We start from the raw sequence: 60,948 nt of genomic DNA on the forward strand, positions 1-60,948 counted from the left end.
ATATTCGGCTGTTTTTTTAACTATTAATTTTTTTCAGTCCCGTTACGAAATTTCCTTAGAAATACCCTAAAAAAAATTACGTGCAAATTTTAGCTCTTAATATTAACATTAAGAACTGGAACAAAGCCTGTAAAAATTTTCCATAGAAAATACACCACATTCGTTAGTTTTGATCTTTAAATTCTTACAGATCAGAGGTATTTTATGGCATCGCTTTGACTTTAGACGCGTATTTCTCAGAATTGTTCACTCTATAAAAGTGCCTAGTGCAACAAAGTCGTAACTCACACCGGCGAGGTATTACGGGGCTCTAAGCCCGATTTTCCAAGAATTTCGCATTTTTTTGTACATATCTCGTAAATGACAGGAGCTATAGAAAAAATGTACATGCCAAATTTGTAGGAAATTTTATTTGCTATAAAAAAGGTTCAAGGTCAAAATCTCTGTCATTAGTACTTCTCGAGATATTCGGCTTTTTAAGTAAAGCCTTATGGAATTTTTATAGATGGTATGTTTTAAAAAACTATGAAAATGGCATACAGCCTTACTTAGTATGATTATAAAATAGTTAGAGCTTTCACATAGTCTCATAAAGATATAAGTCATAACCAACCGAAAAGATAGCGTTGAGAACTTCAATTACATTAATTCAGTTTTGTCATCGTCTTAATTAAACATATTAAATTTCGATTCATCACTAAATATTAATTTATTCCAGAAAGATTCCGGTTGATTAACATAAAGTTTGGCGAACTCCAGTCTCTTATTTTATTCGTATCCGATTTCGTCCAAATTTCGCGTTTCTTATGAAATAACGCAATATTATGATAGCTTATTATGATATACATACATGTATGTATGCCAGTTAATAATAAGAATTGTGTCTGTGTCAAAACTTTTTTGATCCACTGTATGTGTATAATATTTATATTCATCCCATTCTACATATATCTGTATACAATTTCGCTATTGCTAAAGGTCGAGGATGCAGAGAACCAATTTGGAATGAATTAAAATGTATTGATGCATTTTTATGATTATTTATATGTATACATATATAAAGGGTGATTTTTTAAGAGCTTGATAACTTTTTTTAAAAAAAAAACGCATAAAATTAAAATCTCATCGGTTCTTTATTTGAAACGTTAGATTGGTTCATGACATTTACTTTTTGAAGATAATTTCATTTAAATGTTGACCGCGGCTGCGTCTTAGGTGGTCCATTCGGAAAGTCCAATTTTGGGCAACTTTTTCGAGCATTTCGGCCGGAATAGCCCGAATTTCTTCGGAAATGTTGTCTTCCAAAGCTGGAATAGTTGCTGGCTTATTTCTGTAGACTTTAGACTTGACGTAGCCCCACAAAAAATAGTCTAAAGGCGTTAAATCGCATGATCTTGGTGGCCAACTTACGGGTCCATTTCTTGAGATGAATTGTTGTCCGAAGTTTTCCCTCAAAATGGCCATAGAATCGCGAGCTGTGTGGCATGTAGCGCCATCTTGTTGAAACCACATGTCAACCAAGTTCAGTTCTTCCATTTTTGGCAACAAAAAGTTTGTTAGCATCGAACGATAGCGATCGCCATTCACCGTAACGTTGCGTCCAACAGCATCTTTGAAAAAATACGGTCCAATGATTCCACCAGCGTACAAACCACACCAAACAGTGCATTTTTCGGGATGCATGGGCAGTTCTTGAACGGCTTCTGGTTGCTCTTCACCCCAAATGCGGCAATTTTGCTTATTTACGTAGCCATTCAACCAGAAATGAGCCTCATCGCTGAACAAAATTTGTCCGAAAAAAAAAAAAAAACCGAACACAGATTTTGGTAATAAAATTCAATGATTTGCAAGCGTTGCTCGTTAGTAAGTCTATTCATGATGAAATGTCAAAGCATACTGAGCATCTTTCTCTTTGACACCATGTCTGAAATCCCACGTGATCTGTCAAATACTAATGCATGAAAATCCTAACCTCAAAAAAATCACCCGTTACTAAATATTCACTTACTCAAATAAAGGTTCGCAAGTTCACAAAGCTACATATGTATATTTCACCGAGCAGTTCATACTGCCTACATAAGTACAAATGGATGGTTATTAGGAAAAAATGTTGACGACTTCATTATTTTATTATTAGTACAATCATTACTTCGCAGAATTAGTCATGCAAATAAAACTCATAATTTCACACATTATCGGCAAATTGCAGACAATTCGGCAGCCTTTTATTTGACGGAATTGGAGCAAGATAAATTTTTTGTATATGCATGTGTTAATTAATTATTTTTTCCAGTATAAGCTACATTCATATTCAATATTATATTTGAAATATTTCACTTATATTTCTCTATATCGATTGTAAAGTTAATCAGAATTAAATACTTTCTGTGCAAGACAGTTCGATGAAGTTATAAACCGATTTAGAATATTTTACTGCTAATTCAAATTCAATGGAGACCGTCCCGATTTCATGAGATATAGGTTATACTATGTTCAGACCGAAAATTTCAAAGATTAGATTACATTTAAGCATTTCATAAACCAACAGTGTTCTCACTGCCGTTAGAAAGATCAAAAAACAGCTGTTATTGTCATTCAAGAATTCACGTCGCTTAATATTTATCAAAAGAAAAGATTGTCATATAGTATTTTCAAATAAAAGCCGTCTGTTTTTAATATTTTCCATATAATAGAAATAATGGATGCATTTTTTCATTTGCTTGGTCGATTTTCAGGTGAAATTAGATTCATTGCTATAAAATAAATTTGTTTGTTTACATTTCTTTTCCCTTTGTAGTGTCTAAATCAGCTGTGATAATGTAACAGTTTTCCAGTGCTGACAAGTAGATTGCGCGAAATCAGAGTCGCACGGACAGATTTAGCGTGGATCAGTTTCAAATAATTTCAATGAAGTGATTTGGAACTGTCATTTTTGTATGGCGAAATCTTGATAAATATTTAAGATTAGTGGGATAATCCATTCAACTGCCGAAATCGTGTGATTAAGTGTCGGTCTGAACATAGTATTAGGCCAGGTTAGGTTAGTCTGGTAGGGTACTGAGACACGCATGGACCAGTTTTGGTCCTTTGCGATACCAGCTGTAGTTCAGTTACTATCTCCATGAAGAGTAGTCATCCTACTACATTTAGAATGCCTGCGCTTGACGCGAAATTCAACAGAATCTACAATCAAAGGGTGCCCCTTACGCCCACTTTATAGAAGTTCAGAAGCATTTATGTCACGCGATTCTGATCTCATCAGCAATTTCTCGTCGTTTATATGCATATATGTATTTCAGCATACATATTTTCTTTTTTCAGCAATTATTATTTATGATTATCTTCATCAGTTTTTTAAAATCGAGCAATTAAAATAATTCCATTTGCATGTTGTCGACAAAAAAATGGCAGTAAATTTTCAGAATAGCGTCTTTATCAGAAAAATGTAATTCATGTAATTATATTTTAGAACTGAATTGCATATTTATTGCTAATGTACATAAATACATAGTGTTACATACGCCTTAATTGTTGTTAGTATGCACGAGGGCAGTCCGTTAATGACCTAGCCATATCTCTCGATAGCGCAACAAAATTAACGATCGTGATAGCGTGAAAAATGTTCATGATTTCGTATTGGTATTCGGCAATTAAAAGGGCACGAAACATCTTGGACTACTAGCTTAAAAGATTGTGGGGCCATATTTTACATAAAATTTGGAACTTTTCAAAGCTATCATAGTGTTGACTGCCACGTTTGTTTGACGCTATCTGAACGCAATCCGTTTCTTCGTGACGGCCGACGAAACCTGGATTCACAGGTACAATTGAAACAAAGCAGAAGTCGAAAAAGTGGATTTATCACTATTTATCGACCATCCAAAGATGGCCAAATTGGCCACAGGGCTTTACTAAATCGAGTTACTATAGCGATTCGACAACGAATTGCAGAAAACAAGGCTCTATTTGTAGAAATAAAAAGCTCCATGACAAGGCGCCAACTAGCACAAAATCAGAACATCCGTCGCTGGCAATGCCTAGATGATTGTGGTAGATTGTAAACTACTGCCGCATCGTTCGTATTCTCCAAAATCAACGGCAGGTGGGTCTTCCTCTTCTCCTTCGTCACCTTGCTTCTCTTCTTTTGATCTCACTGATTCAAGAAATTCTTGGTCAGTAAGAATGTGACGATATATAGAGTTTTTTTGCTGTCATTATTAGGGTTTTGCCTACCTTTTTCACGCACACAAGCACGCTTCTTACCCATAATAAGCGAAGTAAGTCGAGGCTTAAAAAAATGAAACATGGAAAAATGTAGACTTAGAGTCTATAAAATGTCCTGTTTTCTTCTCCTTTTTCTTTACTGGCGTAGAAACCGGCTACGCGTTTATAGCCGAGTTAACAACAGCGCGCCAGTCGTTTCTTCTTCTCGTTAGCTGACGCCAGCTGGAGATTCCAAGCGAATCAAGATACTTCTCCACCTAGTCTTTCGCACGAAGTGGAGATCTTCCTCTTCCTCTGCTTCTCCGGCGGGTACTGCGTCGAATACTTTCAGAGCTGGAGTGTTTTCGTCCATCCGGTGACTGTTTATTTGATGACAGGAGATATTTCGTCTGGCCCTAAAAAATGCAGTTCTTTCAGTCGATGTGTGAGAGCTTACCTTGCGTGGTGAAGAGTGATCCACCTTCGGCGGTTGGTTTTGCTAATTTCTTGAAAGACAACTGCCAAACAGATGGCTGTAAATCACTCAGAATTAATTTTTCAGCCTTGCTATAATAGTACTGTTACAACAAGTTCAGTTGTTCCCAAAAAACAGGCAACCAGTTACTTGGAAGTGCTTCGTGCGTCAGCAACTTTTGTTGGATTCAGCTCATTTTAAAATACCCATGCAGTCGACTGATCCTTATCCACTGTCACGATGTCATAGCTGTGTTTCAAAGCACGGCTATCGCATTTCTATTTCTACAAATCGACACAAGCTGTTCTTTTTTGAGCGAGCGACAAATTGATATTTCATACAACGATTGTGCAAAATCAGCTTGCGTGCAGTGTCCAGAACAATAACTAATTTTTTACGACCTTCATGAAATTCGTCTTTTAGTGATCTGCGACCTCACTGCATTTTTATGGATCTTCATCGCCAAAAGTTTAAATAAGTTCAAAGGTGCGGTGTTGCTGAGTTAATCCAGTCGAAAATCTTAAAAAATCGTCGCTCGAAAATGTTTTCGATTTAATTTCATATTTCACATTTTGGTCGAAGTGAATATTTTAAATTACTGTAAGCAGCTTAAATAGCGCTCTTCTGTTAAAAATGTCTTACTTTACGATAAAGTTGTAAGTTGCCAGATTGCAACACTAGGGTTCCCAAATTTCGAAATATAAAAGAAAACATTCATGTCTCAGAATGAATTTTGTTAAAGTTAAGTTGTTCTTTCCGACGAAATATTTTCTAATGTAAATAAGCCAGGAAGTACATAAGGTATCAAATAATAATAAAGAAATTTAAAACGAAGAACTCAAATATACTTACAACAGAGAAATTGAGAATTTTAGCATTTTAAAAATTTGGATCGCCCTAACGTGATTTATTGCATTATGCATTTATATAGGCTCGTATATAACGCTATGATACAAATATAATTATTCCACAGCCCACGCTTTCCGCACTCCGGAAACATCAGCAGCAATGCGCAATATTCATGCACGACTTGAAAGAAACAGAATTATTCTAAATCATAAATGTGCTGAGGAGTTCTCGCTCATGAAAATCGGTTATCAATTAAGCTTGATGATTTTGCGCGATTGCGCTCACGCTCACATTTTTTATGCATGACTGCAGCGCGAGTGGACGGCGAAGACGATTGCCAAACGCCCATCACGACGTCAGCCTGAGCAGCACGAAATAAAAGCTTAATTCATTAGAGATCTCGCGGCTCAGCTGCTTAAGCAACTAATGCAAATAGAAATGAGCATATATATGTTGTTGTTGTTTTTATTGGCGTTTTTTTATTGTTGTTGTCATTTATTTAAAATAAAATTGATAGGGCGCGTTGATAGCTCACAACGCTAAGCGTAATCGGAGAATACGTACGTGCTGCGACAGCAGAGCGACTTGATTGCTGATCGTAAACAAAGCAAGGCCGCAGAAGTCGGAACGAAGTCGGAGCGCGCACTGCTCGTACAGTTGACTGTGACACGAGAAACTATAAGGTTGTAAGAGGCAGCCGGAATACGCGCGCGCCCACAACGCGATACGGCAATTACACAATACTGTGCTACTTATGGAACTTTTATTCGCATTCGATAATTTAGCAAGTGCATAACCTAGTTAAAATGCGCGCCGGTCTCATTGTCTTCCTGCTGTTGCACCTAATTCTGTCGCTGCTCAGCTACGCCGACGCGGCGCGTAGCATGAATCGGCAGCAGTTGAAGACTATCGAACGGTATATGGATCCGAGCGCGGACCCCTGCGATGACTACTACCAGTATGCGTGTGGCAATTGGCAGCATGTGCACGCGGACGCGGAGTATTACGAAACAATCGGTCTCATCGACTACAAAGTGGATCAGGAATATGCGCTATTATTGAATAGTATACGTCGGCGTCGGCGTTTGCGGCAGGAACACGCTTTCGTGCGCAAGCTGCTCGACTACTACAAGTCCTGTCTGACAGTGTACGAATACACGCCGCAGCTGTATCTCGATTGGTTGCAGGAACACGAGCATTTGGCATGGCCGACAGTTTTGCCTAGTCGTGCCGCGAAGCGACGTGGAAAAATCCTTCGCTACGATTGGTTGCATATGCTGGCTGTGCTGCGCAAATATGGCATGAATTCTGTTTTCATCGAGGAGACGGTTATACAGCGACGGGACTATGCGCGTGCTTCGGCCATTGATTTGGACAAACCTGTGCTAAATGGTGGCTTTCAGCCAATGCCACATAAGGGCTTTCTGCTGATTATGGAATATTTGGGTGTGACGAATGAGGAGCGTAAGAACAAACTGTGGGATGATTTGCATGAGTTCGAAGCGAAGTTAAAGAGTTTGGATTTTGTGGAGGACACAACGGAAGAAGGCCAAGAGAGCGCGGCAGCTCAGCGCGAAACTACATTGGCAGAGCTGAACATGCCATTTCTGACGCGCTACTTGGATATCTTGCTGGAGAAGCCGGTGGATCCTTACATGAAACTGACCATACAAAATTTGCCATATATGCGCCTGCTGCTAACCGTATTGGACGAGCATGAACCCGAGTTCATATGCCGCTATTTGATGCTGCGCTTTCTCTGGTATCTGAATATCGATGGACCGCGCAACTTTCTTAAAGGCGACTGCGTCTCGCATACACGCAGTATGATGCCGTTGGCTATGACATGGCTCTACGAACGCCACAATCCCGAACTCATCGATGAAAAGTCACATATTGAAGCGCTTTTTCAAAAGTTATTGCAACATTTTACACAAACACTGCACAGCAACGCCAATCAATTTGATGGACACATCTTACGTTTCTTGCAGGACAAAATCGATACGATGCGCATTAAGGTCGGCAACCTGCCACGCCCGGCCACTAGTCGATTAGTCGAGGAATTCTACGCTGACTTGCAAATTGAAGCCAATGACTTCTACGGCAATCATTTGCGCCTACTGCAACACTACACACGCGCCAAGCACAACCGCTTAAATGAGCTACTTGCACAGGATGACTCCTTCTTTCACCTCGAGGATCCCGAAACGGGCGCCAGCTCTTCGCCATACTATCTGCTGCGCTCCAATGTGGTTATTGTGCCTTTGACGCTGCTACACACGCCCATCTATCATCCACAAATGCACGAGATCTTCAAATACAGTTCGTTGGGTTTCCTGTTGTCGCACGAGATCACGCACGGCTTCGATGACAGCGGCGTTGAGTTCGACAAACGCGGCAATATGCGTGGCCCCTCCGATCGCATCAAATCGAATCACAGATTCGATTCGAATCTGAGCTGTTTACGCTTACGAAATCCACAAATTGTCGATGAAAAGATAGCCGATGTCAGCGGTCTGCGCTGGGCGTACGAGGCGTACTTTCAGGGCAATCAAAGCAATCCCAATGCAAATGTGCGTCCACTGCATTTCACAAGCCTCTCACCGGAGCATGTTTTCTTTCTCAATTTCGCACAGTTCTTCTGCGGCTCTCCCGTCACCAGCTCGCGGGACCTAGAGTTCAGTGAGCATGGCTCGGATAAAGAGCGCGTCTTGGATGCGCTTGCGAATTTCGCCGAGTTCGGACGCGTGTATGACTGCCAGGTAGGCAGTCGCATGCATCCACCGCGAAAATGCCAACTTTGGAGGTAGCAAAGGCATTAAGCAACGAACCTCCTTGTAGGCTTGTGTATTAAAACTTAATTTTTGTATATACTGAAAGTTGTGTTAGTTACCAATGAAATTAGCAAACCTAATATTAAGGTGTAAATAAAAATGTAAATAAAATAATTAAATATAAATATAACTAAAACTTAAATTAAGTAATTAAATGTGCTGGAGCCAACCTAACCCTCGTAATCATATGCGCGTGTGTGTTGTTCAACATGTTGTCATTGCAAAATGATAATATAAAGTTATATACTATATATTGAAATCATATGAATAAGCGCTTACAACTGTACGCTATAAATAAACAAAAGCTTTGTTTAATCAAATAACGTAATCATCTGTGCCTTATCAGTTTGTTGAAATTTGTTGCTGTAGCGCCACAGTCTCACACATTCTCGATTCCATTGAAAACGAAGTGCCTGTGAGGTTTTGAAACAATTTCCTGGTATGTATGTATAACGATGGATTATATACACATATGTATATACTTAAGTAGAGATTTTGTTGTAGGTGGATTGGCTCAAGTGACCTATAGCTTTTGTTTTGCTTGGTTTATTCTTAACACTTCTGCGGATCTTAAATTTTTGCCATAAAATATTAATCTGGAGGATAGTACAACAATAGCAGTCTCTGTGAAATGGAGCAGAGAAAATATAATTTATGTCATAAGCAGTGTTTCAGTGAAGGAAAAGAGCATGAAGCAACGTTTGAGATTATTTGTAGTTTGATCTTTTTAAAAAAATTTTAAAATTATGCAGTTAATACTTAATATTTCTGCTTTAGAAAAACCTTAACTGCGGTTACACCGAAGTCACATTATCCATCACAAATAGAAAGTTTCCTCACAAGAACTTTGATTGATCATCTTGTATAGAAGCTATGTACTATAGCGACTCGATCTGAAGAATTTCTTCGGTGATTGCACTGTTTTCCTTGAATAATAACCCGTTCCAAATGAGTTGAAGATATCTCGTCAAATGAAAAAGTTGTCCATACAAGAACTTCATTCCGATCGTTCAGTTTGTATGCTAGCCATATGATATACAGCAAAAATTTTTTTTAACACGGTAGGTACGTCCCTAAGAAAACCGTGTAAATGAAAATCGTGTAAAAAAGTACACGATCCATATGCGAATTCGGGCATTTGTTGGGTTTTGTACTAATGCAGAATTATCCTCATTCCTAGCGGCATCTATAGGTTTGTGAGTCATGAATTAAATTAGCCGTTAAAACCTGACTTTCATCTTCGTCCTCGTCGATATCGATATCGACATCTTCATTCTCATTGTTTATAATTTTAATTAAGTCGTCATCATCAATAGGACCTTCTTGCATTAATTCATCGATGTCAGCCATTTGGATGTTGTCAAACCATCGGCCCTGATCGAGTGGCTGAATTAGAGAAGTGGTATTAGGCGGCGAAAATAGCAACTGAATTTTCGAAAGTACCAGCACTGTGTGGCTAAGAGCATTATCAACAAGCAGAAGTGTTTTGAATTCGAAACCTTTTTGTGTCATATACATATTTCGGGACTTCAGGACCAAAAGAGTTATTAAACCAATCTTTTAATAGATTAGCCGTCATCCATGCCTTTTCATGCGCCATAAAATGAACTGGAAGTTGTTTAATGTCTATACCTTTTAAAGCTCTCGGCTTAAGTGATTTGTTGATTAAGAGTGGTTTCAACATTTTATCGCCAGATGCATTACTGCAAAGCAAGAGGTTTATCCGATCTTTGGTTGCTTTAAAGCCAGCAGTTGTCTTTTGAGATTTTGCTATGAATGCTCTTTTTGGCATTTGCTTCCAAAACAATGCCCTTTTGTCGACATTAAATATTTGATCTGGAGTATCATTAGTTTTGCTAGTTCATTTATTTCATTAGTTTTTTGAAGCATTTTCGTCGTCTGATGCCAATTCTCCTTGAGTTTTTACATGGTGAAAAGCGTGTCTTTTCAGAAAATCTGTCAGCCATCCATGACTTGCATTGAAAGCAATTTTATTAGTTCTATGATGGGATACTGATGGTTCAAACTCCTGAAGTCACTTATATATAATTCCCATCGATAGGATTTTTTTTCTGTTCTGTCAATCCAGAACACCATATGTTTTTCAGTTTTCTCCAAAGTAGAAATGCGACTATAAGAAGTTGTTTTTGAACTAATTGCTGACCCAGAAATTTCTGATTGTCAGTGGAACTCTCATTTTTATAAATTGTTCTTATTTTCGCTTCGTTTAAACCAAAAGCTTTGCCAACAGATGTTAAACCTTCGCCACTTCTCAGACAGTCTAGGATTTTTATTTTCGTTTCTAATAAAATTGTTTGTCTCTTCAGAATATGCTATTGAAGATTTCACCAATTTATGAGAAATAACTAACTTAAACTTTAACTTTAAAAACTTTATTGAAATTATTATTGCGTCATCAACAATCAGACGGACATGGCTACATCAACTTAGCTCATCAAGCTGATCATATACTCGTACATATACATTTTATAGGGTCTCTGACGTTTCCTTATGGGTGTACAAACTTCATAGCAAACTTAATACACGAGTTTCAGATAATAAGAAAGTGCGGCGTCTTCAAAGTTAAAGTGCCTTCAAGGTTAAATTAAATTATATGCCATCAATAATTATATTGTATAATATAGCGATATACAGCGAACTGCCAAACTGTCATAATAATTGTAAACAAGACCTTCCCCTTTTTCGTTTATGGCGTAATGATTTAAACCAAAAAATAGCGTAATCTCTATTTCTGTCTTCCTTGTGTCATCTAAAATGTCTTACTATCTACTATGCGGACTCTTTAGAAATTTGTTGTTGGACCGATTCTTTTATATGATACCTTTTGTTTCACTGTAAATATTTACTTTGTTGTAAAAACTATTTTCCGCATCAAAGACCGAATAATAAGCGATAAGCCAGCAATAAATTTATATATACATACTTATGTGTAGTACTGTATGGGAATTGCGTAACCAATTTTACATATTTTTGACATACATAAACTATAATAAATATATCCAATTTTAAAACGTTCAGTTATTTTTGACGAAAGTTTGAAGAAGGTGTATAGAAGATTATCAATAGGCCACACACTAATAAAATGTTCTCATTCAACAAAGTTCCTCACAAACAATCACCAAATGATGTAAAGTTTTCATCCAATTTTATCCACGCTCTCTTTCTTAAGATAGCTCACATATTGGCCGATGTTATATATATATTTTATACTGGGTGGTCCAAGTAGAGGTACTTGTTTCAATAGTCTTCTTTTTATGAATCACGCGTGAGGCGTGTCAAGTTACTTTTGTTCATTATTGTTTGGCATTTCATCATGGAAGGACTTAGCTCTGAACAACATTTACAAATACTTCAACTTTATTACGAAAGAATGTGTTTCTCGCTCTTTACTCATGGTCAAGATAATCGGGCTACTGAGCGTGCTATTCGACACACCATCATCCATCTGGAGACCGAGCATTCATTATTCGAAAAGACCGAGTCCAGCACGCATTGAAGAAAATATCACAGCCGTAGCTGTGAGTGTGTGAAAAGTTCTAAGAAGCTCCGCATTTTACAGGTTCTCGGGCGTAGCAGTGGTCCGATAACGTTCATTTAAGAACTCGCCCTTTTTTTGCCAAGAAACGCGTATACCAAGTTTCATCAAGCTATCTCAATTATTTCTCTAGTTACAGCTTGTACGGACAGACGGGCAAACATACAGACAATCTCATCATTTATATATATAGTATATATACAAGCTGACCCCGCAGGTGTCGTCGTGCGTGAAGAATGTACTATATTTTGTGTTTAAATCATTTATTTGCGATTTTTCTAGATTTTTTTCACTGTAGCGCAGGTTGATAAACAACATTTTTTGGTTTCTGTTCCGGTGCGTAAATGTGTAGAGAAGATGGGTTTCGAAGTTATGAACAAGCCACATATTGCAGGCCGTGTGAAAAACATGGCATTTCCAGACTATCCTTCTGTCCTGTTGATTGTAATTTCAAATTCAAGTTTCCTTGGAAACTCTATAGGTTTGAACTGAAATGGCAAATCGTTGGAACATAAATGAATTCATAGAATCAGGCATTCAGCCCCCTTACATTCGATAGCTGCGTCACAATTAGTTGGGTTTCATTACACAGTTTCGGCGCATGAGGATTGCGAAACATAATAATGACAGATCCAACTTTGAGACGTAAATGATGCGGCGGCATACCAAACCTCTCCAAAGAATTTAGAAATTCCAGTGGATAATTCACGGCTTCGTCTTCATTGTCAATCTGATAGGAATTTCAATAGCACCCGAAAGTAGAAGCAATCATCGTTTTTCGGGCGGATTGTGTAAATTCATCCTAATGCATTATTTGAGAACACACCTGAATATCCATCTACTGGTTGGCCTTTTTTTCTGTGTAAACATTTCTTCGACGATGCATTCTATGTACAATATCAAAGCATTTCCGAATAGAGCAGTTTCCTCGCAAACGGATCGCTCACGCAAGTCGAGAAAATACTCGTCAATGTCAATTTTGTTGTTGGCGGTGTTTCCATTGGCTGTACTGTATTCTCTGTGTTGAAATACACACTTTGGCGTTCTCCGAATGAACTGCGAGATGCACAACAGTAGGAAAAGGTTTATGAAGTAAATACCCTACAAAGCGCTTCATTGCTGTTCATGTATCGACCCATTTGATAATATCTCTTTCAAGATCAATAATCGCCATGTTGCTTTCTTTAGTGACGTACTTGCAAACGTATTTGATTGACTTCACCAAACAGCAGTACTCATCATTGATTGATATGAAGGGGATAGTGGTGTCCGCAAGGTTGGCTTTCATCACTTTGTATAATACTGGATCTTTCTCTGCATCAGCAATGTCCGAAGAAATGATATCAATTTGATCTGGTGCAACCACCATCCACCATCCGAAGAACAATGTGTGCGTGCAGCAAACCTCTCTTTTGCCACTCAACCGAGTACATATAACATCTAACAGCAAAACATATGTATACGTTGCTTCAAGATAAAGTCCATCCAACATCGTAACTGTTGTTTGAAAAGTCGTGCTGTGACATCGTGACGATCGCTTGTTGATTTACAGCGATTCATAATTCCACACGTATGTCATCGCATCCTGGGAGTACTCATGTAGTTTATGTGTCTTGGGCTGCCATACGTTGATGGCAAAAAGAACGCCGACCGATATTAGTCCGATCTCTTCGTGGCTTCGTAGCAAATTTCAATCTATAGTTGATCACTTCGTTTGAAACACACATAAAGTTTTCACTGAATAATTTTCAATAATTTTTCTTTTGAATAGCTGGAATAAAAAAGCAAACGACCGACATTGAACGATTCAAATAATTTACAAATCAAAATATTCAAAAACAAAAAAAAAAATTAAAAAAAAATTGTGAGAAAAAAAGTTAATTTTTGGAATTGTCCAATTTGGAAAATAGATAGTAGCCGATTCTCAGACCTACGCATATAAAATTTGGTAAAAATCGGTCCAGCCGTTTCGGAGGAGTACGGTAACTAACATTGTGACATGGAAATTTTATATATTAGATAACAGTATACTTATCTCGATTAGTTTTAGGTGATACAAACGACAGTTAGGTGAAAAAAACTATTATACTCTTTAGAAACAGATTGCAAGAGTATAATAATGTTTACATAAAGCAACATTCTTTATTGGGTGCAATGGTAAAACAATTTAGCCTATCGCAAATAAAAATATTTAATTAATATATAGTACAAACCGAGATCTATTATACTCTGTGCCTATATAATTTTACAATCTAGGGAAAGGTGTTGAGCGATATTAACCGGCTACGTTATCAAAGCGCCCTGTCCTGAGCGAAGCATTTTCATTCTATTGTAATAAAATTTTTTGGATGTGACAAGTTTTAACTTCTCTGATGGTGCAGTTATCTAAAGTACTTACAGTTAAATAAGTCGTAGAGATCAAAAAGGTGTTATATGGAATGTCTACGCCAAATGCCATTGTAATACAGGGTGGGCCATCGAACGTTTTAAATTTGAATTATCTATATTTCAACATTGGAAACGTCAAATACCATTCGGAAAGTGACAGATATTCAGTAGAAAGTCTAAAATTTACGAAATGGGTCGCTATTCACTAGAAGAAAACTGGGAAATATTGAAAACTCTTTTCCAAAGTGGTGCAGAAGATCGTTTGACCGAGGGTGGTCAATTTGACCGAAAAATCATCTTTTCGGACGAGGCTCATTTTCACCTCGATGGTTACGTTAACAAGCAGAATTGTCGCATTTGGGGCACTGAAAACCTGCACGTAATCGTCGAGAAGCCAATGCACCCAGCACATTTTTCTTCGAAAATGAAGAAGGAACCGCCGTAACCAGCAATGGTGAGCGATATCGCGCAATGTTAACCGAATTTTTCTTCAAGTAAATTGAAGAGGAAGATCTTCTTTGTGAAATGCTACATTATAAGTAGTGTTTGAAGGCTCAAAGTCCGATAACAACCCGCTCCATTTAGTACTTAACTAACCAATAAAGGAGCATTAAATGGGTGACTTTGTGGTTCTGTCTATTTGTTATTCATAGATCGGTGCATGTTTCTAACATTTATTTTCTATAGGGTAAATTTCGAAAATAAGTTTGTCGAACAGCACATTTGATTATTTGCATTATATTGATGCCAGTTCGACACAATTATTTTCACATGTTTCAAAAAATTCGAAATTAGATTAGGCTATCTTGAAATTTAAGCAGAATTCGTAATTCACTGTAAATCCATAAAAAAACAATACACATTGCCAGACATTATACAAACACTAACATATAAGCTGCAAGATTGATTAGATAAATCGCAATTTTTACAATTCTAAAAAACAAACACGAACCCGTCGGTGCAGTTACAGGAATTCAAATCAAACCTTACTCAATTCAATTCCAAACACAAGCAAATCAGTTGCTGATAAACGCTGCCTCCAGCAAAAAAATTAAAATGTCAGTCCTAAAACAATGAATTGCATTCAAGCAGCTTGATTAAAGCGAAATCAAGAAAATTAGATTTTCCTTTGCAACTTAGCATACAATTCCCCTCAGTATATTTCACATGTTAGCTGAACGTGTTACACTGCCCTATTTTCTACACTTTCTAGTGCTTCACTCACATATCAAAGCTCTCCAGTTGATTGAAACTCCCAAAGCAAGTGGATGTCTCATTAATGTGGCATGACTTTTTCTAATTCATTCTCTATTTTATTATAACAGCTTCTTAGATTTGAGCCAGTTGTTTGTTCGATTCGCCACTCTTCGATTTATTTCGAATAATAAGCATAAAATTAAACTGTTGTGCATTAATTACAGTTTAAGCTAAAATTCAGTTAGAGATGGGAAACCCTCGGACAATATCGCCTAATAAAGACTATTTGTTTTATAATAAATACTCACTTTTTATTTCCCACGAACTTTTTATCTACATATATAGGTATAATAATGCTGAGTACTTAGATTCGATTTCAGTACTTACGTGTTATCTTAAGTATTTTGCGCATTGAGTGTTTACAGTTTCGATAATTTTAATTGGCTCTTGACAACTGATTTCTGTGCCGGGTTGTGGATACTTTTACAGTTTGCATAACACTGATGTAGGGAATTAAGTGATTACATATGTGCAACAAACATGCACTTGAGGAAAACGTGCTGAGCAAATTACGACTTATGCAAGCCGATTGAATGCTAATAACTCATTTCATACAAATGATATCATCATTCACTAACATCATTTATTAATGAACTGCAAAAACTTCGCATGAAATATTGTGGATTTAATCAACAAAATTGAAAATAGTGAGCAAATGTGGATGTACTTTTTTATATTGTATTCAGCCTACGTAAAAGTATATAAATACTTAACCCTTAGATTCCACCAAAAATCAACGGTTATTTTCATAAATTTTTCATGCATAAATATGCATTTTTCAAGGCTACAACACGTGATATGTTCCACTGATACATCCGTAAACTTTTATTTTTGACTTGAGTAGGAGAGATTGAGTGACAGTAATTAATTAGAGCTGAAAATTTGTAGTCTTCATCGTTATTACAATTTAAGTCTAGCCACAAACTGCATCAAAGTGAGGTTCCTCGACATATTGCTGATTTGTGCCCACGCCCCGACCGAAGAGAAGGACGATATGACCAAAGATGCCATCAATAAACGCTTCGAAGCGCACCTATGAGAGCTGCCCCCGCCACCATTTCAAAATCGTGCTTGCCGACTTTAACGCCAGAGTGGGCAAAGAAGGTAACTTTGGCACAATAGTCGGTAAATTCGCCTCGACGAGGAAACATTCCCAAATGGATTGAGGCTAATTGACTTCAACGGGGCCTGAACTATGGGTATCGGTGGTACTAGATTCCAGCATAAAAAACTCATCAAGCTACCTGGCTGATACCGGATCGACAAGTAACCAACCAGATCGATCATGTTGTGATACTGCCACTATCTTGTTGCAGCTAAGATACTCACCCTTCTCTGTACAACTAAAACTCAACAAGCACAAGAAAGTACACACGTCGAAAAGCTGCAATCCCAACAGACAGTCGAATGATTTTCTGTTCGACCTGTACTCCTACTCTCTGAGAGCATTCATCAGCAGCTCGATATAAACGAACTATGGGGCGGTATTTCAAGCTCCTTACGTACAGCTGCAACCAAAACCATTGATTTTCGGAAAAGGTCAAAAGAACAGCTAGTACAATGAACAATGTCGTATCAAAAGCCTATCTCGCAACGTTACAATCGACCACAACAAGTATGGGATGGGGTAGATACCGAAAGCTGAAGAGTAAAGCGAGACGCATTTGCAGACAAAAAAAGAGAGAGACCGAAATGCGTGAGTATGAAGAGCTTGAAAAGCTGGCCGACAGGGGTAACGCCCGAAAATTTTACGAAAAAATGCGGCTGCTAACAGAAGGTTTCAAGACCGAAGCATACTCTTGTAGAACTACCAGAGGTGACTGATGTCCAAAGTATACTAAAATTGTGGAGCAAACAATTTTCCAGCCTGATGAATGGCAGTAAAAGTATAACGCCAGGTGAATGCGAACCCGATTCCCTAATCGATGACGATGGAGCAGAAGTTCCATTGCTCGAGCATGAAAAAGTTCAAATAGCAATTACCCGTCTGAAGAACAACAAAGCGGCGGGAGCCGATTCCGAGCCGAGCTGTTCAAATACGGAGGCGAAAAACCGATAAAGAGCATGCCTTCTTTGTAATATGTGATCGGACGAAAGCCTACCCAACGATTGCAATTTAAGTGTGCTTTGCCCAGTCCTGAGATCTGTTCCAACTGCAGTAGGATAAGCCTCCTGATGATAGCCTTTAAGTTTCTGTAGATCGTATTCTGTGAAAGATTAAAGCCCACCGTCAACAAACTGATTGGACCTTATCACAGAGAGAGTCGTAGATAATTTCGTCAATATTGGAACCAGCATTAACACCAACAACAACGTCAGCCTCAAAATTCAACGCAGAATAACTCTTGCCACAAGGTGTTACTTCGGACTGAGCAGACGTAAAGTCCTCTCTCGACCAACAAAGACCAAACTCTACAAATCACTTATCATCTCCAATCTGCTATATTGGGCGGTGGAATGGACGGCAAATACCGCAGTTGATGGAACGAAGAGCTGTACGAGATATACGACGACATTTACGTATGTAGTTCAGTGAATTAAGAGACAGTGGCTACGCTGGCTATGTTACGTCGTCCGAATAAATTAAAATACTCCAGGTCATATAGTATTCGACGCAGTACCCGCGGGGGAAGCAGAGTAAAAGGAAGGCCTCCACTCCGCTGGAGAGATCATTATTATTATTGATTTTATTATTGTGAATGGTTCAAACGATATATGAAAATACAATTCTTTTCTTGAAGATAGACGAAATCAGCTGTGACGTGGGAGATAATTCGCAAGCGACGACTGTTTAATTGATGACAGGAGCTATTTCGTCTTGCCCTCGTTCCCCTCCACACCTACTAGCTTCGCTTCCTTATCCAGTCTGGAGAAAGCAGAACTAACGGCGCGATTATTATGGTCAATGGTATCGATGTCATCGCCAGTACGCCTCCTTGACAATGGAATTTGTGACACTTTTTACTACTTGTGAATTTTGTTTATGTATAGTAGTTAAAATTTATGCATTGATCTGTCCCGAACTTGACTTTTTTATAACCACAGACATCTGAACTAATGTCGAGCAAACGAGTATACCTATAAGACAGGTCACGAAAAATCAAAAGTGATCACTCTGAACTTTTAAGGTTCGTTTAATCAACAGCAAAAAACTAGTCCGGCAACAACATTTTTCAAGGCGTGTAGGAACTAAAAAAGTATGTTCTTTGAACACATTTAAAAGCGGTCTTCGATTTGCCATTTATCTGCTTAGAAGCAAAAAGCTTGTCAAAAACCAAATCTATAAAAGCAACAACAAAGTCAACGAGTTGAGTTTCTGAAAGGAGTGTGCGAATACCTCACTAAAGTCACGCGCCTCACTCAACTAATGGTCAACAAAATCGGCTTACTGAGCGTACTATTCGCAACACCGTCACCCATCTTGAGACCAGGCATTCATTATTAAATAATATTGGACCGAATAGACTACGTTCGTACGCACGCAGTAAAAAAAATATAGCAATCGTAGCTGAGAGTCCACACGAAGACCGCGGAGAATCGATTCGGCGCCGTTCGCTGCAACTCGGACTGACGTATGAAACGGCTTGGCGCATTTTAGATCGGGATCTTAAAGACGTTCAAAATACAGTTGTTCAAGAACTGAAGCTGCTCGATCTTCCTAGGCAAGGTCGCTCTATGGACTCTTGAACAGTTCCAAGATGTTTCCGAGTCAAGTTTTATTCAGTGATGAAGCCCATTTCGGGCTCAATTGGGACGCTGAGCGAGATGCCATTTCGTCCACAATATAAATGGTTTGGTGTAATTTGTAGTCCGGTGGAATCATCGGTCCATATTTCTTCAATAATGATGCCGGTGAGAATGTAACCGGCAATAAGACGGCGCCATTTTCCACACATTGCATCAATCAATGGATTAATGTAGAAAACATTTCGGTGAGAAGATAATTTCGCGTTTTTGACCAGCTGATTGGCCACCAAGATCGTGTGATATCAAACCGTTAAACTTTTTCCTGTGAAAATATGTAAAGTCTAAAGTCTATACGGAAGTTCCCGCTTCGATTCAGGAATGCTCGAACGACTCGTCAAAAATTGCACTCAACGGATGGACTATCTGAAACGTAGCCGCAGCCAAGATTTGGAATATATAATTTTTAAAAAGTAAATGCCAAAGAATGTTTTTTCGAATGATATTAAACATTTTCCATTTTTCTTATAAAAAAAAAAACAGGGAAGCTGGAATTAGGTCACCCTTTACATAAAGAAGTAGTGTTTTATATATTTTAGATCAGTTTTACTATTTTGAATGGTTCAAATGATAAATGAAAATTCAAATTTCTTGTTTTCTTCTACAAGGTGGCGCAAAAATAGCCTTTCGATGTTTTTGGCTGTAATTTGTTTAAAAAATTAAAAACGGGTGTAATGGCTCTTTGTGGTTTACACGCGGATTTTCAGTGCCGCGTACCGCGTACGTACCCGCTAAGATGGAAATGGGCCTCATCACTCATGATTATTTTTGAGGAAAAATCGTCTTCCTCTTGGTGGTGATTAAGGATGGCATGAGCGTTTGTTAGACGCGATTGGCGGTCAGCAGCTAATAGCTGATGCACAGTCTGGACTTTGTATGGAAACATCTTCAAATCTTGTACCAAAATTTGCTGTAAACACCGTCGACTGATACCCATTTGCGTGATACGTCGTCTGGTCGATATCGACGGCGTTTCCATGACATCCTTGGCAACAGCAGCAATATTCTCTGCAGAACGGCTACCCCGGGGCTGCCACGCCTCGCAGCATCTCGTTTGTGCCATTCTCTATGAGGCGCAGCACTTCACCAGTAGGCGTCGGACGGCCAGGAAATCTGCGACGAAATTCACGATGTGCCAAATTCACCGACCGATTATTGGTCAAATAAATAGTCACCAATAACACGCGTTCTGGAGCAGTGTAGCGTACCATTGTTTATTTACGAGTATTTCGCATGTGTTTATTTCACAAATGTCAAAATAAAACTGACATTAGAGGTCAATTGCAAAATTTATAGCATCTTCTGATAGGAGGATTACTTTTGCGCCACCCTGTATTTTTTAAACTTAAAACCTAAAATCAAATATAATAATTTACAAAAAAAAACAAATAAATGGTTACAGCAACATTTCTTAATGCAAAATGAAGTAATACGCATACATCAAAATACGCAGGGTTGCATCACAATTGCTCCTCGTGTGCTTGAGCATCTGCTATAGATAGAGATAGGATAGATTCGCTGGAATGCTTGGCAAATTTAAGACGGTTAAAATCTTATTATGAACACTGTATTGCCTCCGTTCTCTTACAAATACAAGTAAATGCCCAATCGGAATTTTACACTCACATTTCCTTAAAGTGATCGGTGAAATCGATCGTTGTAAGCAAACTTACGCCTTTACTAAACTTTCCATACTTTCCAGCTATCACACGGCACATTTCCAAGCTGAAATAATACTAATTCAATTAGATCGTAATTCACACCAGTTTGAAATTTTATTTCGCAATTCAGCGCAACATTTACAATATTTAATTTTGTTTTTATATTTAGACTTATCGCAGCTTAAAAGTATTCGTAATAATTTCATTCCATTAAAATCGCATTCCATATCCGGCCAGTGCAACAAAGTTATGGAATTATTATAAAATACTACATATTAAAGATTATGCCAGAGTTGCATGCTACCGCCACAAACTCTGCTTATATTCTGTGTGCTTTTGTTTATGGGTTAGCTTTTAGGTAGCTAAATCAAGTATTTACAATAATTGAATGTTGCAGCAAGCAGAAATACTAAACTTTAAGATGCTTTGTTTATGTTTTTCGTTAAAAAGTAGATTTTTAGCATTTACTTACAGCCTTGTTCATAACATATACATACACACGCTTAATTATTAAGATTTCAACTCATATTACTATATAATGTTTAGATATCTATGTGTGTGTGTATAATTGGTACATTTAAAACGTAACTAACCTCACTTAACGGTTACACAGACACACTCAACACGGTTGCACAGGCTCATCGCTAATCATTTAAATCGGTAAACGTAGGGGCTCAGCAGGTTTACAAATTTAAATGAGTATTTGTTAATTTCCTCTCGACTTGCCACTAACTCTTACTCGCCTTACAGTTAAAACACATTTCACTATAATTTCAAGTGCAATTTTTTTGTTTTTCTTAACTATAAAATCTTAGAATTTCATATTTAATTTGTTACATTAAATTTGGTATTTGATCCAGCTTACACAAACGTTTCATACGAACTAAATAAGCTAAGAGTAAAACCGCGCTCACGTCGACACTTGCCACTAAGTCGTCTAGAGCGTAAGCCATCAGATACTTTTATACTTATTTGCACAAATTATAATTTCTATTTAAACTAGCAAAGGCTTACTTAGACGCAATTGCATTGAACAGCTTAGTGCAGGCTTAAATATATTTTTTAGGGAGTGTGCTCAGGTTGCTATGTACACAAGTAGCTGGCATTGTGTTGCAGGTTTAAGGCTTGCCATTAAATTAAGCCTTGAGCTAACAAAAGGCCTATTGCGTGTGGGAATTGTATGTACATTTGGTTTGGCAGCTTAAATATCCTAAAGTGCGCCACAGATATAACAATGAGAAACTTATAACAAAAGGTGCTTAGCAGACATCGATTAACTAATTTCGAGCTTAGCTTAGCATTTACTTAATATACGCCTGTAAGTATGTACAAATAATTTTATGTTTTCACATTATTTTTGCCTTTAAATCAGCTTAATAACACTTGGCTTATTCATTTATTTCAATTTCTCCCAAATATGCTGTGTAAAAATATACTTTGAATACCTATGTATCGTCGCCACTAATTACCCTTATGTGTAGTTATACCGAGACTTTTGCGCGCTCACCTTCCTCGTTTAGCACTCTAACCTCATTCCTTGCCGCGTCTTGTGCGGCCACCACCACCACAACCGACTCTTCGGCTATAATATCAACGTTCGTTTTGTATTCGCTACGCCGTCGCGTTTTATTCGCCACTTTAGCGGCCATAGCACCATTTCGCCATTTGCTCGCGCCACCAGCAGCAGCGCCGCGAAACGGTACCCACATCACCATTTACTAGAGCACAGTCTCATTAGTGTTGGTGCATGTGCGTGGTCCATTAACAATGGAGTATTTCGACGAAGCATCCTTTTTGGTAAGAAAACGACCGAAAAATATATCTTTGAAGGTTTCACGAAATTGCCGCGACATGCCGCAGTAGATGCCAAAGTTGATCGGATAGCTGACAACGAGGAAGAAGTTCGTAAACATTATGGATATATTGGCCATGCGATAATTCAGAAATTCGCCCATTAACGAGGAGAAAATGTGCAGTACCGTCACCACAGCGATGGGTATTTCAACAGCGAGAAAGACCGAGACCACCGTAATCAGCATGTATGTGGTGCAGTTGCTGTCGCGCACCTTGCGGCTCTCCACCTTCTTATTATCGCGGAAGAGCGCTTTGCGTCGTTCCTTCGCTTCTTCCATGGCTTGCCAGAGCAGCACATTCAGCGTGACGAGTAAGATGCACGGTACCACGTGCACGAATACTACGCGGAACAGAAAATATATGGAAAAGTAGAGGTCTTCGCCGACATAATTGTATACCCAATCGGAGGTTTCCACGTGGCACACCTCCGTCTGCTGGCCGTTCCATTCGATGGTGACCGGGAAGTAAGTGCGATCGAAAAACCGTGTCAGCTGATGCAGGAAAGCGGCGAGGGCGATGTAGATTGTTGATCGTTTGACGCGTGGCATGGTGCACCATGTGCGTGCCATAGGCGCGTGACAGACGTAGATGTATCTATTGAAAACAAGAAGAAGAGGTTGGTGTAAAAAGCATTAGTTATGGATTTAATATGGAGAAAGATGTAGTGGACATTTAAGTTAAATTAAAATAATATTTGATCTAAGAATATTCTCCGTAGTACAAGCAATTTTATTCAAAATTATGCCGTAAGAACTATAATTAACTATAAATTTTTGGAGCAGTCTCTATTCTTTCTATGCCCTACAAATCAGAATATTACCGGCTTACTCTATCTCTATTAAATACAAAATGCCATGGCTCTTTAGACTTCCAAAAACAATAGCATAACAAAATATTGCAGCATCTCGGAGAAAACTGTGCATATTTTATTGTATTCTATCCAAAATTAATAAATATTTCTTAAGAATTAAGGTAATTAACAAATTCCCACAGATGTTTTTGTGAATGCCAAGATTATTTAAGATTAATGGTAAGAAATACAAGAATTCAGTTTCACTTTGCAATGATACTTTAATAGTTCAAATGGTAAAAAGTATTTCGGTTCGAATTAGACATAATACTTTTGGGATTTATGTACTCGTATTATATATTCAGATGCTGGCAAAACATATACGGAAGAGCTAAGGTCGGGTGTAACTGAACATTTCGTGGTCTCACAATAAATTTCGCTCAATAACGGTGAAGTATTTTCAGGTAGTGACAAAAAAGCTTTCGGTTTTTGAAAAAAAAAAATTTTAATTCGTCTATATAGTAGACCTCACTCGATATTATGCACTTATGACAGAGCTTTTTCGAATCGTCGAAACACTTCACAAACCCAATTTTGAAGACAGTCTTTAACTATTTCACCGATTTTCATTCAAAAGTATACTGTGAAACGATGGCGCTTTAAGTTTCACATTATTTTCGGAAATAGGAAAAAGTTGTACAGAACCATGTCTGGCGAATATGGAAGCTGCGGCATCGTTACTGTTTTGTTTTTGGTCAAGAACTCACGAACAAGCAACGAAGCTTCTATCAAATAAAAATTTCCAAGCTCATAAAAACAGGTCTAGCCTCAGCAGCTGCTACGGACAAAGTACAGCTAACAACTTTATCGTACTTCATCTGTATGTATATCAACGTAATAAAAAATTACTACAATTATTGGAATCTCCAAAATACGAATTCAAAATTTTAAAATTCGAAGCAAGTATTGATCTGATTGTAACCAATTTACCACCTGGACACACTATATTTAAAGTTTTACTCTAATATCTTCATTGCTGCTTGATGCGATGAACGGGACAAGGACTGAAACGCGTTAGTCTTTGTGGCCCGAAATATGGTTATCTGTAGTTCTTGATTCCAGCTTAGGGAAATTCATCAAGCTACCTGGATCTCTCCAGATCGAAAAGCCATCAACCAGATCGATTATATTGTGATAAACAGAGAACACATCTTCAGTGTTTTAGACATGCCACTCGGACCACTATCTTGTTGCAGCAAAGATACGCACCCGCCTCTGTGCAGCATAAAACGCACGCCCACAAACACAAGAAAGGTTCGACGTCGAGAAGGATCTCTCCTAGCAAACGTTTTGTAAAATTTAAATACTCTCTATGTATGTATGATTAATATATTAACTGAGCTGTTAATTACTAACTCTTCTTTTATTCGCCTTCCTGTTTCTTTAATTACAACTGAATCTGAATCGGCGAACAACGTTCGGTTTTTGCTCTTTTGATTCTGCTTAAACAGTTATCTCAATTGAACGAGCTATCTTCGTGGTAAGTAAAATTTTTCATTGAATAGCACTTAAGTTCAATCATCATTTACCGGCATACAAATGCAAATTTCGAGATGCGTTTCTAAGAAGGACATGACAACGAGAAAAGGCCGAGTAGCTGTTTATAACAACCAGCATACTTCACTACATATTCGTTTTTCTCCAAAAGAGAGCAGTGAGTTGGAAGCCTAGATTATGCAAGCAAAAACGTTTACCAAGGCTTTGAGTAAAGTATTTGTAAGCGATCAGCCAACATGTAATGACATTGACAACTTTTTCCATTCTCTGAGGTCAACTTCAATGGGCAATTTGTTCGTAAAGTCCCACACAGCTTATGTTGTTGTTGTTGTTGTCATTATTGCTAATATACATGCTTGTAGTTAAAGATTTCATGATAACGAATAGGCTAAACCAATTTTATGACAGCAATGACTGTCCGATGGGGAGCGATTGACAGTCAAATCCATAAATGAAATGCGTAAATTATTCAGAGCATTGAAAAGGGATATGGACTGGGGGCTGTGGGCTGTGGGAATTGCTTATGCCGCTGGAAAAAAGGACATGTTGAAAACTTTTGTCATTTTTCTTTGTGCATTGACATTGACATCACTGCTTGTTTGGTGCTCCTTACTGAAAAAATGCTAATGCTAATCAATTCTTCTGTCCCTACAAGAGGATTTACTATTTTGCTATCTAAAGCCCAGATGTTACGGTAAATATACTTGTGTACGGGTATTACGAAAGTATGATTTGTGCGCTTGTCTGAAGAGTTTCTGCAGAAATATGAAAACTGGTTTGCATATGACTTATTAGACCAAAATAACAAGTAACATTGATTTGCTTTCAATAATATTGTTCTTCTCCATTGCAGCTCGTTATATCTTTTCTGTGGAATTTTACTCAAATTTCAACCAAATATGGTTTTCGCTTCTTTTGAATATAATATGTGAGGCTTGAATATTAACTAGGCACAAGTTCCTAGCTGCAGATATGCATTAAGTGCTTTGAAAATGCTAAACGTGTATTGACTTCAATACTATTGTGTAACAATATTGAACACTACGTAACACATTTTAGAAAGTAATTGTTTACGGAAGAAGAAATTGCTACAAAAAAAAAATTAATTTAATTCAGAGTGAAATAATTTTTCCATCAGGTATGGCCAGTGTCGTATCATCACTAAAAGAAGTAAATGGACCCTTCCAAGTCAATTATATTTATTTTTGCTTTAACTACAAAAATTACCTCTTGGTTAGTGTAAAAATATATGAGATATACAAATGATATAAATAAGAATAAGAATGAATAATAAGAAAAACGCAATACTGAGGAAGGACTTTGTTTACTATCACTATGAAAGTGTGACAGTTCGATGCGCTTATGACATGCCGTGTGGCAATCTGACAATCTATCCTTATAGGTACCGTAATAGTTAATTCGATCGCTGCTTTAATTTTCGAATGGAAAGCGCCTCAAATACAAATATTGCACAAAGTAAGAAGTCAAATTGCTACAAATGGCATTGAGACCGAAACGGATGTAACAAGGTACTCTTATTTGAAATGGGAGTTTTAAGTATCACAATAAAACGGCTCCTTATTTTTCTGGAACATATGTTGCTTAAAAGATACAGTGTTCGATACATGCAAAAACACAAACGTGGACATTGAGTATATTTCCAAGACAAGTCATCTCGTTTAAAAGGAAAAATCGAAATCGAACCTATGAAAGCGACCTTCCATTTTTTGGTACCAAATTTTTGGTATGATGCTTCAACGTAGATCACAGTTTTGAACTTTAAAATTTTTAATACAGATTTACTTTTTTCGGAACTTTATAAGGTTTGGTACGAGTAGAGGTTCTTTTTTCAACAGCCTTTTTTAACAGATCACGTGTTAGTTGTGTGTATTGTTTGGCATTTCATCATCGAAAGACTTATGCTTGAAGAACGTTTACAAATTGTTCAACTTTATTCACGTTCTATGAAGAATGCGTATCGCGCGCTTCTCTTAACTTATGGTCAATACAGTCGGCCTACTGAGCGTACTATTCGCAACACCATTACCCATCTTGAGACCCCAGGTAATATTCGACCAAATAGTACGCAGTGAATAAAATATACCTCAGAGTGTACACGAAGACCGTGGAGAGTGCATTCGGCGCCGTTCGCAGCACCTCGCTAAATAGCTAACTTGAAAGAGTACAAAAATACAGCTTGTGAAAGGACTGAAGCCGCTCGATCTTACCTTGCGGCATCGCCTCTCTCTATGGACTCCAGAAAAGTTTCAAAAAGATCCGACGTTTTTAGCCAAAATAAGAGATGAGGTCCACTATTGGCTCAATGGCAAGCAAAATTGCCGCATTTGCGACGAAGAGCAACCTAAAGAGATTCAAGAGATTCAAAAAAAGGTGGTATGGTTTGTGGGCTGGTGGATCGGTCCATATTTCTTCAAAAATGATGCTGGTGAGAACGTAACCGTCTATAATGAACGTTATGGCTCCATGATAATCGACGATTTGATGGGTGAAATTGAAAATCGTGATCTCGGCGACATTTGGTTTTAACAATGGATTTATTAAGAGAACACTACTGTGAGCAGATAACTTTAGGTTTTGGACCGGTCAATTGTCCATCATGATCGTATGATTTCAAACCGTTAGACTTTTTCCTGTGGGGATATGTAAAGTCTAAAGTCTATTCGGACAATCCCGCATTGATTCAGGCCAGTTATCAGTCGAAATGTTCGAACGAGTAATCGAAAATTGTACTCAATGGAAGAACCATCAGAGACGTAGCCGCAGTCAACATTTGAAAGAGATATTTGTCAAAAATAAATGCCAAAGGAATGTTCTTTCGAATGATTATAATTATAAAATCCCCATTAAATTTGAAGTTTCTTTAAAAAAGTATCTTGAAATGAATCACCCTTTTTGTGACTAAATCTGGAAATGCAAAAGAGTTGTTATTTCTTTCTGATTGATCAGTTTGTATGGCAGCTATATGTTAGTGGGTCGATATCGGCGGTTCTGACAAAAGAGCAGCTTCTTGAAGACGTGTACGAAATTTCAGATTGGTATCTTAAAAACTTAGGATCTAATTACAAATATACAGACAGACAATTGGACGGACAGACATGGTTAAATCAACTTAGCTCATCACGCTGATCATTTATATACGACACTTTGTTTTGGCTTTTACAAACTTCGTGGCAAACTCAATACATTCAGTGCATAAAGATGTTTAATAAAAATTGAACGTACCTGTAGTTAGTATTTTTTTAACTTCTGAATTATACGAAAAGAAAGTAACATGTTACTAGTTCTATACAGACAAATTCTGTTCAAATAAAACATTGAAAGTTTTCAGAAAACTCGTTCAACATTGTCTAAGGCGCTAATTTTTTCTTCGTAGAAACACTTTTAGATTCTGTCTACAATTTGAAGCAAAATTCATAATCTCGTCTTATACTCGTACTTAGTACTTTGTTCTTTCGCAGAATTTTTTAAATTTCCCTGAGCACCGTTGCCTATTTCTTTATATATGTAAGTACATACAGTTCCAAGAAATATTTAGCTGGCGGGGTTTTACTTTACTCCTCAAGGCTTATTTTTTTATTTCAGACCTTCTACTTTTTGTTATTAAACTAATGCTGTTAAAAAAATACACCTTTACGCTCTCTTAAGTCCCCAACGAATAGCAGTAGCTTTAAGCAATGTGTGTTCTCTGAAGTCGAATATAAAATTTAATATATATATATAAATAGTAAAGTATTCCTTTCCAATTAATTCCTTAGCTAGAGATAACTAAAGTTTTTATAGCTTTTACTTGCTTTATTTTATTTATTGCAAAAATCTGCTTACTGCTGGGGTAAAGAATTTACTAGATTTTATTATTTATTCAAAAACTTTCAGCGAATCCTTTCAGCCCCCAATAAACAGTTACTGCATTTATGCTTGTTTAATGTTGCTTTTCACCCATCAGATTTGCCATAATTTATCAAAGCTAGATCTTGCAAACTTGCGTGTGTTGGAATGTGTGTCAATCAACTTGACTTTCAGTTTCCTTAAGAGAGTGAAATGGCTGAGACTAATTGAAAACGGATAGAATTTCACGTAGGCTCGCCATTAGAGTAACCCCACTCAAGTCAGCTATGAGACCCGGTTGCTATGTAAGTCACTTGTAAAACTGTAATACTAGCGCTTTCCGCGTTCAACATGCTTTCAGCACTCAGCTCACGTCAAAGCGTTGAAAAGGGTTCAGTGAGCTCTTCGAAAATTTCGCTTGTAATGTTCAAAGTACTTGAATTTGTTGCCAACTAAATTGGTATGCAGCGAAAATTATGGGAGGAGTTGGTCGCAGTAGCGCACACTACTTAAAATTTTGCGTATTGGAAGTATGCCGAAAAGATCCTACTTAAAGTCAATTGAAATATATGCGCCTAATATCCTTTTTGAGCTGCTTGCGCCTACTGAAAGGTGAAAAACAGCAAATAATTGCCAGAATGTAAACGAAATAATGCGCCTCGCAAATAGCAAGGTGCACGTCATGGCTGAGAAGACGGACCCTACAGCGTTCCGCCGTTTCGAAAATTGCGTAATTCTGCCAGCCATTCCACAGCTGCTCTTAGCCACTTTTGTTTCAAACACTAATTGAAGCGTCTCTTAATTACAAGTATTTATAAGCAACGCCCAAACAGCTTGTGATTATCATTTGCCAGTTCCCTCCTAGCGGTGATAAAAAGCGCATGGTTTAGGTAATGCGAGCAACTGTTATATAAGTGGTATAAATAATTTACTGAGTCATTAATTAGTTTGTACAAACATATACTCTTACACAAGCTTTCATTGTTTTATTGATTTTTTCACGCATTGTTTTTGTTTATCGAAATGGAAAATTGTCGTTAACCAACATTTATCAATTGAATGGTTTATAAATTACATAACTCATGAACGTATGTACGCGTGTGTGTGTGTTTACATGGCTTCATGCTTAATGACAATTAAATTAATATTTATTGAGTTTTATTGCTGCTCTGCCGATAAACGGATTGTTGAACAATAATTCAATTGTTAGACTCTTGCAATACATATGGGTTTTTTTTTTTTTTTTTTTTTTTTTTATAGTAGGAGGAAGCATCGAAAGCCGGAGTGCGGGACTTTAATCCGCTAAAATCCTAACCTACTCCCACCTTATGTCTCCCCACGGGACCACTGGACAAAGTATTACTTCATGGAGAGAAGAAGACGTTTAAAGTCTCCTCTATTGCACGGACTGATGACGACGCTAATCTGTTCTAATTGTCTCAATTTTGTCATAATTTGATTTGCCGCTTCACTGACTGCTTTCCATTTACAGGGACTCGCACATAAGTGCTGTCAATTTTTCCACCGTGATACTACCTCCAAGGGTGGTTTTTAGCTTTTCCCTTATGCTTGAAAACCGAGGGAATAAAAGAACACGTGTTCAGAGTCTGTCTCTACACTCTGAACACGTCGGACAGTATGGACTAAAGTCATACTATATTTGAAAAGGTAGCTTCTGAAGCATGACATGCCCACTGAGTATTTGGGTAAGATGGAAATCCAGATCCCTAAATGTTGTCTACCTATCCACGAGTGTATGCGAAATCAGTCGATAGGGTCCACCGTCCTTTGCATGAAGTTTGCCACCGTTGCTGCCACGTTGCAATGCTTTTATTTCTCTCTTCTCTTTTTTGCTATGGTAGGACGTCTCTGATAAATTTATATTCGCGCGAATTCGTCTCCCTGGATGTCAATCGGTGCCATACTGGCTAATACTCGCGGCGTCATTTGTTGAAATAGTTCGGAAAGCACTTATGACTCGTATTGCTGAAAACTATGCACTGTGTTAATTGGTTACTATATGATTTTGTTTCTAGCGACTGTATCCATATTGGAGCCGCATACAGGATCACTGAACTTATTGCCTTATCTATTAAACATCGTCGGCTGGAACGAACACAGCCTTTATTAGCCATCATTCTAGATAAAGCATTTATATATTTTATTCGCTTTACGTGTCGCATTCTTCCAAGTGTTCTTTGAACTTGAGCCTTGAGTCCACTATTAACCCCAAGATACTTCAGCTGCGGCTGTGAACTATTCTCACATTCTCCTATAGTTAACGATATGTTCTCTTCAATTTTCTAGAGCTTATGAGGCAATACTTCTGTTTTCTGCTCAGCCAGCTCTAGACTCATGGTAGTAAACCATCGGCGCAAGCCATTTATGCTATCATGCATTGACCCCGGAGGTCATCCAGATGTTTGGCTACAGCTACACTATGAGGTCATCCGCATATGCGATTGTTTTCACATTTTTGGTTGCGGTATTCTTACAACCCCGTCGTACATCTAGGTCCATAGCCAGCGGGCCTAAAAACAAGCCTTGCGGTACTCCACTCGAGATAGTGTAGCTCTGAGTGCCCTCGTACGTCTCGAATAGCAATCTCCTATTTTGAAAGTAAATCATTATAATATTTATCAGATAAGGAGGAGCTTGTATATCGTGGCAGAGCTGTTATTATATTTGCCCATTTTGCGGAGTTGAACGCATTCTTCACATCCAGGGTTATTAGCCGCGCAGTATTTTTTTGTGACCTTTCCATCTTTTTCCACTTATTGTACATTTCGCAGTATCAACTACTTCTCTTAGTGCGTCAATAGTGGACCTCTTTTTAATAAAGCCGTATTGTCTCTCTGATAATCCGCCGGCTTTTTGGATTGCTAACTCCAAGCGGTTTCTTACAATGCTTTCGTACACTTTTCCAATTGTGTCGAGCATGCAAAGAGGTCGATAAGATGACGTTCTTCTGGTGGTGGGTATAATATAGTGTTTGTTGCCTTCTTAATTTATAGAGTAGGTTTTATTGCATGACGCATAAGCCTTTTTAAGCGTTTATTGGAAGTACTCGTACAGAATTTTTCCTTAACAGCTTCCTTCTGCAAAACTTTGGGTCTTATGTCAACAATTTTTCTCCAAGTACGATTTTCGAGTCCACGCTACATACCCACGGCACAAGTTAATACGCTCAATAACTTTATTATTTCGTTGGCTGTAGGCTATTAACGCCGATTTCTTGTAACCAAAGATCGTTCATTATACAATTCAAATACGAAAAAGTCATTAAACTTGGCTCTTTAGAGTTCGCCATAGCTTATACAAATGATTCCCTCCTCCCATAATGCACACCAAATAGTGACTTTTAGAGCTTCATCGCTGTGCAAAATTGTGTTTGTGAAAGTCGGGATAGACCGGAGGCTATCTATTTTCGCCTCATTCACCTAACGTGTGACGTACTTAGTGTTCATTCGGCTTGAGTTCTGGCACGAGTTGGATTTTGTAAGCCAGCCAACTAAGATGCCTTTGCAAAATCTTCCATAAAGTGAATGAACGCAGCTCGAATTTTTGGGCGCGGTGGCGGATGTATATTCTGCTAAGCGATTATGTCGACCGAATATGTCAGTTCTATATGAAATGATAACACAAACTGAGGATAAATCAAGTAACAGCTGTCAAAGGAACCAACTGCAGAAAAAGTATTGCCTCATTGAAAACCACACACCCTAATATAGGGTTAAATCGCTGTTCGATTTCCCCATATGCAAAACTTATGTCATAGAAGACTTAATCAATTAATTTCGTTCATAATCGATTCTTGCCATTAAAGAGACAAACAAAAAACAAGTTTCCCAAGTTATGGGACACTCAAACAAACAAACATTCGAAAATCAGCATCCTTACCATTTCGGTGATCGACTTCGAGTTTCCTTACATCTTTAAAGAAAAACACAGAAACTTCAAATTTAATCGGGAATGTTCATTATCATTCGAAAGATCATTCTTTGGCTTTTATTTTTTGAAGATTATCTGTTCTTTACGACAGGTACCTGGCGAATGTTTTGCTCCAAGACCTGAATCGAAGCGAGATTGCCCGCATAGAAATTAGATTTTACATATTCCGACAGGAAAATTTTTAATCAATAAGTCCATTGAATCTTGTTGAGATCAAATGTCCCCAAGATCAATTTCAGTCATCAAATTGTCGACTATCATGGCGCGAGTAGAAATATGAACTGATGATTTCGCCGGCCCACAAACCACACAAAGCTGTTTATTTTTTTGGATGAAATGGTAACTCTTGAACCTCTTCAGGTTACACTCGCCCCAAAGGCAGCAATTTTGCTTTTTTTACATTCCTATTGAGCCAGAAATGCGCCTCATCGCAAAACAAAATTTAGCTCGAAAACGTCGGATCTTCTTGAAATTTGTCAAGGTACGCTTCCAATTTAAAATGTCGACTTAAACTGTGCCAAGCCGTTCCATACGTTAGTCCGAGTTACTGCGAACAGCGCCGAAGCGGTTCTCCACCGTCTTCGTGTACAGTTTCAGCTACGGTTGCTATAATTTCTTCACTGCATACCGGATGTGACCTATTCGGTCGAATGTTCTCCAACAATGAATGTTGGGTCCCAAGATGGATGCTGGTGTTGCGAATAGTACGCTCGGTGGGTCGATTATGTTGACCATAAGTTTTGCGAAGCGCCCGATACACATTCTTTGCCGAACGTGAACTTTTGTAATAAAGTTGAACGATTTGTAAACGTTGTTCAGGCGTAAGTATTTCCATGATCAAATTCCAAACAATACTGAACAAAAATAATAGGACAACTTGACACGAGTCAATTCAAAAAAAGACTATTGAAAAAAGTACCACTACTTGGTTCACCCTTTACAAAGATAAACATAACTCTGTATCTATATCGTAAACAAATAAATCCTATGTACCAGCGAAGTATTATGAAACTACTTTATAATCGTTAAAACTCTAAAATATTTGATTCTTAAATCAAATACCGACTGAACCCATTTCTGTATTTAATCAAAAAAAATAATAATAATAAAAAATTTCCTTCGCTGCATGAGCATATGCATGCTTTTAACAGCATAGACGGCTCTTGTGTTATGTTCTGCATTTACTTTACTTCTGCACATCCCGTCTTGCTTTTGCGAGTTCCGGAAATACCCCCAGCAATCTCGTTTTTATACAATTCGGCTTGTTGTTGCTCCAGAGAGAATCAAAAAACTGAAAATGTATGCTGCATGTGATATTTTACTTGTGTGCTTGTCCGACTGTCTGCTTCTCTTAATGGATGTTGTTAAGCTCACGATTGCAAAAACAACAACACGACACACTCCAATAATAAAGTCAAATTTCCGCCGGCCGCACAGTATGTGTACGAGTAAAAGGCTTACGAACTTTTTTACGAGCAAGCAAACTTTTATAATCTACCGAAGCTCACGCATATGCACTTACATATGTAACAGAATTGGTTTTGGCTTTATTTGAAAACTCTTAATATGTGACAGAGATTAGATTTTCCATTTCTCTATGGTAAGCTACTTGAAATGCTGCTTTTGAGTAGAGGCAAGGAGTTCTTTTTATGGTGTTTCATTAAAAGTGTTATTTTATGTGTTTTTCTTGCAGACTCCGCTATCTAAATTGCCTAGCCGTAAGACAGTTCTTCAAAAATAGTCGACTGCAAAAGGTTTTGGCAAAACCAACAAAACCCTATATTATCCAGCTGGATGCTAAAGGAAATCAGTTTTCTTGCGAATGACAATTTACGAGTATATAGCAGTTTATTTCATAGATTTTGTGTATTATATTACTTTTTCTGAATTTTACTAACAATATCGTTCAAAGATTATACTACTCAACAAAGCTGAAGAAAAAATTTGCAACTGATGACTGATTACTTGATCTGTGTAGTACACCCTTGATTAGAACACAGAACATTCTACGTGTTAAGAAGTTTTTACAAAAATTATTGCTTGTTTTACAAAGTTATCAAAAAACAACATCAAATATCACAGTCGCAAAATGACTGTAGACTAGTGATTATTTATTTAATTTGAAGCTATATAAAATAATATATATATGTATATGTAAATGATCAGGATATCGAGTTGAGTCAATTTAGCCTTGTCCGCCTGCTTGTCCTCCGTCGATCCCTCCGTCAGTCGGTATATACGCGAAGTAGTCCCTCCTTTTTCGAGATATCAGTCTCAAAATTCGCTCGCATCCAGTTCACCTCAGGAAGCTGCTCACTTTATGGAAACGATATCGGATCATTGTGGCACATAGCTGTCATACAGTCTCAACGATATAAATTAAGTTTATATAATATTATATTTATTTGCATTTATAAAGGATATAAAGCTTCGGCGCAACCGAAGTTAACTTGTTTGTTTATTTTCATTGTTTTTCGTCATGAACTAACTCTCTTATTCCACCGGAACTCCATAAGAGGGTTGCACGGTATTATAAAGTTGTCCTCATTTAAATCAAGCACTTTCGCGTTTCCATATCCACATACAGATAGATATTTTAGCTCTAACTCTTGCATAAATTAACAGTTAATTAAGGACTTGATCAAGACGCGCTATAGTATCATTAATTATAGTTTGTAATTTTCTATTCTTTTAAGGACTTCGATTACACGTAAAATTTTTATTTTTTTTTTTTTTCATTTCAGCGGAACCACTCTGACATATTCGGTTTAAGGGTTCATTAAAGTCTTATTGCAGCGTCTGTTCATCAGAAGTGGGGCTGCAAGCGGGCGTCGGTTTTGAAACAAGCGGCTCGCTATATAAAAGTATTTAAAATACCCTTTAATACTCGTAGAAGGGGTTGTGCGCCAGGTTTAGGACCCGCCACGTTAAAAAAGCCCCAATGAAAAAGAAACAACCTCGGATGAAAGACCCCATGATGACCACCACAGCAAAAGTTATGAGGACTTTGATTACGAGCATGCACCCGAATTTGGGGAAGGTGCTGCAGACCAACTGTTTGATTTCCTCATAAAAATACAAACTGACAACACCGCCGTCTAAGAAATGCAATGGACGAGACAAGGACGGAGACGAGTATATCCTGGTGACATTTACTACAGATGCCTTTAAATGAGCGCAAATTTGGTGTGAAATTCGTGGTGGGAGAAAGACGCAGTCGTTGAGTCCTGCCTTTTATGAACGACAACAGCCCCGATCGCGATGTAAAAATTGTGCTTTGCGATTTTAACGTCAGGGTAGTCAAAGAGGGCAGTTGGAAAATTTAGCCTGCATTGTGAAACATCTCTAAATGGGTTGAGGATAATCGATTTTTCCGGGGCCCAAAACATGGTTGTCTGTGGTACTAGATTCCACCACAAGAAAATTCATCAAGGCTGTCTCCGGAAAGTTCGAAAACAGAGTGATCATCTTGTGATGAATGGACTACATGTTTCCAGTGTCGCTACGTGTACGTACTCCTTACGTGCAGCTGCAAGCGAAACCATTGTTCTCCGAGAAAGTCGAAGGAACAAATGGTACGATGAGGACTGTCGTGTCGTAGTAGAGAGAAAGCAGACAGCTCACTTCGCAATGTTGCTATCGGCCACATACTAATGAGGTGGAATAGATACCGAGACTTGAAGAGGAAGAGGGAGGAGCATATACAGACAAAAAAAAAAAGAAGTGGTCGAAATGCGTGAGTAGGAAGTACTTGGGAAGCTGGCCGACAGAGATAGTGCTCGAAACTTCTACGAAAGGATGCGCCTTGTAGGACCCAAAGAACCGATTTAGTGGTGGATGTTCAGATCATACTGAAGTTATGTAAGGAATACTTCTCCAGCCTGCTGAACGGCAGTGAAAGAATTAAATCTGGAGATGGTGAAGGCGATTCCCCAATTGATGACCATAGAGTAATTGTCCCCTTTTCCGACTGTGATGAGGTTCAAATAGCAATTATCCGCCTAAAGAACAACAAGGGACAAGATATGATCAGATGAAAGCATGCCCGACGACTGGATCCCAAATGTATTTTGCCCAATCCACAAAAAAGGAGATTCCAAAGTGTGTGTCATTTACTGTGGGATAGGCATTCCCAATATCGCATATAAGGTTTTACGAGGGCTGCTATATAATTTCTGGCCTAATAATGAAAATAGGCATATTTATCAACGAAAATGAAGACCCACACGGTCGATTGCTGTTTTGTTTCGGGCTCATATGCATAGATCCATGATTCGTCACCTGTGACGATCTTATAAACGTCTTTTGAAGCACCGCGATCGTATTTTTTTTTCTTTACACCAATCCACACGAGCATTTTTTTGAGCGATTGTCAAATTGTGAGGGATCCAACGAGAACAAACCATTTTTACGGCCAAGTGTTCATGCAATATCGAATATATGCTGGTGGGAGAAATGCGTAGGCATGGCTCTATCTGAAGGTATGTTACATGACGGTCTTGCATTATCAGTTCACGTACGGCATCGATGTTTTCTGGCACAATGGCTGTTTTTGGACGACCTTCACGGAATTCGTCTTTGAGCGAGCGTCGGCCACGATTGAATTCGTTGTAACAGTTTTTCACAGTGCTATAGGATGGTGCTTCGTAGCTATACAAAGATTTTAGTTCATCGATGCACTCTTGTCGTGATAATCCACGTCGAAAGTTGTAAAAAATGATCGCACGAAAATGTTCACGAGTTAATTCCATGTTTTGGCCGAGGTGAATTTTTTAATTCCCTGTGAATGACAAAACATTCTGAGTGATGTTATGTTAAAAAATGTCAAACTTTCCAATGGAAATGTCAGATTGCACCTGGCAACACTTAGTGTTGCCTAGGCCAGAAATATATATAGCAACCTACGCATCAGAGCTTTATTGAATTGGCGCCTAAAAGTGAAAAGAAGAAACAATTGGCGCACTGTTCCGAATCATGATTAAATAAATTCTTCTTCTTAATTGGCGTAGACACCGCTTTCGCAATTATAACCGTAGATTAAATAATTACATATAGTATATCTCTCAACAGCTTGATAATTTTTTAGACCTCATCAATTTTAAATGAATTCAAGGTCATAAAACCGGAAATTTGCCTTTGAATTCCTGCTACTATAGCTTTTATCAAATTACTAGCTGTAATGTATCATAAATGAGCTTAAGAATGGTAGACTTTTGAATTGAGACATCATCTTCTTCGCGAAACATGAATTGTAGATCCGTTAGCTCCTTGAACGACCTTTTCTTGGCATTTACACTGTTATTCGCAAAATAAAAAGACTCGCATGTTTGTAAGCCCACTCCAAAGAGGGAATAGTTTTTTATTAAATTTTTCTGGAAGACATTTACCCTCTTTTATCAAGGATGGATTCCATTAGAGGTAAGTCAATGAAGACAAAATTTCACAAGGTCCTTCGCAAGGGTCTTTTATTTAAGAGATCATCTCTTATACTTGCACTAAATAAATTTTATATGTATGTACATTATATGAATTTGTCAGCATAACTTTAAAACACACTCACTCATGTTATGGAAATTATATTGGCATCACCGGTACATGATGTAAAACACTCAAGGGACATGTGAAATTTTACGATCTAGCATTTCAATGTTAAAATGCAATAATTTTTTCATGATACAATATTTGCTATATGAATAACATTTACTCGTGTTACATATTTTGCATACATACCTTTGAATAGCCAGCGCCAAGGTTAGCCAAATGGACGCCGTGTGGCAAACAGCGGGCATAAGCTAAAAATATGTTGAAAATAAACCATCAGTTGATATTTTATAGAAAAAATTGCACATTTAACAAAAAACCATGCATAAAATGACAATTCATTGGTAACAATGAAGAAAGTGACGATATTATAAAACAACAACTTCATAGCGGAAGCAAATCTGTATGTATGTCTGCATACTCATATCAGAGAAGGAACGGATATGTTGACGGAGGGGAGTGTTTTCAAAAATGAAAACATGTAAATGTGGAAGCAAAAAACAGGCACACATACACATACTTACATATATGTATGTAGGGTGTGTGCGATATTTTCAACATACTCTGCTCGTACTTGGGTATATGTTTGCACAGAGTGAACAGGTAAGGTAAATATTTGCAATGCTGTTCCCTGAAGTTGACAGAGAAGGTTGTGTGCTCAAATGTTATACACGTTTTTTCAATTGATGTGTGTGTGCGTTTGATTTCCACAAACATATCTCGATGCAAAAAGTGTCGATTTGCACATTTGTCCTGTGCCTCATCCAGTGGATCATCACGACTTGCCAAAAGAGCACTTAGAATGAGCCCGGCTTTCTGCGAACAGGATACATGCGTATGTATGCATATAACATATTACAGAATTATTAGCATTTCATCATTATACGATTTTGAAGTGAGCCTTATCGATCACGTTATATAATTTTTTACTAACTATTCTAACTACTAACTATCGATTAAAGATTTTAAAAGAATAATAGTTAAAATGTAATTAATTTGAAACCAAAAACACCCTCAACTTAGGCTGTACTAATTTTGATCGGTCAGTTTGTATAGCAGGTTTAAGCTACAGTAGTCGGATCTGAACAATAGACTTGACGTTAGGTGACTCATGAAGTACGTGTGGATTTCATAGGCATATTTTGCTTATTGATGAAGCCATTCAGCCAGAAATGAGCCTCATCGCTGAATATGAGTTTTCAATGAAATTCCTCATGAGTTTTATATGATAATTCTGGTGGTCAAGCGCCTTCAGTTCTTGCGTCAATTTGATCTTATAAGGAGATCGGATCTTCAAGAATCATAGAAATGGGGCTGATGGCTGAACTTCGAACAAACTACTCCTAGGTGCTTAGCACCTCACGTGGACGTTAAATTCGTTCAAACCATTTCAGTTCTGTGGGTCTGATGGCATCATTCGCGCACAACTTCAGTGAACGGTAAAAAATTAAGCGGTTGGCTTGCCCATCAACGTGAATTGTGTTAGATTAGACTTTATTCTCAGGGATTGGAGACAGGTAAGGGTGGTGTTCATCTCAAAAGCCGATACTCAGTCGACTCTCATTTGAATACCAAGGATTTCAGGCCTATTAGCCTCTTCTTGTTTCAGCTGAAGATGCTGGAGAGGTTAATAGCACTTTATTTATAGTACATCAGGTTCAGCATACTGAGAGGCGTTACTGGGGCCATGACCATAAGTACATTAAAGGCAAGTCGATAGGTATTGCTTTGCACGCCGTTGCGTGCTGGAGGAAGCCCTCGTGTATAAGAAATACGAGGTTCTGAAGGAGCATTTAACAATATGCGGCTTTGGATAAATTTGAGGTTGAAAAGAAACGTTATGATTTGGTTTTACGAAACCGAAGATAAGCCATACTGTTCTATGGTGTATTTGTCTGCTGGAGGGCGCTCGACACAGCCACACTCGCTAAACAGCTGGAATAGCTCAACGAGCGGTTCTCATTGGCATAAGTGGTGCATTACTGGTAACACCAACGATGGCACTTAAGTCCCAAAAGTCTCGTTCCCATCGTGATAGAATTTGGGAATGGGGTTACAAGCTCATCTGCTTTACAATTTCCGAAGATTCCGCTGTGACCAAGCACCCAGACGACTTCAAAATGGTAGTAGATTGATGCTACTGCTAGTGAGGTCATACATTACTCGACTAGCTTTGAGTTTGTCATCGACCTTAAGGCCTGTATAGTAGCTCCGCTATTAGAGTGTATGCATACGTCCCTAAAATAAGTCTCTTAAGAACAGTTACTTTAACACTCGTACATCAGCCAGAAGGAAGTATTCCCAACAGAAGTGTAGGAATATTGGCGAACAAAAGTTGTATTTGGCCAAGCAAAGCGTAAGGCATCAAGAGGAATGGCTTCTGCCTACCTGCTATGTATGTCAACATACAAAACGATACATATAGTACATACATGCATACATGAACATCTACGTCGGTGAGTGTAAATGCAATTAAGTGCTTGCAATTTTTGTTAAATGACATGTTGACGTCGCCTATAAAAAGGCGACAATGTCGAGCACTCATTAAAAGCTTCATTGTCACTGACTTTTGAAATTTACTCACCTCGTTAAATATAGAATATGCCAGACACATCGATACCGGATGCAACGGCTTGTAATGATTGCCGAAAGTGTACATATACCACAGTCCCGGCGCCGGAAATATCACTGTCAGCATATCACATATCGCCATGGCTGGAAAATACAATTAGACAAGTGTTCAAACGTGAGAAGGCATAATTAGTGGAAAAATGACAACAGGCAATATCTATTTTCAAATATTAATTAGATTTTCGTATTTATCTTCGCAAGTTGTGTGATGAGTAATTAAATATCGAGTGTACTTATCACTTTACCGAAATTATTAGAAAATTAATTATCAAAGCATAATTTGACATAAAATAGATAGGAAAGCTGGATCTCACAATATTTGGTTTTATATATGACATATGGTGTACGAATGCGCATATAAACGTAGTCTAATCTTTATTGTACAGATAACTATGAACAGATTATAGAATTTTGTATAAAGAATTATGTGCGCTCCTTTATTAATACCATATCTCACAAAAAACTGGTTGTACCATGGTGCTCATTTCATATATTGTATTATATGTAGATAAATATTATATAGAGACATGTAATTAATGCATTCGATTGGCCAAACTGTGGAAAGTGAAAGCGAATCGAACAAAGAACTAGAAAACACTGAATAGTCTGTTCCAATAGTGAGCTGTTATAACACTTTAATGAGGTAGTCCTATACTAAATTGGCTTCAACGAAAAATTACTTTCGTTCTTTTTTACAAGACGATAAAGAGTTTAGTAATTAGATACAATACATAATCTGATAAATACATGACCTAAGTACAAAAAAAAATTTCGTAATTTGCGAAAATGGTAATTTATTTGTCAACATCCGCCCAGCGAAGTTGTAAATTCTTTAACATATTTTAAAAATACGCCTTTTATAGACCTGCGAGGTAAGCCCCGGTGGCAGCGATAACCGTTTTTCTTTCCCAAAATAAGAATTTAATCACCAACTTATACTATCATTTTTTATTTTTTTAATTCAATTGCGGTATTGAAGGCAGTATTCAGAGAGCTGCTGGGTTAGGTAAAGTCGAATTGACGAGTTTGTGATGCCAATAAAAAAGTGAATGATTGGAAGTAAAAATTTCCTCATATAAATTTTACTACACCCAACCACAAATTCAGAAAACTAAAGCGAATTTGGAAAGAAAATCCAACTGCTTCCAAGCACTTCTGAGACAGAACTACCATATGAAAATTTTGAGCTCATAGCATTATTCTCCAAGCAGGCGGTAAAGTACGCAAGCACTGGTAGGAAGAAATATAGAGTGGTAGTTTGACAACGCTTTTAGGTCTTTAGGGGGACGATTTTTAAACCAACGGGACTAAAATTTTCTCCCTATTATGTATGCTCTTTCTGAACCATCCTGCTCTCCGATTCAAACGATTCAAAACGTTTTATATGTGCAACTTCCGAGTCATCGTCAAGAAACCTTCGACGAATAGCCTAGAAGATAATCTACTTGTATATTCTCATCTTCTTCTACCACTTGGTCTCACACTAGAGTTCTTATATCATACCTTTGAGTTTTAATAGTCGGCATTTGCGGCCCACATTTCAATCAGCCACGTTTGCCTATTTGTTGAGCAAATTAGAGGTTGACTCCACTGAGACTAAGTAATATTTCTAACATGTTTGCACATCAAATATCTACATGTCGTCAAAGGCATATAAATTTACTCTTTTTCGGTGCCTATTTATAGGATGGTGCCTCTTCAGGCTAGTTCATCTGCTTCAAAGATGACAGAAGTATCACAATATTGCTGTGATCTCTGCTTGAAAGACATCGGTGTGGTCTGGTAGTTGGTAGTTTCACAGAATTATATAAGCTGGACCCATCCATGAAGATGATTATCCCTTGCCCCTTTCATTATTTGATAATATTCGACCGAATAGACCAATAGACTGAATTGAAAGCGTACAAAATACAGCTTGTGAAAGAACTGAAGCCGCTCGACCATCCCAAACGACATCACTTCGCTCTGAGGGCTCTTGAAAAGTTCCGACGTTTTCGAGCCAAATTTTGTTCAACGATGAGGCTCATTTCTGGAAAATTGACGCATTTGGGGCGAAGGGCAACCTGAAGAGAAAATTTCTCATTTTGGGCTGGTCGATTAGTCACCAAAATTGTATAGGGATATGTAAAGTCTAAATTTTATGCGAACAATCCCGCTTCGATTCAGTCCTTGGAGCAAAGCATCTTGCGTGTCAGTTACCAGTCGAAATACTCAAACGAGTCATAGTTGGGCTCAACGGATGAACCATCAGAGACGTAGCCGCAGCCAACATTTGAAGGAGAAAAAAATAAATGCCAAAGAATGTCATAGTAAACATTTCCCATTAAATTTGGTGTATTTTTATTTTTTCTTCAAACAGTTAGGTAACCTTGAAAAGAATCACCCTATATATCAGGAATGAGTCAGCTTGGAGGAAGGCGAATTTGAAAAAGTCACGAAGAAATGTCTTTCTATATAAAGAAAATGCATAGTAGCCCTAACCACAATTTCAAACACATTTTTTTGTCATCACAAAATCAAAAATTATATTTAATATAGTTTACAAAGTAATAGCGTTGGAGGGCACAATAGACCTAAGGTCGCGGTGCAATCCTCGTATAATAATCAGTTGCGTCTATAAATAATTTCGGTCAACCGGAAACTAAATCGAAAACCGAGAAAGCACCAAATCCGATTTTGTGAAAGGGATTGTCGTAATTTAGGCTCAAGTGTTTCATAGTACAAAACCGAGGGTCCGTTATTTACAATGACTGTAGCCTTAACCACATGCCAACAGTTAACGGAAATAACAACAACTGTAATTAAAAAATCACCCATAGCAACATCAAAAGCCATTATTTAACTTTAATGGCTGCAGATATGGGCAAATATGAAGTCATCTGTTTCGGTTGCGATCTTCCGCATGGACACTGCGGAATTGGCAAATTTGTGTGCTCTTAAGCTACTTAACCGTGTGTGTGTGTTAATAAATTACCCGGATTTCGCGTATTCGTGGAATTTAACACGATTCATTGCATTATTTTATGTTATATGGCAACCACGGTATCATAAATTCCCGCCACTTCCAGCTGTGGAGCTTACATTTAGCACCCGTGCAAAACAGTTTTGTACAACAACAAAATCAAAAAACTATTTTGCAGGCGTGTGTGGTGGATGTGTATACTTTACATTTTATTACTTGAATATTGCTTTGAAACTCCCTAATGCTCTCTGACTAAAGCCATTTGAGTGCCGCATTGTAATTAAATTTCTCTTTGCCTTCTGTTTACTTTAGTCACAGTCCTTACTTCTCGCTTTCATTTGGCGTAGTTGCTGTGTGGTGGCATTCACAAAGTGTTGGCGTCTCTTCATTAGCCAAGCAATAGTTTAATGCGATTCATTTTCGAGCGCACTCAACTGAGTGTGAAATGCAAGATGCGAACAACATTTAAAATTGTCCAATTAATGCCATCAATGTTATTACAGGCAATTTCCGACAAGTCGACTCGTTTCCATAACGCTCTTCCGGCGGTAATTTCTCTCAATTTCATTATTTATGAGCCGAAAATGGCTAATTAACTCAACAACTCGAGTTGCACGTCATTTAATGAAATTTATGGATTTCGGATTTATTTTAATATTTCACGTTGCTTCGCCCTTTACCCTTTTTCAATTGAATTCTCTCTTTGTTTTTAACTGTGAAGCACTGCAGTATTTGATAACATATTTTGTTACATGGATAAGAATACGCGTAGCTTTGTCAAAACTAGAGGGTGAGTTGACTAATCTGTGACTTTTTTAAATAATATTTGATTCTTCCTGGCTACTTGATTAGACATGAGCATTAATCTTATCTTTTATGTTATAATTTCTAAATACCACCGATGAGCTAACCGAATGGTACCTCAACGTGGGCAAATAGGTATAAAATCCCATAGATGCGACTCCCATTTTTCACAGGCTCACGTATTTAACCGGTTTATAGAGGAAAATATCCACATACCTAGGACTCATCATCAAGCATCGGTTGCTTTTATTTCTGTGCAGGAGGTATTATTCGTCTGGTGGTACCTTGTTTGCACCAACAATACGTTAGAACAAATGTTATTTTACACTGACACCAGTGGACATTGGCGATATATTGGCCAAAGAAGCTGGGTATATGAAGGGATCTAAACAAGGACACACCGAAATTCTCTTTTCGTTTGACTGCATACCTGCAAACTTGAATCATTGCATCGCAGATACTTCTCGTGGCGACTTTTTCTCTGCTCATATAGCGACGAGGGGAGTGTGAACGGCGATGAGTCGATGGAGAAGAGGCGCAAAGAAAAATGGGTCGAAGGCAGGAGGGAAGGCTGGCCTTCTGTATACTCCCCGGCAATCTTAGCTTTAAGCTACCGGATCACTTTATTTTTTTTTTTCGGCAGAAGTAGCTGCTTTTAAGGTGGTAAAGGACAGTCTGCTAAGAACTGAAGCTTCTTTTAGATGGGTAAGCATTCGCTATGACAGCAAAACGGAAATACTAGCGCTAAGCTAGTTAAGGAGCTTCTGTCCTCACTAAAATCCGAATAGCATCAAGCTAATTCAACAATAGACAGGTTTGGGCAATTGGTCATAGCGGAATCGTCGGAAACTGTAAAGCCTGCCAATCCTTTTGGCTTAGAGCATAACACAAGAGATCTATTGAACCACAGACTTTTACTTACTGGACACTGTCAAACAGACTTTTATGCAGTAAAGCTAAAAATCTTGACGGACGCTAGTTGACAAAGTAATATAGATGAGGGCGAGGCGCTTTCTTATCTATTGGCCAGTCTTTGCAACACTAACATTCAAATATCTCGACAGAAGCTCAAAGTGCTTTGTCGATTTGTAAGGGTCTTATGATCTATTTTATGGGAGTTTGAGGTACCACAACGGATCATGGTTCTAAGCTTCCAAGTGAGCCAGCTGTTAAGGTCGACATTGTAAGATTTTGCTCCAAAGCCTGGTACGAAGAAGAGTTGCCGGAATAGACTTTAAACTACATATCCCCACAGAAAAACGTCTAACGATGGGATATCACATGATTTTGGTGGCTAATCGATCAGCCCAAAACGTGAAATTACCTGCTCCACGAATTGTTCTCTCAATAAATCCGATGATTGATGCAATATGTGGGAAGTGGCGCGGTCTTGTTGAAACCAAATGTCGCTGAGATAACGAGTTCAATTTCAGGCATCGGTTATCACGGTCACCATTGACGATTACGTTCTCATCGGCATCATTTTGGAAGAATTATGGACCGATGATTTTTGGCTGAAAAACGTCGGATCTTCTTGAAATTTTTTAAGAGTCCATAGTCCATAGATCGAAGCGCTGTCGCTTGGGAAGGGGCTTCAGTACTTGTACAAGCTGTATTTTGTATGCTTTTAATTTAAGATCTCATTGCTCTAGATTCCAGGCGTTCTATACGTATCTTCGTGTATACTTTCAGCTACGGCTGCTTATTTTCTTCATTGCCTGCTGGACGTGGTCCATTAGATCGAATATTATCCAATAATAAAATCTGGGTTTCAAGATGGGGATGATGTTGCGAATAGTATGCTCAGTATCCCGATTGTGTTGACCATAAGTTGAGCGAAGCGTGCGAAACACACTTTTACAGAACGATTTCGTAATAAAGTTGAACGATTTTTAAACGTTATTTAGGCGCAAGTCTTTCCATGATGAAACAACTTGACTTAACTCACGCCTGATCTGACGAAAAGGATTGTTGAAAAAATTACACTACTTGTGTTACTCGATAAAAGGATATTAAATTTGAGTGTAACAGAATGGAAAGATTAGTTGTGTTCTTTTTAATTTAAGGATACAAGCTTTTATTGCCGTTTGCAACAGCAGAGCGACAAGGAGATATAGGTACACTTCTTATTCAATTTTACATGAAATTACTACACACTAGGTATTTTTATACCCACCCACCAAAGTCCGCTTAAGTAGCGATTAGTTAATCCCAAGGTAGCTACAAAATATATTTTAAATGACCAATAAATTGTTATGTTGAGTAGGGACCACTTAGCTTAAATGCCCAACGTAGGCTCTATTGAGACTTATCATTTTCCCATTGACATTTCATTTTAAAAATGTAATTAGTGTTCTATTTAAAATCGATCCTGTGTGCAAAAAACAACAAAAAGTACTCAACATAAAATCCTTATTGCACAGTAAAACAAACAAAGCACTGAAGTGCTGAAATTAGCGCGACCCAAACATCGTTATCGGCTGAGAGCAAGGAAGAAGCGCGCGAGGAAAAGCCTTCTGCTGCCTGAAATGCTAATAATATCGATTTCATTTTAATGTCTGTTTGCTTTTTTTCACTGTGCGTTGGAGGGCAGTGTGTTGTCACTTAGAAATGTGTTTACTGTTTGCATGCTACGACGCATACGAGCACCTCCTCTGGTCGGCGCCTGCACACCCACGCCTTGCGTCGCCGAGGCGTATACTTAATATTGAAATTAATGTTGTCATCGATTTCTCGTGTGTTTACATCAAGGATCTGACACTGAAATCACTGCGCATTAAGAGCATGCAAAGCGGATATATCCGACTTATGTATGTATGTATGTGTGCGACTGTAAGCGTGTCATGTGTGCATTTAAGCGATTGCATTCACGCCTTCTACTCTTGTACTCGTCTAATCAGAAAGAAGAATCGAAACGTGCACTGGTTGGGGTTCAAAACTTCCTCCAACAAATACGTGCACATATAGGTAAGTGTGCTTAGTGATGATTAATGTATGTGCATGTGTTTAATGAGAAGAAATTATTACTGTATCTTGATGTGGAACTAAAAAAAAAACAGAGAAAACAAATTAATAAGATGATGCAGCGTGCATAGTCTTAGTTCGAGCTTTCGACTGGAAGATATTCAAGGTCGATGCCATGTGATTAAGACTAATATCAGATAAAAGGTTACGTGTGAATGAGGTATATATAGCACATATTCAGTTTGGTGAAAAAGACGTGTGAAAAATTTTAGATCGAGTTCTCAAACACTGATGGACGGACGGACCGACAGACTGATATGGCTAAAACGAGTCAGCTTTTCATGCTGTTCAATGATGTTTAGATATTTGATAGGGTCTCCAACGTTTCCTTCTATTTTACAAACTTCGCCGCAGACTTAATATACCCTCTTAAGTGTCTAATTAAATACAGATAAGATATGAGTTTATGTAATCGTGTTGTTAATGTGAGTTTACCAAATTCGAATCTGCAGTTTAAGCCTCTAGACCTGGCCTAAGCCTTCATATACCTAAAATAATGGATTTTACCTTTCTTTTTTAAAGTAAAGTTCTGACAAAAGCTGAAAATATTACCCTTTCTTGCATCCCTACAAATTGCGAGAGTATCAAATGCTCCTCTCCACCCGAAGTTATCTCTTCTTTACTTATTAATATATTTCTTTCTACATATTTGTTATAGTGACCTAATAATATGTATAGGGTACGCTAGTTTGAAATATCTCAAAAATATCCAGAAAATATCATCAAACTTACCTCTTAAAACTAAATTTGTGGGTGTGGCCAAGTGTTTCTTACTTAGCACCAGCACAATCAACGAATTCGCCGCCACTGTTATGACCAGTAGAAAGGGCATACAATAACCATACAAAGGTAGTCCATATTCCAACGGATTATCGCAGGTCACATTCCAATATGATACATTCGCCGGCTCATCGAAGGACAGACAGGGCGGATACTCATAATAAACGCTCGAATTGTCATCTGCCGCCTGCGTGTCATTATAGGTGTGAGTACTGACCGCTGTCGCAGTGAGTCCACTGTAGCTACTACTACCACCGCCTTCCTCACCGCCATCGCTACTCCAATACGGTAGCGCTATCGCTGTTGTTGCTGCGGCATCCACGTTGTAAGTTGTAGCCGCATAAGACGCATTGCTCGTGTCCAAAATGGGTGCCATAACGGCGGCTATAGTTTCTGTTACAAGGCTTGCAGATTTAGTGTTGTATTTCTGGTTTGGCTGTGCATTCATATTTCTTCCTAACTCGACCATGCACTGTGTTCTTCTGCGATAACTTTGTTATGGTCAAGTAATTAAAAGTTTAATAATTTTTAACTTCAACTGTCTGCTTATTTCGTTGCGCTTTGGATCTCTGTATTCATTACTTCGACCATTTTAGGCGTAAAGTTTTAGACTCCTTCACTGCCGTTGCGCTTGGTAAGTTACTTTTACTTTCTCTCCACTTAGTAGATCCATTGGTATTTCATATCTCAAAGTTAGAGATGCATTTGAAACCGCCTGAAAAAAACAAAAAGTGGGAAGGTAGTAGATTAAACATTTTTGTAATAAATTTATATATTCAAAAGTTGCATTAAATAAAAACTGACAGTATCTTCATGTATTAAGATAAAGCACACATACTCGTATAGTATAATTGCTTTTGTTGTAAAATTATACCAAGATGGTGCATAAACGTCGATCTTAACATAAACTCTCAAAAAAAGCCATCATTCCATTCGAAAGACGGATATCTATTCCAAACCTGAGAGTCCAACGCTCATGTGAGGGGATGATGGTGATGAAATAAAATATCTAGGACTGATACTAGCTTCAAAACTTAGGTAGAAAAAGCACGTGGACTGCACGATTCCGAAAACCACCGAATCGATAATGAGGTACAAACGACTATCTGTTAGAATTTGGGGCTGTAAACCAGGCATATGTTACTGCGTTGGATATGCACCAATATAGTCAAACCAAAAGTCGTATATCGAACAGCATCATAGCCGTCAAGAGTCTCATTCACAGCTGCTGAGAAACATGAAATCATAACATCACTGATGCGATGCGCGCTTTCTGAACCGCTTTACTAGCAATGATTCTAGAAACAGAGTGTCATTGGAGATAGTACTGCATTGACACTCTTTCCTAGAGACGATACTACCAATAGAGTTTACTTTGTAAAGCTTTTCAAAGTCCTATTGGACAGTAAAAGTGAATAGAATGAATCCATCCTTGAGGAGTATCTTTGTAGGAGTACAATGTATCGGTATACAAACGACTCGAAAACGACAGATAAAATTGGAGCTGGTATAGTAGGACCACTTACCCATAGACAGTGTATCAAAGAATTTTTCAAGGTAAGCTATATGCCATTATCAAATGTACAGAGATTATTCTAGAGAAATACTATCACGGGGATCGAATGGTCATTCTCAGTGATAGCCAAGCGACACTTCAGGCAATCTCATCCTTTGAAATCAAATTAGTAATGGTACTAAGAATATTTAACAGGATTTCCACTGAAAATAACATTTTACAGACATGAATCCCTGCTAAACGAGGAAGGAATAAAAGCGACACAGATCTATTACCAAAGACCGGAAAGCAAGTAATGCTAAAATAAAACTATCTGCAGAAGTTAGTGAAGACATATTGAGTTATTCTTATCCAAGTTTCTCCAAACTTGAAGCAATTCTTTATCGCAAGCAATTTTAAAATAGCTAAGTACGCCAATTATGAAACTCAGTGATAATTGATCAGCCCAGAACGCTACTTAAAATCAAAATAACTATGTCAAAGGCAACTTAAGCTACTCTTATATAATATCAAATATACTGAAAAGGCCAATTTCACGTTACGCCGATTTTGATGAACGTTTTCAATTTATCTCAATAGTAAGAGATGTTGGTTTAGAACCGATAGCGAAAGCGTATGTGACGAAATCTTCACCGGCAATCACACGGCAGATTTCAATAAACATGTAGCAACATCCTCAGCGCCATCAAGCAAGAATTGCACCTCTACAAACCTTTTGTTACCAGAGAAGGTTTCGAACAAGGCGATCCCTTATCTTGTGACATATTCAACTTCATCATGGAAGACAACGATTTCTTACCTTTCATGCAGTTATTTGCCTATGCCGATGACATATACATACATAATTTGACATGTAAGCATGCTATCTCTAAATCTTTTGCTGCTATCGGGAAGGAATCGACCAAAATCACTGAGACGGTTAATGAGAGTAAAAGTAAAAGCAGTTTGAGCAGAAAAGTTCTTCGATAATTTTTTATCTTTAACGTGTTGACAACGACTTTCATATTCAGACAAATGCCGAATAAAGAGCCGCTTCATGTTGAGAGGATAAATGGTGACGCTCCGGCGAAAAATATATTCGATGCGAGAATTGATGTTAAAAGGCGTAAAGGTATGCCGTATCTATCTCCGGTGAAGATAAGAAGCAGTGATGAAATTTGGTGAGCCCAAAAAAAGAACGCGAGTAAGAGAGCCCCCTGGAAAGCATTGCCACGTTTTGTTTAGTTAGTAAGTTTAGTTACAGCTCTCCTGGCTACAGTTGAATACATCAGTCTCTATGCCCTCTGCCACACCTGATAATTTTGAAATACTTTGCATCTATAATTAATTCCCGGTAAAGCATCAAGAATTTCATATTTAGCAATTCCCAAAGCATTAACATCAACCACATTTCAATTGAATACTAATTCACTCATCATTTCATTTTGTAATTCGATTCGTAACAACTCGGTAGCGCACTTCATGTAATGCGCGAGGTAAAAGGTTTGACATTTGACAGGTAGTCCATATTGGCAGTCTGATTGTGTTGCAGTATTTTCCAATTTCGTGCTTATAATTACTAATTTCCTCGCTGTCAGAGCAAAACATTCATGTTTGTACAAACCAATACATAAACCACTATATCTACTACACACAAATATGTATATGCATATGTATATATGAATTAGACTGACAGGTGCTTTGCCATAACAATTTAAAATACATTGTTATTATCAAATGAAAGGAGTGGTCCCAGTTTTGTTTTTCAAATAAAAATGAGGAGGGCAGTATTTGAAATATAATATCTCTATTATTGTGAAAGCACCACTCAACACATTCCGAAATTTAATTAAAAATTATGGAATTTTAAAAGCAGTTTTTTATAAATTTTTTTAATTAGCACCATTACTTATAGTTAAACGACGTTATCGTCATTAAATGAGGTGGACGGACGACCTGCATACGGCTCGTTTTCAATTAATTCTCGACCTACTCTACATGTTTTGTACGACTCAAATACTTGTATTCGTAATAACGTAGACTTTTCAAAATACTTCTATAACACCATAAGTGAAAATGTAGAACTTGTTCCCATAAAAAATTATCATTTCGGCTTAGGTGTTCCATTTAAATGGACCGATCAAGTGGAATTTAGGTAGTTATATACATATTTCACAAGCTACGAGGTATGACAATTAAGTAATGAGACTGATTCCATAAAACCGTATATTTGAAAATTATTCTACTCTGCCATCCCCTTCAAAGCAGTCCCCTTGGGCAGCTATACAGTGATTCCAGTGCGTTTTCCATGCTTCGTTACATTTCTGGAACGCTTCGACTGGGATGTCCGCGAGTACCTCGTCATGGCCGCTTGGATGTCTGCAATCGACTCTAAATGGGTTTCTTTGATCACCGATTTTGTTTTAGGAAACAAAAAAGCCACAGGGTGACATATTGAGCGAATAAGGCGGATATTGCAACATGGCGATCCCTTTAGCGGCCAAATACTGGGACACGCTGAGGGCGGTGTGGCACGGCGCGTTGTCGACATGATGGATCCAGTTACGAGCGATGTCTGGGCGCACCCTGTTGACTCCTTTTCGCAATCTTTCGAGTACTTGGCAATAGTAAACTTGATTTACAGTTTTCTCCGGTGGAACGAATTTCTTGTGGACGATTCCACAGCTATCAAAAGAGGCAATAATCATCGTTTTCACCTTCGACTTGCTCATGCGAGCTTTTTTCGGGCGGGGTGCGCGCGGAGACAAGCATTGTGGAAATCGAAACACCTGCGCACGATTAAGAGCACTATCACCATACGAGTACACTCTTACAATTTTAGCGTACGTTTCCGAAGCTGTTTCGCCCACTCTGGCGCAAAATTTTATCGCGACACGTTGCTCTTGATTTCGTTTTTCCATTTTCATGATGAGCACTACAAACACACAACTACTCAACCAGACACAGCAGGCGAACTAAACAAGCTAGAGCGGCGGTACATATATCAATGGAGAGGGGAGGGATCCCGGAGAAAGACAAAGGGAATTTCAAGGTCGCAGGTTTACCACAAGCGCGGCAATAAAATCAGTCTCATTACTTAATTGTCAAACCTCGTAGACCCTTGTTCTGTGATTAGTACCTCAAATTCAGAATACTATGTATGTAACCCTATTTGGTATGTATAACTATTAAGTGAACAAAGCTATTATACTTTGTAGCAACATGTTGCATGAGTATAGAAATTATAATCTTAAACGCTGTTCTCGAATAAATGACAGCGAATCCACCCGAGATCCTAGTGATTGGTAGTACTAAATCTACAATGTTTGTGCTGTTGAAAATTTTACCGAGCCCTATTTTTATTATATAATAGTATCTTTAGCTACAACAATTATACGTTCACTCAGAAACGAATTTGTTGGTTGTGATATTGGAAGAAATAACTGTACTCTCTTAATTCATTAATTTGCGCGTTCATTCAAATGTCAAGTTCAACTCAATATCTCACACAGGCCTACTAATTGTTCAAATGACAGTTTTGTTATGTAAAAAAGAGTTCAATTTAAATAAATATTCAATATGAAGAAAACAAAAAATTAAAAGAGTGATGCAATTAAAAATCAATTACGTTGAAAGAGCATCATGTTTTTAATGAAGTAAAACCACAAATTTGTAAATAATAGTTGCATTAATTGCCAAACTAACAAAATTTATACTCTACACCAACAAAAAAATAGATTTAATCAAAACCACCAACTGTTGGCACTGCAATATCAAACCAATTGAATAGATATTAAGTTTTAAAACTAAAAGTATACTTTCGGATTACCTAAAACAATTTTTTTCAAGTTAGCTTTTTTTGTAACGAAAACCTTCATAATAGATTAAATTACATAGCTTCACCGTATTTATATGCAAAAAATTCTTATAAAATTTATTTATTTTTTTAGGACATTTCTTGTACCATATTTATTGTATGTGTTTATGAAGACTCTCAGGCAAATTTTTATTATTCTCATAAAATGGAAAAGGATAATTCGCGTTATTTTCTAACTTTAGAATAAATAACATAATCGAGTAGAAGGTTGGTATATTCATAACTGAAAGAATACAACATTCATTTCGTCGACTCGCCGTTTACCAATTTTAGATACGAAAACTTCGCGTTTTATGAAGCCGTTATGACTTGACATGTTTATCCGAACTATGGATTAACATTTACCTTAACAGAGTCAACGCAATCAACAACACATTGACCAAGTTAGCTTACTCACATGTCAAATTAAGTTAGCTGAGACGGCAACTTCATGCTGTCAACCACAATTTCAAAGTTAACAAATCATACCATGTGCAATAAGTTCATATTCAGCGTGATATTCGCAAATTCGCTGAAATTTTGCCATTTGCCATAAGTAAAATGTCACACATTAATAATCTAAATATTCATATGGTCGTGTTTGAATGATGCGTTAAGCAAATATAGTTAGCTCAAAATATTAAGCTGTCAGCAGGAATAAAGATAAAGCGTTGATATCTCAGAAAGCAGAGGTGATGCATAAAAACAAAAACAAAAACATTGAAAAGCAAGTGTTACTAATTCTTAATTTAATACCTTCTACGTGATTCCCAACAGGTATTTCAATGAAAATCATCAAAATTTTTATTTAATGTGAATTCATATGGAATTTTCTAGAAGTTATGTCGAGATCAAGCTGAATATTTAACGAGTATTTTCCATATCTATTTCCATTCCTCTAGGGATTTCTTAATTATCATTTATTTTAATCGAGACAAAACTTGGGTCCTGTTATTTAAGCCTGTTCACTATTTTTTATGAATATTATGATAATTTTTGTGTCAATCACATTCAAATCTTATACGAGTATATTATACAAAAAATATAGCAATATTAGTTTGTCTAACTAAATTCTCTTAATGACCTCATTCGACTTATAGGGTTACATGGATTTACATGGTTTCAAAAAATAGAATGTTTTTTATTGTCTTAGTAAATTCTACAAAACCTTTTGAACGTTGTCCTAAATTTTCGGAGATACAGCCTTGAGAACTTATGCGTTTGTGTCCCACTCTTATTTTCCCTCAAATTTTTAATCGAAACAATTAAAATTCTAATGAAATATTTAATGTTTTGTCTGAGAAAAAGATTGTTGAAAAAAGACTGTTTTTTACCCGAGGAAACCCATGTAACTCCTAATAAATATATTTGAAGTAATTACACTCACAGAATAAACACATGTAGTCTAAGTTTTTCTAATATACAATTTTTAAACTGTCACTATTCGCTCAAAATACAATATTTCTCTTGTTTGACTTGTTTATTATGTAACTACATTTGTTTACCGGTGTTTCTGAAAGTGTTTTCTTTTGAGTTAGTTGTAAAAATAAGCAAAGTTAAACATGGTTTTGTCAATAAAAAAAAGCAGAAAAAGAAGAAGAAAGAAAGCACTTCAAATAACTCATGAAAATACTAGAAAAAGGGCAGTGGGCGTTCGAAAATAGTAAAATCTCGTGTATAAACGACAAATTCAACGGATGTGCTTCACTGATCATTTTCAACATATTGGAACACTCAATTCAATATTTTATGAAACTACTGGTGTAAAAATAACTACACGTTCAATGCAAAATGTCCTGCTTTTTTTCGAAAAAGTTTGTTTTCAGGATGATTCAGCCCCTTGTCATAGAACCAAACCTTAACTAAAGCATAAAAATATTGAAATAGATTTTCAATAATTCATTACAAATACCTACGGGTTAAAAACCAAAAATATTTTTATAGAATTGAGTCGCTACAGTGGCCAGGAAACAACCTTCGATCAGACTCGAGTTTATTATGAATTCCAAAAGCTGTATAAATTTCATTAAAATCTACTGAGCGGTTTTCGAGTTACAGTTGTCACCGATTCAAAAAACATGGTTTTGAGAAAAACTCGTTTAAAGTTTCACACTAGCGCTTTGAAGTGGCTGAGCTCTCTTTCCTATTTCTCGAATAACTCAAAAACCAATTACCGGATGAACGTGAAATTTTCAGGGAATATTTTTAAGATATTACACTGAACGAAAATGCAAAAAAACAAAACAAATTTTTTGAAAATTCTAACTACCCCTAACCCCTTAACGTCCAAATGTCTAAAAGAAATAGAAAAAAAATTATAGAAGCTGTTTGCAATGAGGAAATTAACAAAAATTTTAATTATTATCTTTAAAGCTTATTTTAATCCAGGAGGAGAGGGTATTCTAAAAATTGTCCAGGACTTTTTATATCAAATAATTTAATTTTGCATTTTTTCTATAGTTAAATACAGAAAATATAAAACGTAAAATACGCAAATAGCTTGTTTAAAAATTATATTACAATTCATAACAAACTTTACTTCAAGGGTTTGTTATGTGTGTGTTCTTACATTTTTCACTAAAATAAGTGTTAAACTATTTTCGGGTGATAACGTTTTATGTATGAAGTAAATGAAAGTGGTTGACTCTCGAAAAAAAATATGCCTAACTTAAGAAAGCACGAACCATAGTTTTGCGCTATATATTGTATATGCAGCTACTTTGTAAAGTGCAACGATTTTTTTCGCTGAGTGTACATTGGTAAGTATATTGGGAACAACAAAAAGTCTGTGTTTGACAAATCTTATAACGTATTTCATTGGAAAGCAGCTGCTATTAATTTTATAAGTGCTGAGAGTACCTGTTAACTGCATATTCAAAGAGATATACGCATTAGGTATGTTTTCTACTCGTCGACACTCTTACCCTTTGCGTTCTCTATGAAGAATATACTCAGCAAAATATTCCCAATTGTTTGACAAATTTGGCAAAAAATAAGCATATTCGGTAACCGAATACTTTATGGTCAGCAAGCGTAGCACCACAACACATTGCTAAGAATGAAAGATGCACTTAATTGATTTATAGTCGATATATAGGGTCTTATTAATGCAAATGTTCATTTAATTGAAATGTCACAGAATCTGAGAGAACTGTATACGGTACAATCTTAACCCTTTCAGCCCCAAAGGACTTTTTAAACGATGTCAAACATATATAGAAGTTGCTTATAAGCAACTTTGGGGCTAAAAGGGTTAATCATGATCATGAAGTTGATCTATAAGATGTGTATTTTAAAGAAGTTTTTGTGTATTTGACTTTTTAAACGATGTCAAACATTTATAGAAGTTGCTTATAAGCAACTTCGGGGCTGAAAGGGTTAAAATAGCCGTGAGATTTTATTATTTTTGAAATTATGACGTAAAGTGGAGAAAATATTGTGGGCCAAATTTAATTGTAGTTGAGGAGATATGGCTCTGAATTTATAGTCTGATGGTGTTATTTTTTAGGTGACTTTAAAACCCTTCACTTCGTTAGTAAGTAAATGAACTAACTTTATTTTTAAAATATTTCTGGAAATTCTACAGCCAATATTTAAAACTTTTCAAGGAGAAAACTCGTTTAAAATTTTCGCTAAACCTCCAGATTTTATGTATTTGATATGTCGTACACTTTATTCCATTATTTTGGATGGTTGAAACCAGTTTATCCATTACAAAGTTTCAAAATACGTAATGCAAATTTGGCTGGACTTCATATAAAAGCATTAAATAAATAATTTTTTGTTAAGTTAAATTCATTCTAAAGACACAGCGCTTAAAGAAACATTTTCACAATACAACAGCGACAGAAGCCATTAATACAGAACATAATAGCAATCGAAATAAAAGACAAGTTGAACTATTCAACCAATAAAGATTGTATGCAAGCAACAATCGTCGTCACAATGGCGCTGCGGTCGTTGGCAGGCCAACAGTGCACGGAAGCACTCAACCGCACACTTTCGAATAATCAACCGCAGCAATCAGAAACCGCCATCGCTGTAGTTACATGCCGCAGAAATGAATCGACTACAATGGAGTCAAAAAGCAGCTGCGTTTGATGGGCTAAAGGCACCCGCCAATGGAGAAAATAGAGCAGATCATCATAATCGCTGCAACGGGCGCAACAATGCCTGTAAACAAAACCATTATCCTTGATCGGCAAGCAGGAGTTGGAAAACTTTAGCTGCGGTCGCTTTACAAGCCCAAGGCTAACTATCAAAGGAAGAGACTTTGCTGGCGCTGTGCAAAGACGCATATACTATATAATAGAGTATATATAAGTGGCTTCACGCTAGCTAAGTGCGGAGCTCGTAAACAACTTGTAAATCAGACGCCGGATATAATTTAAATCATTGACTCAATAATGAAACTGAATTCCAGCTAAACACACACCACCAAAGGGAAATCAACACAAATAACATTCAAGTAAAACGCGTCATTGAGAGAGAATGCCAACTGCTGGCAGCTATGTTTATATATATATGTGTGTATGTGTGGGATATGATATTCCATTTCTCATGTGGAAGCATACTGTTTCGTGCACTCTTCCATTTGTCTTTCGATTGTGGCAAATTGCACTAGTTGTTTGTTGCGTATACGCCGCGTGGCACCAAATGCCGCACTTGTTACAAGATTTGCCAGCAAAGTGAAGCTACGGCACAATTCGGCGGAAATTAAACCAAGTATTCGCAATTAAAGCCAACTTGTCGAATATTTTATCCACGCTCGCTTGCTTTCTTTTGGAGGAAGAAGATTTCTTTATGAAAATACTTGAATTACACCAAAAACTCTTTGACAAGTTGACTGTAATTATGGTGGCATCTGCAGAAAAATTTGCAAATTTCTATCATTTTAACATGTTAATTGCGTTGTTTATGTTGATGCGAATTCCTTTCTGAGTTTCATTGAAGCATACATTTTGCTGAATTGGCAAATAGATTTGGCGATATCTGTCAGTACATCCGTCCGTTAGTACGTGCAACAGTTGTCTTGGTAAAAAGTATTAGATTATTGTTACAATAGAAAAATGGCGTAATTCATAATGTTACATATAATATACTCGTATATACAGCAATCATCACGCAAATAGCACACTTAGTGCTACTCGAGACTATGGCTCTGTCTTCAGTAATTGTTGTTTTTCGCGGCGTTTGTAGTTTTTTTTTTATTTTAGTTGAATAGATCTGAAGTAAAAACATATATGTATAAACTTTAAATTTTCTGTTTATTAAAAAAAAAAACAATATAAATTCATATACATATTACTTAAATTATTTGGTAGTTGTAACTTAAATAAGTAATATTTTTCTTTTCTTCTTGTTTGCCATATCATTAATTACTTCATCTGGATCTATTTTAATATCCCAGTGCACTGCAATAACAGCAAGTGCACTCAGCCGCTCATTGCCCATCACACTGCGTGGTAAAGTTTTTATTCTTTTTAAGGTTGAAAAAGTTCTTTCAACGGAAGCGGTCGTCACTGGAAGAGTTGCTAAAATTGTAAGCAGGTAGTGAATATTTTTAAATTACGTTGCATCGCAATGTTGCAGTAATTTCAACACTTCTATGGTTGGATCTATTGTTGATAAGCTGGCACACCACAATCGATACTCTGATTTTAATGCTGTCATTGATATTTGCTCCTCGAAGTAAATAGTTAAATTTTTTAATTCTTGCAGCAAAACCTGGGAGTAGAATTTGAAATGACTAGAGTATATGCTCATTCACTAATAAACGTTCTGTCATGTTTTGAATTAGAGCATCAACGCATGGAATAAATATTGTTACTCTGAAGTGGCTTTCAGGGGTTGTGCAAGGTGGATTAGCACGAGTAGTTTGACGCGAAGTGTCAAAAAGATCTTTAGACATTTGTGATGCTGTTTGGAAAATATCGTCGAAAAAACCATCCGCTGTTTCTCTTATTTGGTGCAGAGTTCTTATTAATTCTTTGGCTCGGTTCATTGCTGATACAAAATCCATAGATTTATCGTGGAGTTGCACAGACAGTGGCAGCGTTAAGCTGAACAATTGCTCACAAGCGAATAGACTAAGCAAAAAATCGCTTTTCTCTACCGCTGCTAAGAAGGCTGATGCTTTAGACGAAATGGGCCATGTCTTACGTGAAATTATTTCCAAACTTAGTACAATGAATTTGAAAAGCTCCACAAAGCTTATAATGCTTTCTTGCCTTTCTATAAACCTTGTTTCACAAAGGCGAACAAGTCGTCTTTTTTTGCTTTCTGGTGCGTGCTTCTGTATAACGTCCTGGAAAGTTGTGTTTGCATTTGAATGGTTTCTAAATAAATTTTCTATTTCATTGACAATACCAAGGCAGTTCCGTATTAAAGGTAATGACATAGTATTAGAAAGTGCAAGGTTCAAACGGTGACTAGCGCAATGAACATAACGTGCTTTTGGATACAGTTGTCTTATCCTGGTTTGCACTCCACTTAAATGCCCTGATATGTTTGCTGCTCCGTCATATCCCTGTCCAACCAACTTCGCCATATCAAGATGGAGATCTGTACAACGCTTAAGTATGACTTTTGATAAGTTTTCAGTCACCGTCTAGTGTAGTTGCGTACGACTGTTATAGGTTTGAGCTGAGTTGTGTATAAGAGTTTCAAAAGATTCAGTCAGTGATAAATCTTTTTTATTTGCGATTTATTTAAAAAATTTCCTTATTTCGGGGGGGGGGGGCTAGAGGGCTGAAGCCCTGGCTACGTGCCTGTCAAGGTGTTAATTTTTATTAAAAATATTATTGATTTCTTGTAAGGGTAACTTTCAAAGTGGTGGTTTAAAATATATTAAAATGTATTATCGAAGTTTTTTAATGAGGAAACGCTGC

The 60,948-nt window shown here is 37.4% G+C and overlaps 2 protein-coding genes across 2 annotated transcripts; one reads left to right on the plus strand and one right to left on the minus strand.

The window, feature by feature from the left end:
• The first annotated feature begins 6,060 nt into the window (after positions 1-6,060).
• Positions 6,061-8,689, plus strand: LOC105223236 (neprilysin-4). The gene has a single exon (XM_011200888.4). It carries the CDS (start codon positions 6,334-6,336, stop codon positions 8,335-8,337), a length of 2,004 nt encoding a protein of 667 aa, XP_011199190.2. The 5' UTR covers positions 6,061-6,333; the 3' UTR covers positions 8,338-8,689.
• A 12,733-nt stretch (positions 8,690-21,422) lies between these two features.
• LOC105223237 (sex peptide receptor) lies at positions 21,423-49,422 on the minus strand. Its single transcript, XM_029549078.2, has 4 exons — positions 48,660-49,422; positions 41,091-41,221; positions 38,696-38,757; positions 21,423-23,415 (listed from the first exon to the last, which is right to left on the minus strand). The coding sequence occupies exons 1-4, from the start codon at positions 49,174-49,176 to the stop codon at positions 22,686-22,688; spliced, it is 1,440 nt and encodes a 479-aa protein (XP_029404938.2). The 5' UTR covers positions 49,177-49,422; the 3' UTR covers positions 21,423-22,685.
• Between the last annotated feature and the right edge of the window lie 11,526 nt (positions 49,423-60,948).

The sequence above is a fragment of the Bactrocera dorsalis genome, chromosome 4, assembly GCF_023373825.1.
Source record: "Bactrocera dorsalis isolate Fly_Bdor chromosome 4, ASM2337382v1, whole genome shotgun sequence".
NCBI classification, from domain to species: domain Eukaryota; kingdom Metazoa; phylum Arthropoda; class Insecta; order Diptera; family Tephritidae; genus Bactrocera; species Bactrocera dorsalis.

Coding starts and splice junctions, on each gene's coding strand:
- LOC105223236 (XM_011200888.4), top strand. CDS start 6,334: ATGCGCGCCGGTCTCATTGTCTTCCTGCTGTTGCACCTAATTCTGTCG.
- LOC105223237 (XM_029549078.2), bottom strand. CDS start 49,176: ATGGTCGAGTTAGGAAGAAATATGAATGCACAGCCAAACCAGAAATAC. Junction 41,222..48,659: donor CACAAATTTAGTTTTAAGAG/GTAAGTTTGATG, acceptor TGTATTTTCCAG/CCATGGCGATATGTGATATG. Junction 23,416..38,695: donor TTGGCGCTGGCTATTCAAAG/GTATGTATGCAA, acceptor TGTTTTCAATAG/ATACATCTACGTCTGTCACG.